The sequence below is a fragment of the Staurois parvus genome, unplaced genomic scaffold (assembly GCF_062004578.1).
Source record: "Staurois parvus isolate SC_StPar_1 unplaced genomic scaffold, SC_StPar_1.0 ptg000822l, whole genome shotgun sequence".
Classification (NCBI taxonomy): Eukaryota; Metazoa; Chordata; class Amphibia; order Anura; family Ranidae; genus Staurois; species Staurois parvus.
Window position 1 is genome coordinate 41,365 of NW_028318618.1, and position 72,089 is coordinate 113,453.

Genomic DNA, 72,089 nt, shown 5'->3' on the forward strand with positions numbered 1-72,089 from the left:
AATATGTGCCAAAATCATATCCTCTGTACGGCACGTCCGGAAGGAAGTCCCATCATGCAGCGGCACATGTTCTCTAGCAATGAGTTGGCAACCCAGACCAGGAATTTCCTGGACCAATCAGTAAATGTAGTCTGTAACAGTGGGCAGAGCCTCATTTCTGGGCTGGAGGACATTGAGCTTCATCTAACATCTCTTCCTCAGCTTGACTGTCCCTGGTTCACCTCTTTTATCTATTGGCTTTCTGTTATCAGTTGTGGAAACTCATATGTGGGCATTACCTGGGGTGTCTGCATGAAAATACAGCTTGTCCAGGAATGGCCACTCCTCCATACTGACAGACAATCCACCAAACAAGGCATTTTTATGTTTTCAACTCCTCCCAAGATCCAGCCCACCATTTGCATCAGGACTAAGGGCTCTTGAGAGGAGTGCTGAGGAAGGGTGCTGTGATGTTTTCACCTCACTTAACAAGGGGCTAAACATGGTCTGAAATATTCCAATGTAAAATTGGAAACTTGACTTTTTTCTTGCCATTTATGGAAGTGGTTTGTTTTCACCATGGATGATAAGCTTTGAGTTCAACAACAGAGGCCGTGTTGTCATTTCAAGCCAGAATTTAGCTGCTTACAAGATTTTGGCAGGATCAGTAAGAATTTTTTTTTTATATACGGAGAAAATTCAAGAGCCCCACCCAGTGCACAGGAGGAGTAACTTCTCATATATGTACAAGTTACATCCCCCATGCATCAGGCAGGGGTCTTGTCCAAGGGGTCTTGTCCATCCACCAGGGATAGTCCAGATTTGTCATGAAAGAAAATATAAAGAAATATTGTTAGAGCAAAATAAAGAAAAGTATCTGTGAACAGCAAACATGAAAGCAGAATTGTATGGTAATCAACGGCACAGGGTCAGTTCTCAAACATTACTTCCTTATAGAATGACTGAATATCCCAGTAAAAAGTGATCTACATTATGTATATATGAAATGTTAAAGATTTATAAAGTTACAGACACTGGCTATGTAAGTGGTTTGTGTAAATTAGAAAATGGCCCAAGAATAGAGAATCATAGTTAATAAGACAAAAGGAAGAGACCTACATTAACCAAAAGAAACCATCCTTCACTGGTTTTACTGTTTTTGATAATAGATTGATTAAACACAACTCAGGCCCCTACGAGTTACTGCACTAGAGATGTAATATCTGTTCTTGACAATGCTAGATTAAATTAATTGGTTAGCATTTTACTAATAAATATTTTAAATGATTAACAGCATACCTGTCAGGGCAGGAGCCGAGGAACGGACAGGCAGGCCTAACAATGTAAACGCACTGGCTGACGACAACCACCACCCACAGACCGAAGTGCCTCAGGGCACGGAGTCTAAGTCCCAGGCTGCCCTTCACCAGGGCCCCTGATGGTGGGGATGGACTTGACGCAGCCAGGAACCAGGTCGCGGCCCCCGAGACACCTCAGCTGCGGTAATGGCCGCCGCCAATGGCGTGTAGCTGGTGGAAGAAACAAAAGAGTAGTCAGACAAGCCGGGGTCAACAACAACAGGACAAAACAGTACAGGACAGCAGACGAGAATCACAGGGTCACAAGCCGAGTTCAGCAACAGAGGGTCAGATCAAAGGAGAATACAAAGAATAGTCAAGTCACAAGCCGAATCAGAATACCAGGAGAGTCACGAGAGTCAGAACAGAGTAATAGTAACACCAAGACACAAGACACAAGTGCAAAGAGCATGTGCGGGCCACAGGCTTATATGTCATCAGCCACGCCCCTCTGGGGGGTGGACCTCAGACACCTGAAGGCATAAAAAGGACTCCCATCATGCACAGCAGAATCCAAGATGGACGCCAGCACATGGAGTAACATAACCTCAGGGAAAAGGTAGGACCTTGACAGTACCTCCTCCTCAAGGGCCCCTCCTCCTCCGCGGCTCAACAAAAGGTTTCTGAGGAAAGCGGGTATGAAAAGCGCGGAGGAGGGCAGGAGCATGGACATCCGCGGAAGGAACCCAGGAACGCTCCTCAGGACCATAACCGCGCCAATGAACCAGGAACTGTAATCGACCGCGCACCAATCGAGAGTCCAGGATCCGGCTCACCTCATACTCCTCATGACCGTCAACCCGGACAGGACGGGGCCGAGGCAGAGAGGTAGTGAAGCGATTGCAGATCAGAGGTTTCAACAGGGAAACATGAAAGATATTGGAGATCCGCATCCCAGACGGAAGGGCAAGGGCATAGGCCACCGGATTCACTTTGCGGAGAATGCGGAAAGGACCGACAAAACGGGGAGCTAGTTTGGGTGTGGGCACCCGAAGATTGAGGTTGCGAGTAGACAACCACACCTGATTGCCGACCTGGTATGAAGGAGCGGGCAACCGTCTGCGATCAGCCTGGAACTTTTGGCGCTGAGCTGAGTCCCGCAAGGCCCTCTGGATCTGCCCCCATGAAGAACGCAGGGCAGCAAGATGGTTCTCCACAGCCGGAATGTCCTGTGGTGAGAACCTCTCAGGTAATACTGCGGCTTGGCCATGAAGGGCAACATCCCGGAGGAGGAGTTGACCGCCGAGTTCCTGGCAAACTGTGCTCAAGGCAGGAGATCGGCCCAATCGTCCTGATGGTCTGAAATATAACATCGAAGGAATTGTTCTAAGGCCTGATTGGAACGCTCCGCAGCCCCATTGGACTGCGGTGGTAGGCTGAGGAAAAGGAGAGACTAATACCAGACTGGGAGCAGAAGGCGCGCCAGAATCTGGACACGAACTGACTCCCGCGGTCCGAGACAATCACCTTAGGCAACCCATGCAGGCGAAAAATCTCCCTGGAAAAGACCGTGGCCAGTTCTTGCGCTGTTGGTAATTTCCTGAGTGGAATGCAATGGCACATCTTGGAAAACCGATCGACGATCATGAGGATGACCGTATGACCCCGAGACACCGGGAGGTCTACAATAAAGTCCATCCCTAGATGTGACCAAGGACGCTCCCCATTGGGAATGGGTTGCAGAAGACCCAAAGGGAGATGCCGTGGAGACTTATTCTGGGCACAGTTCGAACATGCCGCTACATAAGAGGCAATGTCGGCACGGAGGGTTGGCCACCAGAATAAGTGAGAGACGACCCAACACAGCTGGTTCTTCCCCGGATGCCCGGCAGTTTTGGCGTTATGGTAGGTACGCAGCAGGCGGGTGCGCAATCCCTCGGGTACAAAAGATCTACCCTCCGGCTTCCCGGGGGGAGCATCAGATTGGGCCGCCAAAATCTGCTCCCCAAGAGGAGTGGTCAGACTGGTGCGAATGGCAGCCAGGATCTGATCTGGAGGAATAACCGAGATTGGCTCAGAGTCTTCCCTGGACAACTCAGAGTATTGCCGTGATAACGCATCAGCCCTGACATTCTTGGAACCAGGCAAATATGAAACCACATAGTTGAAGCGTGACAAGAACAGAGCCCATCTGGCCTGGCGGGGTGTCAATCTGATAAGTCAAGTTCTTATGATCGGTAAGAATGAGGACCGGAACCGCGGAGCCCTCGAGCAGGTGCCTCCATTCCTTGAGAGCCAGAATGATTGCCAACAACTCCCTATCTCCAATCTGGTAGTTGCACTCTGCAGAGGAAAGCTTCCTAGAGTAGAACCCACAGGGAAGTAGGGGTCCATCGGGCGACCGACGTTGAGACAGGAGAGCGCCTACTCCCGTCTCGGATGCATCAACCTCAAGGACGAAGGGCAATCCAGGATTGGGATGAGACAGTATCGGAGCCGACGCGAAGGCGGATTTAAGAGCCTTGAACGCTACGATGGCCTCGGGTGGCCACTCGTGAGGATTACTGCCCTTCTTGGTTAGGTCTGAGAGAGGCTTTGCCAGCGTGGAGAAGTTCCGGATGAACTTCCGATAGTAGTTGGCAAAACCCAAAAAGCGCTGAATGGGCCGAAGACCATTGGGACGAGGCCACTGCAGAACTGCCGAAACCTTCTGAGGGTCCATGGAGAATCCCTCCGCAGAAATGATGTAGCCTAAAAAGGCAACTTGGGATCGATGGAATTCGCACTTCTCAAGTTTACAAAAAAGTTTGTTCTCACGTAATCGTTGCAGCACCTGCTTGACATCCTGGATATGGGACTCCATGGAGGCAGAGTAAACCAGGATGTCATCCAAGTAAACTACCACGCACTGCTGCAACAAGTCACGAAGGACATCATTTATGAATTCCTGAAAAACTGCGGGCGCGTTACACAACCCGAAGGGCATCACCAGGTATTCGTAGTGACCGGTTCTGGTGTTAAACGCGGTCTTCCACTCATCCCCCTGTTTGATCCGTACGAGGTTGTACGCCGCCCTAAGGTCAAGTTTGGTAAAGACTGTTGCCCCCTTAAGGCGGTCGAATAACTCAGTAATCAAGGGGATCGGGTAGGCATTCTTAGTGGTGATTCGATTAAGACCCCTATAATCAATGCAAGGCCTCAATTCACCACCCTTCTTCTTTACAAAGAAAAAGCCCGCTCCTGCTGGGGAAGTAGACATACGAATGTGCCCCCGGGAAAGCACATCCGCAACGTATTCCTCCATGGCCTTATTCTCTGCAACCGAGAGAGGATACACCCTGCCACGCGGAGGAGTGGCACCGGGTTGCAAGGATATGGCGCAGTAGTAAGGACGATGAGCAGGTAAGGCACCAGCGTGTACCTTATCAAACACGTCCTGGTACTCCCCATAATCAGAGGGCAACGCAGAGTCCGAGGAGGCACACAACACCTTAACCGGCCCACGGATGCACCCGACCCCACACTGTGGAGACCACGAGAGAAGCGGGAGAAAAATAGTGCCCATCTTGCTTGTCATGGCCTGAGGCGTTTTTGCCTTTTTTCGGGTACTCCAGGTTTTTATGGTCTCTGAAGATGAGAATAGGGTGGGATGCTCCCTCCAATAAGTAGCGCCATTCTTCCAGGGCTGCCTTAATGGCTAGCAGCTCTGTCTCCCACATCATAGTTCCTTTCAGAGAATTAGTTTCCTGGAGAAAAATGCAACAGGGTGCAGAAGGGATTTAAGTCCCTGTCTTTGTGATAAGAGGACTCCTACAGCATTCTCCGAAGCATCCACTTCGAGGACAAAGGCTAGAGCAGGGTCTGAATGCTTCAGGATAGGTGTGGAGGTGAACAAGGTCTTTAATTGCTCAAAGGCTGCTTGGGCCTCGGGAGTCCACTTGAAGGGAATATGCTGCCTGGTGAGCTGCATTACTGGTGCAATGATCCCAGAGAAGGTTTTGATAAAATTTCCTGTAAAAATTTGCGAATCCTACGAAGCGCTGCACTGCTTTCCTGTCTCCTGGAATGGGCCATTCTAAGACAGAGGACACCTTTTCGGGGTGATTACAAGTCCAAGGAACTGGATAGAATGTGTCTCAAATTCACATTTCTCGGCCTTTGCGTAAAGGCGATGTTGGCGTAATCTATCCAGTCTTCTTTACGTGATGCCGATGTCTTTCTATTTACCTGGATGACATCCTAGTTTTCTCCAGTTCAATGATTAAGAATAGATCCAGATAGTCTGGAAATACACCATGTACTAGGTGTTGGAAGGTTGCTGGGTCATTACAGAGACCAAAAGGCATTACCAAGTATTCAAAATGCCCAAATAGGGTTCGAAAGGCCATCTTCCATTCGTCACCTTCACAAATTCTCACTAGATTGTAAGCGCCCCTCAGATCCAATTTTGAGAAGAAACATGCTCCTCGCAGCCTTTGCAATAACTCGGGAATTAGAGGAAGTGGATAACGATTTTTAAACGTTCTCTTGTTTAGGACACGGTAGTCCACACAAGGTCTTGTTTAGGACATTGTAGTCCACACAAGGTCTAAGAGTGTGATCCTTCTTCTCGACAAAGATGATGCCAGCTCCTTCTGGTGATGTAGAAGGCTGAATAAACCCTTTTTCTAGACTCATCAATATAACCCTAGAGGACCTCTAATTTGACTTCGGATAGGGGGTAAATTCGAAAGGAATTTCGGCGCCGGGCAGGAGCTCAATCGGACAGTCATAGGAACGATGAGGAGGAAGAGTATTGGCACTCTTTTTATTGAATACGTCCAGACACTCATGGTACACCACAGGAACGAGTTTCACGGTTTTGGGATCAGAGTGAATGCTGAGAAGAGGGGTTGCTGCACTTGTTTCTTTGGAGATACAGTGATTCAGACAGTATTCCAAAGGAAAGAGGATCTCTCCAGACAACCAATTGATGGTTGGGTGCTCTTAGCCAGGGCAGGCCGAGAATAACTGGAAAAATCGAGGAGGTAATAATATCCAGACATAGAAATTCCTGGTGTCCTGAGGGAGAGTAGCATAACTTTGGCATAGTTTCTTGTGTCACTGGGCCGCAACTAATAACGGACCCATCTGAAAGATGAACTGCAAGTTTTTGTGACTTGATACGGAGCGAAATCTTAATCTAGGTAGCGAAGTTGGCATCCATAAAACAACTACAAGCACCCGAGTCTATAATGGCCGGGACTGTGATTGTCCTTTCGGCCATTTGTAGTTGAAGATGGAAGGAGGGATGCGTTTGGTTTGTACCTTGGGGGTGCATCATATAGAACCAGTTGGGAGAGGGCTTATGAGGTCTTATTGGGCATGTTGCCACATAATGACCTGCACCACCACAGTAGAGGCAGAGGTTAAACTTCTGTCGTTGAATGCATTCAGCCGCAGACAACTGTGGTCTCCAAAAGCTTCTCCTAGATGGACTAGTGGGCGACTCTGATGGAACAGCATTCGTAGAGGGCACGGAGGTCCCTATTTCTGAACATATCAGAATTCCCCCATTAGTTCTCATCCTATCTTTCCCAAATCCGACGGTCAATGTGGATTGTCAGGTCTATCAGGTTCTCCAACCTGGTTAGTACCCCCCTCGGGCAAGCTCATCCTTCAGGGTGTCAGACCAAGACGGAACTGGTAGCGGATCGCAGACTCGTTCCATTAAGTATCGGAACTCCAGATGCGGAAATCAGTAACAGTAAGCTACAACAAGGCCAAAGGCCTGTGGAAGAATATAAGCATAGATTCAGCGGTTTGACGCAGGAAAGGATCAGCATAGATTTGTGCCATTGCTGTGAAAAAAAGTCTGTTGAAGTTAGAGCCAGATCATGTTGCTCACGAAGGTGGTATGCCCAGGATTGAGGTTCATTCCTAAGAAATGTGATGATAAATCCTACCTTGGTATTTGGTGATGAAAACGTCCTTGGAAGAAGGGAAAAATATAACTCACAGGAGTTACGAAAAGTTCTCAACTGCCTGCGGTCTCCTGTAAAAAAAAACTCAAGCGTAGGCACCCGGGGTTCCGGTAGGGCAGGAGTTTCAAAGATCATAATGGGCTCCATTTTAGTGGTTGCATCTGCAGTGAGATCAGCATCTGTGCGGCCATTAGAGTCAGTTAGCAGTTTACTCTCCAGATGCTCAAAGTTTCTCTGCAAATCTTGCACCAAGTTAAACAAGGCAGATGCTGATTGGCAAATGTCCCCTAATGGAGAGGCCTCCCTTTCAGACTCCATCATTGGCTGACTGGTACTATCACATACCTGATGGGAGACTGAAATGACAAAGCTGGCCTCACTTGCGTCACTAGTCCTGACCCCTCTGGAGTTGGAACAGACTGAGTCTAAGACCCAGGGGAACAAGAGCGCCAGTAGTTATTTGCAGCTCTTACAGATGACCTTGGAAGGCTGATGATCCTCTGATTTTGGCACAGTAGTAGTAGGCAGAGCAGGTTTTGTAGATTGCCAGGCATGCACCAGAGCAAGGCAGGACAAGAGAAAAAGGAGCAGTGTCATGGAATAGCCAGGGTCATCAGCAGTCGGGCAGCACGGTACAGAATCAGAAGGAAAAGCCAAAGGTCAGGAGCAGAGCCGTAGTCAGGAATCCGTATCAATCAGGAGCGCAATCAGAGTCAGGTGAGGAACAAGCCGGGTCAGCAACAAAGGAATCACACAGGAACAAGCAGGACAAGGGGGAGCTGAAGACCAGTCAGCACTTAACAAGAGCAGAGACACTCCTTAAATAGGCCATCTGGCGCCAATCATGTGCGATCCCGCATTTCTGCGCACAACCGACAATTCTTCTTTGGGAATTCCTATGCGCATGCGCATTTCCGATCGCGATTCTTCTTGCCAGAAATCCCTTACATCTCGGACTGAGATCCAGAAGTGTGTGTTCAAAGCCGAAGACAAGGAGCTGGGAGCGGATGTGATGTTCTGTGAGGTGTTTACAGTGTGAGCAACCATTGGCTGCTCATATAAAAGAAGAAATACTTTCTATGAGATTCTCATAATCTCCTCCTATGTCTGAATCCAAAGTTTCTTCTTTCCAGCTTTCATTCAGATATTTGAAGACTTCCGTTGTTTGACCTCTTTTGGTAAAATCAATTGCCAAAAGATCACAAAACATCTTCTGTATCCCAGTGGGAACCTTTCTCCATGCTTCGGGAGGATCATCTGTCTGGAAAGTGTTTTGCCATTCAACAAACTGTTTGTATCCTTCATCATCAAGGTTGGCCACTTGCCATGGAAACTCTCCTGTGAGGAGGCAGTAGATGGATACACCAAACGCCCACACATCCAGACTGCCATCTACAACCAGTGTATCGGAAATGGTCATCTCACGCAATTCTGGGGCCATGTAGTGTTTGCTGCCACACCTGGCTCGAAGTACTGTCCCTTTGACCTTAGCAAGGCCAAAGTCTGTGACCTTGACACAATGGCAGTCCTGGTCAAACACCAAGACATTTTCTGGCTTCAGGTCCATGTGGACGAGACCTTTTTCCGCTATGAACTCGAGAGCACTGGCAATCTGCACAGCACACCTCTTTACTGAAGCTTCTGGAATTCCCACCTAGAATAAAAATACAATAGATGTTAAATACAGTAGTGTATATTATAAGGAGAAAAAGAATCAATAGAAGTCTATGTATGATCATAACATGTTTTGGTTTTTTTTTTAGGGTAGGAGTGGATTCTATTGTTGGATGTGTCCCTCCCTAGGAAGATTCACTTTCTCTAAATGTCTTGGTGACCACTGTCATTAAACAAAAATTCTGAATTTCCCATCACTTTGTCTTAACTGTTATTTATTCAAGCCTAAAAAAATGGGCATACCTGCACCTTAATGCACTTACATTTGGAAAAATCATGGAGAACAGATCACCAGCGGGGGCCAGTTCTTGGGCAAAGATGAAGTAGTCGATGGTGGAGAAGAATAAGCCACAAGATCCGATGATATTGTGATGAGCAGAAAGAAAGTAAGAAATGCTGAATTCATGGAGAAAAGACTGCTGACTGGTCCGGTCTTTATCCATCACCTTCATTGCCATACTTTTACCTGTGGAAAAAAATGAAAACTTGGATCAACAACTGGAAATTTACAACTGATCATTTCTGTATGTTTTACTTAAAAAAAATTGGAGATTTTAAAAACAACCAGTATTGCTCTTTATTGTTTAGATCAAATGGTAAAAGTAACTCAGAAAAAGCTGAAATATGGAGAAATAACACGAAAGAGCATACAGGGTCAAAATCATGAAAGCCAAATGCAAGGAATACAGAACCGGTACTGGGTCTCTGTTCATTGTCCTGTATCCCCAGGAGAGTCAATTAAGGTAAGTGTGGAAGAGCTAGCTGTAAATGACTGTTGATTAGGTTACACACCTCAGCCCAGAACTGCACTATCCTGGGGCAGGACCAAAGTGGGAAAGTACCCACCAATGTGCTGCATCTAGTGCAGTCTGGAGATCTCTGTGGATAGATTCTGTGCAACCTCTGAGGGGTGTAATACACCCTATGAAAGAACTTGGAACACGGTTTTAAGTTGGTCATCTCCTTGAGTGACACATTGATTCAAACTAACTCTGGGAGTATTGGAGGGCTGATATCCCAACCTTGGATAGGGATTCCTGGCAAGAGTTTGTCTATTTTATAGGAGATCACCCCAAGTAAAAGTAGAATAGAGTGTGGAAAGCAGCTTAGAGAGAGAATCCTATGACAGGAGATCTGTTAGTAACCAATATGGGTGGTACAGGAAACTGGGATCCAGTAGCATAACTCAGCTGGCAGTAGTGAAAGTACAACCTGTGGGGGAAACAGACCAAACAGAGAGCTTCTAGAAGGACAAGAGTACTCTGGGCCTGATATGGGGTCAATACCCTTAGAGATATGATGCTCTCCAGACAGATGTATCTGGGATGAGCCTGAAGTGTGACAATGAGGAATTTCTCCAGAAAGGATGGTATGGAGACAATTGATTGGGTTGAAAACATTGCACTCTAGCTGAATTCCACACACCAAGCATGGTCTTGGTGGGGAGAGCGAGGGAGGAATAAGTCTGAAAACCCCTATACTCTAAATTAGCCAGTTCCATAAAGGAGCCCAGCAGGGCAGCAGCATTCTCCTTTGATCTCAGAAACCAACATTGGACAGTAACTAAAATGGCTGCCCAGTAGTAGACCTTAAAGTTGGGGAGTGCCAGGTTACCAAACTCCACCAGAAGGTGAAGTATGGATTTCACCTACCAAAATCTTCAAAGTTTATTAGGATCTGCTCCTCCCAGACTGAGAATGTATTAGGCTAAACTTCAACCTTGCCAACAGTCAGCTGTATGGGCTCATCTGCTGAACAGAAATAGTTTATTTCGATTTCTCTGCACACTGCTGCAGCCAGTGAGATAGAGCCGGCCTCACTTCCAGACTAGAGGATATCCAGCATCATATCCTTCCCAGCCCGACTATTCCTAACCCCTTCCTTTCATTCAGTGGACTGAATGAGCGTCACGTATTCATTATTTATTCATTATCTAGGGAAGGGGTCTCCAAACTATGCCCCTCCAGGTGTTGAGGAACTGCAAGTCCCATGAGGCCTTGCAAGACTGACAGCCACAAGCAAGACTCCCAGAAGCATGATGGGACTTTTAATACTTCAGCAGCTGGGGGGCATAGTTTGGAGACCCCTGATCTAGGGTGAACTGCATGCTAATACAGCCTGTCTAGGAATATCCACTTATCCAGAAAAATACTGTATTTACCATCAAAGCATTTTGTTTATATTTGTATAATTCCTCGCACAAATCAACCCACTGCTTAGATCCCTAATATCTGAAACCTTTTAGAATTAGAGATGTAATAAATTCTGGCATTGGGCCATATTTGCTCACTACAAATATCTGCTATTCTTCATTTAGCATGTTGCTCAGGGATTCTACTTTACTGTTCCTTTACAATGACAATTAGTGATCTCTTGGAAAAAGTTTGTATCTTGTAGATCAAATTTACATGCATATATATATTTGTAGAGGATATTTAAATAATGTTTAGATAATTCACTGACCTGTTTTCTTGTCCTTCACCAAGTATATATTTCCATAGCCACCATTTCCAAGTTCCTTCTCAATGTCGAAGTGGTCCAGGAAGTCCACCTGTTGTAGTCCTTCAGAGTAAAAGGATACCATTTTATCCAAAAGACGTCCAACATCTTGGTCAACGGAGGCCATAGTGTCCTGGAGAACAACACCAGAAAACTGTTACATTATTAAGAGAAAACAAACCTTAAAAATTCAGACTTCAGAAATGTGTCAAATACAAATACTGTTCCCCTCAGTTACATGCCTAATAATATGAAATGTTCAATAGACTTCCACATCTACATGTATATGATTCAGGAATAAGTTTGGACACCATATACTGTATAAAGCTTGGACACAACAAGATACATTTACTGAGTTCAGTTAAAGGACCTTGATACAGTACAAAAACAATGGAAAAGCCAAGACATATAATACATACAGAAGTGCCAGGACATATCTAATAATTTCCAGTTCATTTGTGTGTGGGGGCCCTCTAAGTAACTGGGGGCCAAAATACTAATTTTTATCCTGAAGTGTCCTTGAGGAAAGGAATGCAATTAAACATTGGCCAGCATTTATGGAAAGGTGTATCTGGTGCCAGAACCATCTTGATGATCCTAATATTTCTGGTAGATACTGCCATGAAAAGACTAAAACATAAAACATAAGAATGAACTACAAGATATGTTCTGATTTCTTGTTGCCAACCAGTTATGCTGAATTTCCAGTCTTGTTGCATAAAGTTAGTATGAACAGAGAGCTCAGCCAGGTAAGAAGTGTGAGTTTAATCAGAACTATCATGTAAAATATGGGAAATGGTTGCCTCACCTTTAGAACCCAGTACAAGGCAGCAGAGGCCATGCTAAAGGCCATCAGAAGATATTAGTAACACTTCCATAAAGCATTCCCCCCAAAACTGTGAGGTCTTAGAATAACCCACAATAACCATGAGTGATGTCACATGTCTTTGCAGGCTTCTTAAAAATATTTTCAAGGCATTTTCTTTTTTTGTACAGATTGGAATATACTTGTAATAGGAGCTTTAGGTACAATTATACATTACCTGGCCACACAAAACACGTTTCCCTTTGTATTGCATCACACAAATGACTGCATCAGCTTGTTACATATCCTGTATTATGAACAACTTTTTCATCAGGCTGATCGTGGCAAGCCTCCAATGGCTATCCTGTCCTCCTGTTATACATTCTATTACATATGATCCTGTCCTGACCCCCCACTCATTGCCCCTTTGTAATCTTTTAAAAACTAAATATGACAAACTGACCGAACATGCCATGACCCTCTGTAGGATACATTTTCAGAATGTTCCTTAAATAAATATCCATTGATTGGTTAGATGAAAGTGACCTTACCTTTGTGGAGGAGGATTCAACTGTGATATCAGATTAGTCCTTTCGAGTATTGCGTTCCACTGAAGATCAACTCCAGACGTCACCAAATCTTCAACTGGGCTGTAATAGATGCGTACACCAAAATCTCTGGAAGTAGAGTGACTGATCAGAGGGAGAGGCCCGCTTTATACAAGGGAGATGGGCGGGGAAGGCAGAGAATGAGGGCTCTCTATTGGCTGACTTCTAATGCAAATGTTGTGTAAATAACCCCGGATTGTTCTTCCCAATTTGCATCTAAAACAGGTTTCCTAGAGAATAGGATTAAACATGCTGAAACCCTTTTTACTTTAACTCAGTAAAGTTTTACTTTCTGCCATACTAACTAAACTTTCTTGTATTACAAGATAGAAGATTTACTTTTTTTTTAACTTAATTTCAGAATAATACAAGAGGGAACATTAACCAGATAATTTATTGGGAAACATCTCATTGTAACATCCGCTGTAGATTCTTTTGGTTTTTATACATTGTCTTATTTTCCAGTAACATTGTACACAAATGGATTTAGTTTAAAAGACTTTATTGAAAATAAAAAATTAATCAGCATAAGAATAATCAGCATAAAAATTGTTTGCAGTAGAATTTAAATGACTTGTCAGGATAGGAATATTGGAGCTGCCATGCCTGGGCTTATTTCTACAAACATTCTGATCATTTATTTGGTGGGTCATTGACCTAGAACAAGTCATGTTTATATCAAGCAATGGAAAAAATCATACTGACATCTAACTTTTTTTTAACTGCAGAAAACTTAGTTCCAATAAGAAGAGAAAAGGTCTAGCTCAGCCATTCACATCTGGGATTCCATGGATTGCCAAGGTTTCCAAAAGGTTCTTTTACCAAACAGTCATTTCTTCTTTTTTTCCCCATAGAGTGTTTGAGGAAAACAAACCGAATACATCATGGCAAAAGTTAGATCAATATTTTGGACAAATCAGATAGTAGATGGGTCAACAGATATCTGAGCTGACAGTGTAGTAAATCACTCTAATTGAGTAATGCAAATATTAGAAATTGCATAAATTTGTACAACCCGTATACATTATCACAAAAATGATGCATCATGAATTCAGGTGAAAGAATCAAGCCATGTGGCACAGCAGAAAACCAGCGATGCCTATGGATAATTGCCCATTAATGGCAAGGAACGTTACAATCATAAGTGTGAAAAATCAAATAGTAAAAGAATACAAATTGCTCAGTATGACAACCCAAACAGTCATTTCTACCCAAACTGCAAATGACAATTATCTTTCTAGCTATCAGTAAGGTAGATTCTTCTCACTGACCACAAATGTGAGGAACATTCTTTCCACTGACCATCACACTAATGTATGCAGAGCTGTAGACAAAGTAATTATTAGCAGACGTTCTCCGAGATCTGATAGCTATTTCAGGGATTCCTCTATTTTGAAGAGTTTGAGACAGGATGGCTTAGACAATCAGTTTCTATTTTTTTAAAAAATGTACATTTATATATAGGAGAAAACACACAGTATATGTGATCAGTATAAAATGGAACTAAACATAAGGAAGCACGGGGCTCTAGCTAGAATGTCGCACTTCATATCAGTACATCATTTTTCACATTCTAGCAGACTGATCTCACACAATGTCCATGCTTCACCTAGTTGCTCCATTGCCACCTTCTCCCCATCTTCTGGGTCCAGAGTCTTCCACTTTATTTGGCAGCCAGGTTTGATGTAACTTTGTTCCCGCACTTACTCATGTTATACAGAGATCGCATGCTGAGTTGCTCTGTATGGCAGTCAGTGTAAAATTAGGAAAATATATCTAATAGGCAAATAAATAGCTTTCATGGCAGAGCAGCCATATGCTGTCTTGTCTGCTTTTAAAAACTACCAAAAAGATAGTAATTACTTAAAATAAAAGTCTTTAACTATGATTTATGTAGAAAAATGCCTATATTTAGAAGAAGGGAGTCCCAATTACTTATTTATAGAGAATATGATGCCATCTTATCACTTTTTGTTTTACTTCACCTCATCTCAATAAGGTTCCTCCAGTCTGAATAGACTGTATAAATGCAATCCACTTGCTATGTAGGTTTCCTTTATGACACCTGCTGTTCATCAGAGAGGCCTACTACATTATTATTATTATTATACAGTATTTATAAAGCGCCAATAGTTCGCTCAGCGCTGTACATTACAAAGGGGGAGAGAACATGTGACAGAACAATACCAATACAATACAATGCAAAACATGAGGGGATCGAGGGCCCTGCTCTTTCGAGCTTACAATCTAGGAGATCTACATGGAGATGGCTGCTAAAAAAAAAGAACCTGAAAATATGTAATGTAGTGAAAATTATAAACCAGCAACCAATTTGACATTTAAACATTTGGATAAATGTAACAATACAACTGAGGTTGTTATTCACTAAAATACACTTTAGGTTTTGCTGGAAACTTTGACAATGGCTATCTGGCTACACCCAGGACAGAACTGGTCATCTCAATGGTGAGGAGCATGTGAATTGATATGTTAAAGAGGTAGAATATCTGGCTGAGGTGTGACTGCTGATACTGTTCCATCACAATGACCATGTTTATGGAAACCAACTTCCACTGTTGGGACTAGTGGTGTCCAACTGTGGACCTCAGGGAATGACAGATTTGCATGATTATCTCAGTATAGGAAGGAACAAAACTACTTACACACAATGATCTCTACAGTCCATATTATATCCAGAGCAACTGATTATATATTGAGATTTAAAAATAAGACCATAATCATAAGAAAATAAGAAATGGGTGTTAATTCAGAACAGTCCCATAGTAAAGTCCTTAATTCTGATCTGATCATGTTGCACCAGCTTCATGGACATCTTTCCATGGTGATTTTAGTTTGGTACAGGTGACTCATTTAATGCCTTTGGATCAGCTTTCCAGGCTTTCTGAAAATATACTTTATTAGGGTGAGCACAGATTTAAAAAATCACGTTTCCCAGGGAGTACTTTTAAGAATTAGGAATTTCAAGATAAGGATTACTTTGAATGCAGAGTACTATGAACCACTGATGAAATGGCTATAGATGTACTGAGGCCTACTCATGAGACCCCTCACTTTACCACATTTACCAGTTTGGATGGTTATAGCCTTTAGCCATTCTCTCTGATTCTAGCCACATCCTCCTTTCTTCATCCATTGTCAGATGCCTAAACTGGTCATCTCAGTGGTGATGGGCTTGTGAACTGATACGTTAAATAGGAGGTAGAATACCTGGCTGAGGTCTGTCTGCCAATACTGTTTTCATTACAATGACCATGTTTATGGAAGCCAACCTCCATTGTGGAGACTAGTGATGTCCAATTGTGGACCTCAGGGAATGACAGATTTTCATGATTATCTCAGTATAGGAAGGAACACAACGACTTAAAACACAATTATCTCTACAATCCATTTTTTTAGATCTCAATATATAGAAAATCACTTGCTCTGGATATAGGAAGTCCATAATAAAAAAAAATATGGGTTTTAATTCAGAACAGTCCAATAGTCCATAATGCTGATCTGATGATGTTGTACCAGCTTCATGAACATTCTTCCATGGTGATTTGCAAAACAGTGGCTAAATGGTTAGCATTTCCACCTGGCAGTACTAGGGTCATTGGTTCGAATCCCAGCCACGGCACCACCTGCCTGGACTTTACAGTTCTCCCTGTGCGAGTTTCCTCCAGATACTCTGGTTTCCTCTCACATTCCACAGACATGTTGGTAGGTTAATTGGATCCGATCTAAACAAATTGGCTCTAGTATGTGTATGTAAGTTAGGGACTTCAGATTGTACGCCCCTTGAGGGTTGAGGACTCATGCGAATGTACAATATATATGTAAGGTGCTGCATAAATTCATGGCACTAAAGAAGTATCTGTAATAAACAATAATGATGATTTTAGTTTGATACAGCTGACTCAGAAAAGGCCTTTGGATCAGCTTTCCTGGCTTTCTGAAATTATACTTTATTAGGGTGAGCACAAATGTAAAAACAATCACAGGTTTCCTGAGGAGTACTTTTCAGACATATAAATTTCAAGCTGGGCATCACTTTGAATGCAGGGTATTATTAAAATTGCTATAGATGTACTGAGACCTAATCATGAGACCCTTCACTTTGCCACATTGAACAATTTGGATGGTTATAACCTTCAGCCATTCTCTGATTCTAGCCACATCTTCCTTTCTTCATCCATTGTCATATGCCTGAAGATACCTCTGCCTTGTCTTCTGCTGATTGGCATTGGAGACTGGAAGGGCCAGACACCCACAGTGGTAATCTTCTTACCATAGCACCTCACCACCAAATCCTTTTCCTGGAATCTGCATCCAGTTCTGAAAACCATGATGGGCTGAAACCTTGGCTGTGGTTACACATCTCCATATTGATTGACCATATTCCATATCATTAGTATAGGATATCCAAGCAGTTTTCCTTTAACTTGGTCCAATTAAAAAAATATTATATGGACCAATATCAGGACTGATGCATACTTGGGCTGAAGGGAGGACTTCTTGTGACATGTACAAACAAAATGGTTACACGACCAATTCTTAAACCTCGTGTTACTTTTACAGTTCTCATAGTTACCAATAGCTAATTGACATAGAAGAGCCTCAATATGTTACACAAATCATTCTAGAAAATTGACCAAACACAAAATGCTGTAGAGGGGAGTTCAATATTTTGTAGAACTGAAAAATCAAAAATGTCTTCCATACTCCCCATATCCCCCTCCTTTTTTTATTTCACAAAGAACCCAAACAGCAACTTAAAGAGCACATTGGAAGAATAAGGGAAGAAAAGAGATAAAAGTGGTCAAAACTATAAGGGCTCATGTACACTGCAGCTGATAACTCACGTTTAGGAGCTGTTCACTAGGTGTCCATGTACACATCTTTACAGGCATTTGAGTTTACAGTCGTTTTTTTGAACACAGAAAACTTGCGTTCAGCAGTCGATTTTATCAGCGTTTGAAACACAAAACGCTTGTAAACGCGGCAAATCGCGTTTATAAGCATTTCAATTTTTTTTTTTAACTCTTCCAGTTCCCGATGCTGTCCAGAGTCTTTGTTCATCATGAACAATGCATTAAATGCATTTTCCCTGTACTCAAATGGACCCTGTACACCATACTTTGCTGCTTCACATGAAATCAAATGTCAGACACTGCTGCAATAATTTCTGCACATAAATGACCTGCAACACATCCAAACACCACTCAAAAAAAATAAAAAAAAAATTATTACACTACACAATGCATCCGGAAGATGTTTTTGGGATGTAAACTGTCCCTTTAAATTAAAAAAAAAAAAAAAGGAACAAAACACTGAACACAAGATGTTCCTACCAAGCTTGTCACACCCTATATTGACCCACCCTGTTCAATTTTTTTCACTTAGAGAAAAAACTAATCTTGACCCCCAAGTCAGCTTGACCAACCCACACCCCAAACCCTTCATGATCTCAAAGCCCCCCATCCAGTTGGCCTTGGAGTATGACTCAACCCAACAGTCAAAACACCCTTGGAAACAAAATACATTTTAATTAGAAAATCACACCTCCAAATCTTCATGCTTTCAAAGCCCCCCAGCCAGTTGGCCTTGGGAGTATGACTCAACCCAACAGTCAAAACACCCTTGGAAACAAAATACATTTTAATTAGAAAATCACACCTCCAAATATTGATGACCTCAAAGCCCCCTGCCCAGTTTGTTTGGATGAGTCATACTCCAACACCAACAATGATGTACCTCTAAACCCCTTGAAAACAAAAGACATTTTAATTAGTAAATTACACTTCTAAATATTGATGACCTCAAAGCCCCCCCATGGCCTAGGTAATGGCCTTTTTGCTTCAGGCAACCTGTGGAGGGGGCCTTACCTGTCACGTCCCACCCAGCCACCCCTTATATGAACCCAACATTGGAAGCAAAGGTCATACCAGCATACTGCCTCATCTTTGAGCATCACCATGTCTAAAGACATTCATCAAGCTCAGCTAGTTTCAGCAGTGCAATCTCATGCACAGCTTTGGGACAAATCCCATCCTCTTTATGCTGACTGAATTTAGAAAAGAATCGTTTAGGATGAAATTGGACAATCACTTTTTGAAAACTGGGATATTCTGAGTGGAGACCAGAAAAAAAATAGAAGTAAATATTTTTGTATAACTGTCATTGTTATGTACACAGTTTGGATATGACATGTACTGATCATTTTTCCAAAAATGTTTTGCACAGTTACCTCCTTGCAAACCCGGTGGAAATCCTTAAGGGGCTGAGTTCAAAGAGATTACCGCAAGGATGTAGAGGCCCAAAAGGGAGTGGAGCCCCAGCTTTACACAAGGCCCATCCATTATCAGCAGAACGCTCTTTAAGAGATTCTTTTGCCTCCAGAGAGTAAGTTAAGATATTTTATTTTTACATGTAAAATTTGTTTAAAATGTTTATTGCCATTCATTTTTAAATTTTTTCTTACACTGGCAATTTCATTTAAATGTATGATTTTTTTCCCATTGTGGAGGCTGTGCTTTGCAATTGAAATAGTTTTCATGTTTATGTAAACATGATCTTTATGTTTGTTTTATTTTTTCCTCAAATATTTTTTATTAAAAATATTGTGATTGTTATAAATTGGTATTTAGATATATTTATTTTCTACAGTAATCTATTAAAATGGAAATCCAATAACATGACCCCGGCTGCTCATGATTACTGAATTTAATTTTCCATTTTTGTTTCACCCAGAACATCATCTAACATTGCCCAGAGGATTCTGGAGAAATGGAGCTGGAAGAGGTGCAAGCACCACAGGAACTGATGGCCGAGGAAAGCATGGGTGAGGGCTCCAGCACTGCTACCACTAGAACAATGTTGGTGCCTTCAGAGCCAAGAGCAGATGTCACACCTCAGCAGCTATATAAATTGATCACATTTTAATAACATCTGTTCATAAATAAAAATGTATCCCCCTCTATTATTTCTTTATAGCAACAAATGAAGACCCCCTTCCTGCCCTCTACAATATTCAGCTTTCAACACTGTCACACTTATCACAATTGCATGGTCGTGCAGTATCTGTAACATGTTCAATTTGTAGCATGTAGAGCTTTCCTTTGGGTGGTATTCAACCACTGCTGGGTGTATTTATGTTTTTTAAATGGAAATCTAAAAAAAAAAAAAGGTTAAGAAAACATTTTTGGCAAGTGGTGCATCCCATAAATACATCTATCTTCATGTCTTTCTCTATTTTCAATAGTTCTATTGTATTTTTTCCTTTTTTTTTTAGCCAAGTCATAGACACTCATCTGCCTCAAGTTGGGGACATCAGCAACAGCAGCGAGACGCAGCTGAGGACCAAATTATGGCCTTCCTAGATGAGATGCAGCAAGTAAGAAGGCATGATGATGTCTTCCTTGGCATGAACAATGCAAGGACCAATTTTTGCCGAAGCCTCTACTTTTTATTAGACCAGCTTAACGATGAAGGGGAAAAGCACTGTCGGAAGAACGTTTATTCGTATGTGATTTTGTGCCTTCAATCACAAAGACAATCATCCTCCGCCCAATGTATCTACTTTTCTGGGAAAGTGGCAGGCCACTGGGGATGATTACAGACGCCAATCTTCTGACTATGGACAGCATGCTCCCCATACGGTGCTCCCGACAGGGCCACAACACAGAGCAGAGACAACCACAGTTGTTACGTCTGCTGTACCCCTTCCTCCACGACCAATGGGTTATCCATTTGCACAATTTTCAGAGGACTCCCACTCCCCGCACCACACACATCACCAACTCTGAAACTGATGTCAGGATTTTATTTGTATTCACAATTGGACAATGTTGTTTTATTTTTTATTACAATTGCCAATGGCCAATTCTGGACAGTTTTCGGTATTCAATGTTTGTTTGTGAAATAAAAAGTTCAGTTTATTATCTTTTATTAATAAATATTTTAATAAATTATATTTATTTTTCAATTTTTATATAATATTAAGTTTCATGCATGTATGTTTGGTGATGTGGCCATTTCTGCTTCCCCCTTCCCTCGTAATCACTAGCAGCCGGGGTCATGTTATTGGATGTCCATTTTTCCACACACGTGTGAAAGGCACATCACACATGATCATGCATTTGTGAGGCCATGTCATGCGTGTTTGGAAAAGGGATCATATCATTGGCTGTGCACTAGTTCTCTCTCACATTTGAAAAATTAAAAAATATGCTCTGAGAAAAGAAAAAACATTTTATTTTCATCAAATGACTCCTTTATTTCTAACCAATCAGTGAGAACCTTCACCGATAACTAGCGAATCCAAATCAAATTGGATATATTGATCTGGCCGGGCAATCTGCCATCTGGGGAGACAAAATATTCTGCAAACCAATTTCCTATGGTCATTACTCGATCATTGGAGCTCAGGTCCGGGAACTGGATGTTCTGTGCGGGGTTTGGGGGTGCAGGCTCAGGGGATCCTCTCTCTTCATCAATTACAAAGTGATGTAAAACACAGCAGGCCAGGACTACTAATGGCATTCTCCACATCCAATCACATTGCAGAGAGGAGTGCCCGCCCCTTAGCTGTACATACTACAAATGCACACTCCACTACTCGTCTGGCCCGGCTTAGTCTGTAGTTTAATATTTTTTCTTGGTAACAAAGTCCATGTCCAGTATAAGGCCTCATTAGGGTTTCTGCAAGGCCGAACGTCTCATCCGCTACAATCACCAGTGGAAGACTTGGCTCATTTGTACACGGAAGAGGCCTCCATCCACGAATCCCAAGACTACCTTCATATAGCTGACGCCCCATGGAAGATTCCCGAAAAATTCTGGAATCACCCCGACTCCCATAGGCCCCAACATCAACATATATGAAGCACAAGTGAGCATCTACCAATCCCAGGAGTACTATGGAAAAGTATTTCTTATCATTGAAATATAGTGAACCAGAGCTGGGTGGTTTTTTCACTCGAACATGTTTTCCATCCAGAGCTCCTATGCAGTTCGGGAAGTCAGTCTTTTCCCAAAATTCTTCACTTACTTCTTCCCATATTTCTTCTGTTGGCACAGGCATTAATGCACTATGTAACTCCTCCCACAGTGCCAAGCATGTTTCACGAACCAATTTTGCAACACCCATCAAAAAGTAGGGGTGTAAGGATACAAAGGATTGCTCTGTGGCCAGAAACCTGCAATGGATAAAAACACTTTATTAAAGATTAAAAAAAAAATGCAAGTGCAAAATATATATAAAAATATTATACCTTAACTTTTGAAGGGAGATGGTTATTAATGTTTTAAAATGCATTTTCCTCTAACAAATACAAACAGAGCAACTACTAATAAAAATAAATAAAATAATTAGTGATGTGAAAATATACAAAATATATTACACTATTATATATTTTTTAGGGAGGTAGAGGAAAATGTATTTAAAAAATAAGGAATACAAATAGAGCAACTGTAAGTAATAAATATAAAATTAATACATTTTACAAGAAATATATATAAGCTATTATACTTTAATAAATTTTGTTTGGAGAAAAATGTAAAGTATAATATAATTTATATATATTTTTTACTTGTAAAATGTATTAATTTTATTTTTATTACTTACAGTTGCTCTATTTGTATTCCTTATTTTGTAAATACATTTTCCTCTTTCTCCAAACAAAATTTATTCTTTACAAAATAAGGAATACAAATAGAGCAACTAATAAAAACAAAATAAATTTGCAAGTGCAAAAAATATATAATTTATATTATACCTTATGAAATTTGTAAGGGAGATGGAGGAAAATGTATTAAAAAATATAAATAAACTACAAAGAACTACTAGCAATAAAACTAAAAATATTCAAATATTTTTTTTAAATAAAAATTAATAAAAATATAAAAATAAATATAAATAATACAAAAAAGTGTCATATTTAAATTATATATTTACATACCTGAGGATCAACAGGAGACGTTCCTCTGGTGACACGTTCTTCCTCATTTCGGTGTCCCATGCAAACTAGACGTGATCGCAGCCTCTCCAGAAGATCATCAAATGTGACAGTAGACATCCATGTAAAATTAAAAAAATTTGTTGGGAAAATTCCACAGCTGGACATACATATTTGCAAAGTATCCTGAAGACATGTGCTGAGCCATCAATGGATGAATCCAGTAGCGATGAACTCTGGTCCTCTCACGCATTCTTCTACGTCTTCTGAGCCTCAACACCAGCAACATCAGGAACATTTCCGCTAAAATTCTCAACATGGGATCCATAGTGACTACAACCAGAACAGACAGCTCATCTCCACGCATACTGCTCCCTCTGCTTCTACTCTCTATTTCTCTCAAAGTGTCTGAAATAGTTAATAATTTACCATTTCCAGTGCATTCTGGGCATTTGGGAAGTTCTCCTGCACTTATCTTTCCTGCTGTCAATTTCCAGTGTTCAGAAGAGTTCTTACCACGCCACGTGTACATGGATCCTTACTGCGATGTGTGATCTGTATGATCTGCAGTGCTGGGTGATGTTCATTTGGAATGGAACCCCAACACATGACTCCACATAGAAGATTTACCCATCAGCCCCGGCATACAATGTATTGAAGAACAAATCTTCTTTTGTAATGAAATCTATTATGGTGTACATACAGTAGAAGCTGACGGGCAAATCTTGTTTATCTTTTTCAAACACGATTATCCTGCATTTTCAGAACAGAGTGACTCTCCTTAGAAAAAACAAACTGCAGATGAATGAATATCCAGCAAACCTTCACCAGACATTATGTATGAATAGACCAAAATGTGGAAATTTTATAACAAAACCAAACAAGTTCACATATCTGTTTGAAATGTAATTCAGTTTCTTTGATCTATAATGAAGTGATGGTCTACATCAGGGGGATTGAATTAAAATTCAAGGAGGTCCGGTAACTACAAGTTTCTTTCAGCCGAAGTCCAAATCTCAAGTTTGTGTGACAAATCAGATAGACAGTCTACCCATTAGGTAATGTGATCCCATCAGTGTGCCCCCTTACATCATTTGTCCCCCGTCAGTGTGCCCCCTTACATCATTTGTCCCCCCATCAGTGTGCCCCCCTTTCTCAGGGTGTTTCCATCACAATGATGGCAACGCCTGACGTAAGAAGGGGGGCGACTGACGGCAACGCCTGCCGTAAGGGGGGGGGCACTCTGACGGCAACGCCTGACGTAAGGGGGGGGGCACTCTGATGGGAACGCCTGACGTAAGGGGGGGCACTCTGATGGGAACGCCTGACGTAAGGGGGGGCACTCTGTAGTAGTTCATTGAATATTCCCGTCAGAAGATCTGCTTGAGCGAACATCCTGTACATCTCATACGGCAAGCAGATATTCTGACAGGTCTGCAGGAGACCTGCATGGCAACAGAGATCTACTGATCACCGGTGCAATGCTTTCCAGGCTCCTGCAGACAAAAATAATAAATGCAATTTAACTTGCAAAAAAGTACATTTATTATTTTTGTCTAAAAGGTGAACTTATCCTTTAAATTGTTAATGTAGATTTTATTTTTGGTGTTTCATACGTTTGTAGCAAAGATGACTGTTAATGAATCAAATTACAGACTGAAACCTTGGAAACTGATAATCTACTTACATAATAGAAAGAACGTTTACAGAATGTAACTGACCATCCCCCCAGAGACCGACCCATACATTCATATGGTAATATGAAGGTTATTGGTATAACATGTGTCTCCTATGGGGCCCTGGAGTAGGAGGGGCCCCTATAGGGAGGTTGTGAAGTTTCCAGTATAGAAGGTCTGAAGTCGGACCTCAGGATCATCACTAGTCACCCATCCCCCTCTGTGCAGTAAGAGGCATTCGCTGATCTGTCTTAGCAGTGTAGATGTGTTGTCCTCTGAATTCTACTACAGACTGACATGGACCCTGAATGTCTAATGGAGTCACCAATCCCAGAGATGATCCTCTGCTAAAACCTTATAGGATGTCCGATATCATGATGGTTATTATTATTACTACTAGTGCTGATATCTCTCCTGCTGCCTGTCCTTGATTTAGGAATACTTTATGTGAGGATCAATGACAGGATTGGCACAGTGTACACTGCAAGCTGTACAGAGAGTAAATCTGGCCATACAGTGGTAATCATTTGTATGAATGTTTGTAAAGAGAATGTTTGTAAAGAAAAGAGACTTTAATGAAAGTCATTTGAAGGCACTTCCAAATTTTGTTTGGTAAATTCAATTAATTACAAAATTGAACCTTAAAAGCAAAGAAAAATAAAAATTCACTATTAGAATGTGATTCTTTTGAGAAAAAAAAAATCAATTTTGCTACTTTTTCATCACCAAGGGTGAAATCATAGATATGACACCATTCTGTCTTTAAAAAAAAAATGTTTAAATTCTACCAGCTTAAGCCATGTGGCTTCATGATTCTTAAGCCAGCCATAGATGGTTCAAATCTCGGCCGGTCCCTGCTGAACTCTGCTGAGATTTCAACCATCAATGGGTGGGCTGATTGTAACAAGTTTGATGGTTGTACGATTTGGGTACAGCCAGCCTGATGGATTTTTACATGCAATTATTGCCAACAACTATAGCTGATAGCAGTAATCACTGTGTTCTCCGGGCAAGGATGGATCCCCCTGGCCCCCAACGAGAGAACACAATGGCTCTGCAGGGGAAATTCCCTATCAACACTGACCCATGGGTGCAGGAAAGAAAATTGCATCAGCTATGGCCTGCCTCAGTTACACGGCTAAAGAAGGGTGGGTGTGACCATCACATTTCAATGTCCATATTTATTAAAAAGAACTCACTATTGTATAGATCGGTATATCCAGCTCTGATCCTCAGGGGCAGCAACAAGGAATGTTCTACTCAGTAGGCAATTGGAAACACAGCTGCTGTGTAACCAAAAGATTTATTTTGTCTCCAATTTTGGATAAAGTAGGAAGGGATTATAACCCCTGTAATTGTTTTATTGCTGTCTCTATCTTCACTAGAGAGATCAAACCAATTGTCCTGGTGACCATTAACACTGGAACTGAGATAAAAGTGAGGGGAAATCTGAACATTTCTGATGACCTACCAAAAATTCAAGCAATAGTTGGTCCTGTGTGTGCCCTCCTGCCTGACACCCTTCATTCTAAAAACAATAAGCTTTGGGCAAGTAATTCTGGACCAAGCATCGCTTGCAGCCAACCATCACCGGCTGTCAGAATACAAAAACCCAGTGGAAGAATATTCCATTCCTGTAATCGGCCTGTGGGCTGAACAACATAAAATCTCTTATGACCAACTTTAGTGGTGGTCAGTAACCTGTATATGAAGGGAAGGCTGCATGCTATACAGTATAGAAATGTGGTGTAGGGTGTATGGATACATGCATGGAAGACACATAGGTTCATATATAGATGAATATATGCTGGGTGTGTGGATTCTGTATCCTTGCTAGAATTGTAGAAGGAAGAACCTAGAATTCTGAATGGACTCAGAGCTTTTAATTACTAGGTAATATTTTACATACTCCCCCAATCACACATTTTATTAGAAAATGTTGGTGTCATGTAAGGGACCAGATGGAGCAATGAGGATTTGTTACCAATAGGGATGTTCTGACAGTTAAGACCAAGCTTTCGAGCATTTGGACGTATTTGTGAACTTTAAACCATTTGGCTCCATGTTTGGTGGGAGGTGAACATTCTACATTGAATCAGTATTTCTACCACTTACTGTGGGGAAAATACATTTTTGATCCCCTGTAAATTTGCCCACTTACAAAGAAATGGTCAATAATTTTTATCATAGGTGTATTTTTAATCATAGTGACAGAATATTAACCTAAAATCCAGAAAAACATGACACAAATTTTACTCACTGAACTGCAACTCCATTTATAACATTTCTATTTGATCCCTTACCAACCAACAATAATTTTGGCTCCCAAAGACTGGCTATGTACTCATGTGGCACACAGATTAGTCCTGTCAAATTAAGAAGGTGCTCCTAACGACAACTTGTTATGGGTATAAAAAGACAGCTGTCCACAGAATCAGTTTCTTGGGCATCACCATGGGCAAGACCAAAGAGCTGTCACAGGACGTCAGTGTCAAGATTGTAGACCTGCACAAGGCTGGAATGGGCTAGAAGACCATCAGCAAGAAGCTTTCTGAGAAAGAGGCAACTGTTGGAGCGATTATTCGAAAATGGAAGAAATACAAAATAACCATTAATTGCCTCAGTCTGTAACTCCATGCAAGATTTTGCACCATGGGGTAAAGATGATCATGAGAAAAGTGAGGGATCAGCCCATAACTACAGGGGAGGAGCTTGTGAATGATCTCAAAGCAGTTGGGACCACAGTCACCAAACAAACCACTGGTAACACAATATGGAGCCATTGATCAGCCACAACTTCCCCCTCTTCAAGAAGCCACAAGTACAGGCCTATCTGAAGTTTGCCAATGAACATCAAAATGATTCAGAGAATCATTTGGTATCTACAAAAAAGGACACCCAAATATTTGCTAAAAAATGTTCCTCACTGTAAATACATTATTATTATTCAGTATTTATAAAGCGCCAATAGTTCGCTCAGCGCTGTACATTACAATGGGGGACAGAACAACAACAATACAATGCAAAACATGAGGGGTTCGAGGGCCCTGTTCTTTCAAGCTTACAATCTAGGAAATACATAATTACAATGTCTGCTTTACAGAGAATGGTCCAAAAAAGAGAAGATTCAGTGAGCGGCAGTTGTGTGTATGAAAATGCCTTGTTGATGTCAGAGGAGAATGGGCAGACTGGTTTGAGATGATAGAAAGGCAACAGTAACTCATATAATCCCTCGTTACAACCGAGGTATGCAGAATACTATCCATGAATGCACCACACGTCCAACCTTGAAGCAGATGGGCTACAGCAGCAGAAGACCACACCAGGGGCCACTCCTGTCAGCTAACAGGAAACAGAGGCTACAATTCGCACAGGATCACCAAAATTGGACAATAGAAGATTGGAAAAATGGGGTCCAACCAGCTACTAGCAAGGTGGACCTAACAAAATGACCAAGTGCATGTTCCTCTGCTCTATACCATAGAATGGAATTTTGGTTCATATTGCCTCCTCTCCCTGTTATTTAACCTCCCGATTAAATTCTCATCTAATCCACACGATTGTTCTTCAGGTAGAATTGCAGACTTATTTATTTCACTGACCAGTCTAGATTTCATATAGGACTTGCAGGCGCTTAGTGGGTTTTTTTTTTTTCACCTAGAAGAGATTTCCACAATATCATTCATTGGGAAATAACTTATTAAAGAAAAGATAGAAAATGAACAAGAAAGAAAAACATAACTTCACAATTTATTGTAGAATGTATTTATTATCGTACACTGTAGAATACACCACATTGTATTTCACTTCGACCACTGAGTGTTTATATGCCCAGTCAAGAAATGAAGAGGGTTTAATAAAGTGGGGTACATATAGAACATGGTAAGGAGAAGCTACCCTGGTAGTATGGGGAGGTAATGAGTGGGGGGGGGGGGGGGAGGGAGCTTGGAGGGGAAAACCCTTGGACAATATTGATCATGGAGGCATGAGTGAAACAGATTGGAGGATGTAGGATGATATTCACCTCTTGCTGCCAACTGTAGATATCTGCGGCCCCCCCTGAAGTGGGACTTCCATGGGGCTGCACATATTCATACCTGTGTTTGTGCTGCAAAGTGCTCTCCCATCACAGACACCAGGTTCTCACAGAGAGCCCCGAGTCTCATACTACAGATGCGGAACCAGGAGGCCAGATTCCAATTACCTGACCGCTGGAATAGTCTTTGGCTATCATTGTGCACACTGTCCCATATTTTTTTTCTTCTCTGAATGGAGAGCAAGATACATGGTTTCGTTATTCTTGCTAGAGGAGAAAAATACAAAAAAGTGTGCAAAAAAAAAATAAAAAGGAAAAATAGCTAGAGCGAGATTTGATCTAGGTCAGCATCAGGGTTAGCGATAGGGTCAATATCTGGGTCAAAGATCGGGGGTCAGTATTATTTAGGTAGAACTGAAAATACATTGACAAGGATACTAATTAATAATGCTTTTTTTTTTAAGTAAGATTAAACAAAATGCACACCATTGTTTCTGGGCTGTACTACGGGTGCAAACAACACATATGTGGTGTCACTGAGATCATCAGAATCAGGAGAAATGATTTTGGGTTGTTCTTTGATGGTAGGTTATGGTAACAAGAAATATACAGCTACATTTAAAAAAAATACTATTTTGGGCACAAATTCTTTTAATAAAAGAAAAAAAATTAGGCAGTATTGGTTACTATTTATCATCAAATGAAAGCCCAATTTGTGCTGAAGAAAGTGAGGTATAATCCACCTGGATACACAGTAGTTCGGGTGATATGTACAGTTTTACTAACACATGTCAAAACATGCCACACATAGTGCCTTCGCATACTAATTAGTCCTGTGTATACTGAGGCAGGTGGACTGTCACTGTCCTCTCTACACTGTGGTGATGCTGCTTCTTTTACATAACTTTGGTGTCCGTTTGTGACACAGAGAATAGCTGAGATTCAGAGGATCTCTGCTATTCTCCGGTCATTCACAGTTTGACACTCCGTAGAACATGTCAGCCTTTCACTGGAGATCTGTGTTCTCCCTCCAGCCCAGAGCTGGAGAATCGGAGGGACCGCAAACTAAGCAGCAATAATTTACCTCTACTTAGTAAACTGATCTTTTACTGTAATCGAGAGATTATAGTAAAATCTGCCGTTCTCCAGCGTTTGAAGACCGTTCTCACTTCGTTCCGAAAACTCCTTCATAAACTGATAAAATATTAAATGTGTCGCACTCCATCTACTAAACACTAAAATATTTGCATTGCTCTCCCCTTCAAACGTGCATTACATACACATCTATACTAATTAATAATGAATCTAAATAAATAAATCTAAATAAATAAATATTAATCCATAGTGATATAAATAAATTAATATTAAAATTAAAACACCTCTGTGCTATAATCAATTATAAAGCAATATTGCTAAATATTCTATAAATTAATAAGATTAATAATGTGAAAAAAACTCTAATAAATCTATTCAAATTCCATGTGCGTGATATTATAGTTATACAAATCAGATAAACAAAAAACCACCATGCACGGTGATATATATGTGCAAAACCTATATGTGCAAAAATGCAAAATACACAAATCAATTTTTTTAATAAAAATAAATAATAATAAAAAAGACCTCTATTTAATCTTGCTGTGCAAGTGATATGGTGTGCTCACCTCACTTATACAGCCCAAAGTTGTAAATAGAGCTATATACTTATTGTCCTTAACTAGACATAATATAAATGTCCCAATTTTGATCTTTGTATATATATAAAAATTATATTGCTATTGGAGTGGACTGTAATGTTACTCTCCTTCCACTGGGTGGCCTCCCAATTTCTTCTGAGCTGTGAGGGCTAGATGGATGGATACGGATATCTCCCCTCGTCCTGTGGGGGTATATCTCCTATCTCCTCTTCTTCCCTTTTGCTCCTCCAATTTAGACCATGAAGAAGAAAGATTCCCACATAGTGCTTTATCCTTTACAAAAGATTTTAATTATCTCCGGTAAAATGCGCACTCACATTCCACAAAGCAATACAGAGCGTTTTTCAATGTGTGCCCTTGCACAATAACAGTACTCGCCGATCTGCTGAAAGTGGCGTCGTGACGTCAGAGCCCCTCCTCTACGCGTTACGCCACAGGGTCACGTTGCTTCCTCAGGGGGATACAATAGGACGCCATAACGCTACCATCTTTATATAGTATAGGTCGTTCCAGCGCCATTTTCTCGAAGTCCGCACGGACTCAAAACTAATTGTTGAGGATTTGGAAGCTCTGAGCAGATCTCTGTGATCTAATGAGGAAACACAGCAAGATTAAATAGAGGTCTTTTTTATTATTTTTTATTTTTATATTTATTTTATTTAAAAAATTGATTTGTGTATTTTGCATTTTTGCACATATATATCACTGTGCATGGTGGTTTTTTGTTTATCTGATTTGTATAACTATAATATCACGCACATGGAATTTGAATAGATTTATTAGAGTTTTTTTCACATTATTAATCTTATTAATTTATATAATATTTAGCAATATTGCTTTATAATTGATTATAGCACAGAGGTGTTTTAATTTTAATATTAATTTATTTATATCACTATGGATTAATATTTATTTATTTAGATTTATTTATTTATTTAGATTCATTATTAATTAGTATAGATGTGTATGTAATGCACGTTTGAAGGGGAGAGCAATGCAAATATTTTAGTGTTTAGTAGATGGAGCGCGACACATTTAATATTTTATTAGTTTATTTTCACACAGTATTATGAGTGTGTTTTTGTGTTGATGCACCATCACATTTTTAGGATTCAGTTATTTATAAGCATTTTTTAAATATCACTATAGTAGCTCACAAGTACACATTACTATAATCCTTCATAAACTGCATTCACAGGAGAACTGTGTTCTCTGGCGAACTGAGCAGCGATCCATTACCGCTGGTTCATAAACGGACGCCTTTATCTCCTCCCATTTTCACATCATAGAAGAGAGTTGCAGACACAACAGCAATGAACAGAAAGCATTATGCAGAGTATCAAGATTTAACAAGTAAAGCATCTGATGATTGATTGACAGAAGACATTGTTCTTCAAAAAGAAAAACAACACCTTGTTATTATGAAACGGTAACTTCATAAGCTCATGGTACCACCGTCCATCTCGCTGTCTGTGGTGCTGTGTGTCACTAGAAGTTTTGAGTTCGGAAGAGATGAGACATGGTTGTGAAGCAATGTGGAACATGGCTTGATGAGAATGGCATCCAAAGAAGGACACTATTAGTTGTGGAAATGCTAAAAGGTTGCAGAAGAATACTCAGTTAAGGATGTTGAAAGAGGACCACTTTTAACGTGGGTGGTGTGTTGGCATCTGGAGAAGGACACTGCTAAGGGGGAGGTGTGAATGTAGGCAGATTGATATACTTGTTTGGGGTTGTAGATTTGTAGGTTGTAGATTTTGAAGGGGTTTGAGGACACAAACTAAATGAAGAGTTTTGTGATGTCAGGGGAGGTTGAGAAGAATACAGTGAAGGGTGGTGTTTATATGAAGTGTGCCTGCAAACTGAAAGGGATTTTTCTTTATCAACCACTGGCAGGTTTAGACCCCGTTGGATCCATGAGGCTGCTCTCTGGGAGAAAGAAAAATAAACATGCACACCAGGTCTTCCAGAGAGCAATCCTATTTTTTATTCACAATTTCCTCCTTATATACAGTGAGTTGTAACAGGAGAACATGGAATGGAATTTCACTGAGTAATTTGTTAAGGCTATGTACGTGACATCTGTAACAATTCATATCGCACAGATCTTGAATCAATTACAATTCATATCGCACAGATCTTGAATCAATTACAATTCATATCGCACAGATCTTGAATCAATTACAATTCATATCGCACAGATCTTGAATCAATTACAATTCATATTGCACAGATCTTGAATCAATTACAATTCATATCGCACAGATCTTGAATCAATTACAATTCAATTTGCCGCTGGCTATCCCCGCTTCAGTCGATCCTGAATATGGCTGCCAGACTCATTCACCTTTCCAACCGCTCCGTTTCCTCCACCCCCCTCTGCCAATCCCTGCACTGGCTTCCGACTGCGCAACGGATCAAATTCAAAATCCTAACACTGACGTACAAAGCTGTCCACCATACTGCCCCGAACTACATCACTGACCTAATATCCAAGTACCGCCCAGCACGCACACTCCGCTCCTCACAAGACCTCCTTCTCTCTAGTTCCCTGGTCTCTTCCTCCCATGCCCGCCTCCAGGACTTCTCCAGGGTGTCACCCATCCTCTGGAACTCCCTGCCCCAACCCATCAGATTATCACCTACTCTCCTCTCCTTTAGTCGCACCCTGACAACCCATCTCTTCAGGGAAGCCTACCCCACCCCCTGCTAACTTGCCGACCTCCTCCACTCTTCCTACCACTCCATCCCCCACAGCTATCTCCTCCTGTGCCACCATCCCCTCCCTCCTAGATTGTAAGCTCCAAAGAGCAGGGCCCTCGATCCCCTCATGTTTGCATTGTATTGGTATTGTTCTGTCACATGTTCTGTCCCCCTTTGTAATGTACAGCGCTGAGCGAACCATTGGCGCTTTATAAATACTATATAATAATAATGAGAGAGAGAGATACTGTAGATAGATAGATATATAGAGATATGAATAAAAAGACAACTTGGCATGGTAGCCCAGTACACACACACACACACACACAGAATAATGTGGGAATACTTTGTACTTTACACATTATAGGATACATTTAAATATAGTATATATTAATAATTTTATTTTCATAGCATGAAGAATATGATATTGAAGGATTGATCCTGAATGAATCAATTCATGAGGGGATACACATAAGAAATTCCATTGATGACATTATTCAAATGAATGTGGAAAAAAAATCAAGAGCAATCTAATTCTTGAAAATTTTTTTAATATCCATTTTTTTTTAACAAAGGAGAAGAAGTATTAGTTGAAAATGTACGAAGTAAACAAAGAAAAGGTGACAAATTAAAGGCGCTGTTCTTGGGTCCCTACAAGTTTATCGACGTTTGTGGAAAACAGGCCACAATAGAAGCTGATAATGGAAAAATGATAAAAGTTCACATCAATCATGTGCGGAAATCATCAACTAATTACAGACAAGAACAAACAAGTGATGAAAACATGTCCTCACCTGTGATTTCACAGAACATGTCCAGCTTCACACAATCAAATATTTCAACCACGGTTGCAAATGTTGACAACACTGAAACTACAAAAACCTGTACTCTGCTCTTGAACATAACAAGTGAGACTCCATTGCTTGCCGATAAATACAAGCCTGGTAAGTAAAAGTTTTGTGAATTAAAAAATTCCACCTCAATGATTACAGCTAATTATGTTACACTCTCAATTGTTATCAAAATAGTTATTATTTAGTATATTGATTAACAACAGAGCTAGTACATTTTTATTTATCCCCACAGAAGTTGACCTGGCTTGGCAAAACAAAACTGGACACATGAGGATCCAAAATTGGACCGTATAAGATTTTCGATTCCGATATACAAAGATTACAGCCAGGACTTGAGCTGGAAAGCGAGGCAGTGTACACACTACAATTAATGTAAAAATAATCAATAATTAGAACTAAATGGAAATAAGAAAAAACTCCATGAAATGGTAAATGTGAAAATATAATTTTTGGCGCAGCATAATATAGCTGATCATCAATTAATTCTCATAACTTTGATTTGTAACATCTGAAAATGTGTTTTTCTGCATACTTTATAGTGATTAACAATGGTGCATGTCAGATTATAAACGCATACCTCCATATCATGGCAAGAAGAGCAATGCAGGAAAGACAAGAAAATATTAAGATAATTGACACATCTAATGACAAATATGTGGGAAGGAAAACACTACAAACCTTTTAGGGTATTTCAATGAGAATAAAAGCTTTACAATGTTATATTTCCAAATAATTTCACACAAATCTTTCTGTTTTAATCCTTTGCAATTGATCTAATTATAGGAGAATATTATGGATTTCCAAATGCTAATTGGTTCCGTGAATGAAAGGCACCATTGGACCTTAATTGTGAGTATACCTATGAAGTGCAGGCTACTTAACCACTTGAGCGCCTGAGGATTTACCCCCCTTAATGACCACGCCTCTTTTTGCTACTCAGCGCTGCACTAATTCAACTGATAATTGCGCGGTCATGCAATGCTGTTCCCAAACAAAATTTACGGCCTTTTTTTCACACAAATAGAGCTTTCTTTCGGTGGTATTTGATCACCTGTGCGCTTTTTATTTTTCACACTATAGACAAAAAAAGGACAAATATTTTGAAAAACAATATTTTTTTTACTTTCAGCTATAAAAAAAAATAATAAACTCAAAGTTGGTTATAAAATTTAGGCCAAAATGTATTCTGCTCCATGTTTTTGGTAAAATAAATCCCAATAAGTGTATATTGATTGCTTTGTGTGAAGTTATAGCGTCTACAAACTATGGGATAGATACTGCAATTTACGCCATTTTTCTGCTATACAGCGCTGCGCTAATTTAAAAGACAATTGCGCGGTCATGCAATACGGTACATAAATGAAATTTACATCCTTTTTTTTCCCCCACAAATTCAGCTCTCTTTTGGTGGTATTTGATCGCCTGTGTGGTTTTTATTTTTTGCGCTATAAAAAAAAAGGCTGACAATTTTGAGGAAAAAAAACAATATTTTGGACTTTTTGCTATAAAACATGTCAAGTAAAAAATAAATGCAAAAATCAAATTTAGTCATAAATTTCTGCCAAAATGCATTCTGCGACATGTCTTTGCTAAAAGAAAAAAAACAATACGTGTAAATTAATTGGTTTACGTGAAAGTTATAGCGGTTACAAATGGCGGGAAAGATACTGGGATTTTTAGGTTTTTTTTATACTAATAATGGCGGCGATCAGTGAATTATGGCGGCGATCAGTGACTTATGGCAGCGACTTATGGCGGGACTGCGGCGGACATTCTGACATTGAGGGGTACTGACTTGGGGTCACTGACATCCCCAAAAACACTAATACAGTGATCAGTGCAAAAAGAAAAACACTGACACTGTACTAATGGCAATGGGGAGGAAGGGGTTAACTATTTTGCAGGGAAGGGTTATAGGAGTGAGGGGGAGTGTTTTACTAGGGGGCGGGGTGTGTACTGGGCGGGACAAGGCTGATCGAAAGAGAAACTCTTCTGTCTCTATCAGCTCGTCCTCGAGCTGACAAGGAAGTGACAGACAGCACAGCTACTGCAGCTGTGCTCTCTGTCACTGTTTACCGCCGATCGCCGGGAAACAGCTGCTAAGGACCGGCTGTGACCCGGCGACTGACATCCGCGGTGGTGATCGGCAGGATAGGGCGGCGGCGCCCTATTTTAAACAGTGGTTTTGCCTGCCCATGCTGCCCTGCCGCCGTATTTATACAGTGGCAGGGCGGCAAGTGGTTAAACAGGGGCACCTATTAATGTTGGTGTGTGTATTAAGTTATCTATATATAACAAGAGAAACTGTAAAAAAAATAAAAAGGTGTATATATAGAATGTCAATGTACATCAAGGATTTTAGGTTGGGATATTGTTAACAAAAAGAACTGCGCATTTTATTGGTTAAATTATGGTGTTTTTGTATCATTTTAAATTACTTACAATTTTTCACATGCCAACGATTTTACACAACAAACACTTCAAAACTATAGAGCAAAGAAAATGAAAAAAAAAAAAAAAGGTTAATGGAATTATTTGTCCCTCACAGACAGTGTATACATTTCAGTAACTGCAACACATCTCTCTATAAACACTCATCTTGGGCAGTACACGCTCCCACTTTGGTTAACTCTTTAAAAAAAAGATTAATGTACATTTAATACACAAATTAGAAAGGTTAAAAGGGGATGAGACATGACGCTTGAGCAGCCGGTACACCCACAAAAAAAGGTTCCAAAATTCCTAAAAACATTTTGATGGCCTTTACCACAAAATTATATATATATATTTTAATTTGTTTGGCTATGACAGAGCCAAAAAAAAAAATTATTGACCAACAGAGTCACAATAGACCAGGCCTTATCTTATGGTGTTTCTTTTGTTGACATGCAAAGTCAATGATAAATATGGCTATAAATGCACAGCCTGTTAAAGCAGCAGTGTTGATGTATTTATTTCAAATAACATAAAAATATCAATTTATATATTAAATTACTAAAGATTAAAAAAAAATTGAATATGACTTTCAATGACAAGCCTGCATAAGGCTTTACACAACATTTCAATTAAATGTAAAAAACAAAATAAACATTTTTAAGAAAATTAATTATAATATTGATGTATATTTTTATCTAACTAAAGTAAATACATTTTAGTTATACAATTTGATATTACTTAATAAATAATATATATTTAAAAAGGATTCCAGAATTCACTGTAAATAGCAAAAGATTAGTAGTGATGAGCAAGGTAAAGTTTAGGAACGTACAGTACTGTGTGTGCTTAGTAAATCAAAAGGGAAACAAAACAATTTGTTACATCTATTTGCAAATGTATATTTATGTAATTTTTTTAACTTCTACATTTATTTGATGCAGATGATTTGAATGGCCTTTGCAGGATATGTGGAGAAGAAAACGATTTCAATGAACACACATCCACAGTCCAATGGGTATGTTTCAGAAAACATAAGAATGAACCTATAATTTATGCACCCAAAAATATAAATATTTATGAGCATATCAACACTTGTGTGTTAAAGAGACAATTACGCTGTGTAATGTGATAACATTTGTCAAACCATACATTGCAGTTGAAACATGATTTTATCACTTGGTTAATACATTATACTTTTTCATCTTTTGCTTGTTTTTACATTATTATTATTATTAACAGGTTCCTGCCCAGCCTATAGATAGATGGCGGCCTTCAAAACCCCTTATCCCTCCAGGTGGATGACATCTGAGTATCGGCCCCGTTGCCGGTAATGTGACCTGGTGTGACCAATCACAGCAGGTCACAACAGTTGTATAGAATGGATGGCTTCCTTTCATGCCATCCATTGTATACTAGTATGTGTAGCTGTGAATGGTCACAGCGGTCACATGCACAAGCTGGGCCAATCACAGCCCAGCTATGTCATGTGATTAGCTGTGGACAAATCACAGGTAAGCACAAAAAAAAAAACCATGAATGAATCGATGTCATTCAGGTAAATACTTGCTTATAGCAAAGTAATTCTTTGCTATAAGCAAATTTTCCAAAAAAAAAAAAAAAGTGATCACTTCACCAAAGTAGTACAGTGTTACTATGGTAACATAAAACTACTTCGGTCATAGTGAAATATGAAATAAAAAGTCTTACATAAAAGAAAATAAAAACAAACGTGGGAGAGGGAGGAGATAGAGGAGGGGTGGGAGAGGGAGGAGAGATATAGTTTTAAAAGTGTGTTTTGCCATTTACAGAGACACAATGTACATATATGTATGTAACAAAATTAATTAACTTCATCTTTAAATATATGATTTATATTTTTTCCAGATTTCATGTGCAAGTTGTGCACTGTGGTCCCACATATCCTGCATAGGGCAACAAATTCCTGAAGAATACATATGCCCATTGTGCATTCAAAACAATAAAAATGTAAATATTGTTGGACTTTATTTAAATTTCCTAGAAGAACTGTGATATTTGATAGATTTTGTATATATTTATATTTTGGTTTAAGTGTCCAAAAGGTTTGACTGTTTATATAAAAATAATTTAGAAATTAAGTACATAATAAAATTGTCATACATGCAAAATTAAAAATTGGTTTATCTATGTTCTAAAATGTATCATTTATTTGTATATAAATTACATGTTCAGTTTGTGATACATGAACACTGTTAACCACCTCCTGCCCACCATATAGTACAATGACAGGCGCAAGGTGGTTCTCTTGTTCTTGGAGGATGTCACATGATCAGCTGTGTCCAATCAAAACTCATCGCATGTAAGGCTGATTATCGGCATTTCTCTCCTCTCGAGCTGTCATGCTGACAGAGGAGAGCAGAGCCGGTATTTGGCTTTATGCTGGGGGGACATGTGCACTGATCATGACAGCACTGATGATCAGTGTAGCCCCAGCAGTGCTACCTGTCAGTGTCCATCACTGACTCTTGCCAATACCCATCAATGTCAGTGCCTACCAGTGCACATCAAATCAACAGATCAGTGCCCATCTGAGCTGCCTTTCAGTGTCACCCACAAGTGCCAGTCACTGCCACCTATACATGTTGCCAATCAGTGCCACCTATCAGTGTCAGTCGGTGCCTATCAGTGCCTCCTCATCAGTACCACCTATCAGTGCCCATCACTGTAGACTCATTAGCGCACATCAGTGAAGGGGGAAAAAAAATCACTTATTTCGAAAATTGAATACCAAAAACAAAGAAAAATTTTTATTTCAAATTTTTAGGTAGTTTTTGGATGGTTTAAGAAAAAAGAAAAAAAAAAAACGAAGGTGATTAAATACTACCAAAATAAAGCTCTGTCACAACAAAAATGAAAATTTTTTTATATGAGTACAGTGTTGCATCACTACGCAATTGTCATTCAAAGTGTGACAGCGCTGAAAGCTGGAAATTGGCCTGGATAGGAAGGGGGTAGAAGCGCCCGGTAGGCAGGAAGGGGGTAGAAGCGCCCGGTAGGCAGGAAGGGGGTAGAAGCGCCCGGTAGGCAGGAAGGGGGTGGAAGCGCCCGGTAGGCAGGAAGGGGGTGGAAGCGCCCGGTAGGCAGGAAGGGGGTGGAAGCGCCCGGTAGGCAGGAAGGGGGGTGGAAGCGCCCGGTAGGCAGGAAGGGGGTGGAAGCGCCCGGTAGGCAGGAAGGGGGTGGAAGCGCCCGGTAGGCAGGAAGGGGGTGGAAGCGCCCGGTAGGCAGGAAGGGGGTAGAAGCGCCCGGTAGGCAGGAAGGGGGTAGAAGCGCCCGGTAGGCAGGAAGGGGGTGGAAGCGCCCGGTAGGCAGGAAGGGGGTGGAAGCGCCCGGTAGGCAAGGGGTTACATTTGTTATAAAATAGATGTAAGTGTGTGTTGCATTGTTTTTTTTTTTTAATGTAACTGATAGGATTTGTATGGCCTTCAAGGTGTTGAGGAACTGCAAGTCCCATGAGGCCTTGCAAGACTATGACAGCCACAGGCAAGAGTCCCAGAGTCAGAGACATGATGGGACTTGTAGTATTTCAACATCTGGAGGGCCATAGTTTGGAGAACCATGCTTTACATCAGATGAGTTTGTACAATATCAAATATATAGGACTTAAGTGATTTAAAACATAATATGTAAATAAGTGACTAGTAAAGAAATAATGTAAAAACAAATGTCACGGAGCTGGCCCTTCTCCCCCCCCCCATCATGTGGGCTTGCTGCCTAACACCCTCCCACCCCTCACTCTTCTGTTCCATCCATGCTGGAACTTCTAGTCCTTCGTGTCCCTGACACAGGCAGCCGTCCGCAGCCCTTCAATCCCCCTTTGCCTGCAGTCTGGCCCCCTGCTAAAGGAATCCAAACACAGGCCCTCTCCTCCCTTCCCCCTCATGCACAGGGCCCGTTGCCATGGTAACCTGACAGGAAGTGTCTGGTTATCAACAAGCCTCACAGCTCTATACTTAAGGGTGAGCAAGAAACGGATCACCTCCACCCTGTACCATACCCCTGTTCCATATTGCCTTCCAGTGAACTGTACTGTGTCTGGTGTGTACCTATGGACTAAAGGAACTGTTGACTGTGCCCCAAAAACCTCCCCAATTAAAGCATGCACAATGGGTTCCGTGCAATCTGTCTGTGTGCTCTCTGGTTCTCTTAACAAACATCTCGTATCACAGCACTTGCACAAATTATGTATCGCCTCTATTTAGACTTTCCAATTAACTAGTTGCCAAATGGAGAGAGCCAATCGATGGCTACACTGCGGCCGCCCAGTTCTGGAAGGGTGTCATATGACATCCTCCATGAACGTGCTCGCCCCCAGGGCACGCATCCGGCGTTCTCCATGATCGTTGTGTCCTATGGACACTTCAGATCACGTAAAGTAATGGTAAAGGCCAATCACAGCAGCCTTTTACAATGTGATCTGCTGTGTCCAATGACACGCTAATCACCGGGAAATGCAATTACCGTTTCTCAGCTGTACTTTCCTCACGCTGTCAGAACATGTGGAAAGTACTGCAGATAACCGGCAAAAATCATCAAGGTAATGATCATCGGTGCCCTGATGATCAGTGCCCAGCAGTGCCAGCCACCACTTCCACCCACCTGTGAAACCCAACGGTGTCACCTACCTGTGGCCAGCAATGCCACCCACCTTTGTCACCAACCTGTGCCCATCAGTGCAGCCCAGTAGTTGTGCCACTCATTGCCCAGCAGTAGCCCCAGTCAGTGACGCCTATCCGCGCCATCTCATTAGTGCTGTCTATGAGTGCCCTTCAGTGCCGCCTATCATTGCCCATGAGTGATGCCTATCAGTGCCGCATCATCAACACACATCAGTGAAGGAGAAAAATTACCAGTTTTCAACATTTTTTAATAGAAACAAAGAAATGTTTTTGGGGCACTATTATTGATTATAGCGCAAAAAGTTAAACACACAGTGGAGAGTACAGACCACGAAAAGAAAGTTGTATTTGTGATAAAAAAAATGATAAAACGTAAGATGGGTACAGTGTTGCATGACTGTGCAATTGTAATTGAAAGTGCGACAGCACAGAAAGCTGAAAATTGTCAGGGGCAGGAAGGGGGTAGAAGTGCCCCGTAGGCGAGGGGTTAATGGAATTAGGTATCCATTCGATGTATCCTCTGATAATCATAGAGGCCATGAAATAACGTATCACTTTAACCATTAGCCGCCCGGCCAATAGCCGTTTGGCGGCTTGAAAAGCGCTGCAGCTTTCCGGGTCCACGCCATTTGGCGTGCTCCCGCACATGCGCCGTTTGGGCTATTGCAGAGCGGCGCAGCAGCGGGATCTGTCACCGCCCGTGCACCTCGGACACGGCCGATGACAGATCCGAGTACCGGCTCCCGTTGCCGGTACCATGTGACCTGCCGCGACCAATCACAGCAGGTCACATGACAGTTGTATACAATGGATGGCTTCATTCATGATGCCATCCATTGTATACTAGTGCCTAGCTGTGAATGGTCACAGCTAATCACATGCACATGTCATGTGATTAGCTGTGACCAAATCACAGCTAAGCACAAAAAAAAAAAAAAAAAAAAAAAAGCTGAATGAATCGATTTCATTCAGCTAAATGCTTGCTTATAGCAAAGTAATTCTTTGCTATAAGCAAATTGTGTAAAAAAAAAAAAAAAAAAAAAATACTGATCACTTCCCCAAAGTAGTACAATGTTACTATGGTAACATTGTACTATTTTGGTCATAGTAAAATATGAAAAAAAATCTTAAAAAAAATAAAAAAAAAATGTAATAAAAAATTAAATATAATAAAAAAATAAAAAAAAATTAAAAAAAAATATAATTTTTTTTTTTTTTCATACTGTCACCAGTCAGTGTCCCTGTTCACCGCCATGCCAGTTATATGATGACGCTGTACTGCACTGGTGACAGTATGTAAAAAAAAAAATAGTGAAAATAATATTTTTCATTTTTTCATTTTCGGAAAAATTATGACAAAAAAATACAACTTCAAAAAACTCGCCATGCCTCTTATGAAGTACGTCCGACTGTCTACTCAGCAAAAAGGGGTCATTTGGGGATATCTGTACTATTCTGACATTCTTGGACCTCAAGAAATTAGATTGGCTGTCAGTACTTCAGGATTGATCAATATTCAGATCTATACCATAGTTTGTGAACTCTATAACTTTCCTACAAACTAAATAATACATCCTAATTTGGGTTATTTTCACCAAAGACATGTAGCAGAATACATCTCGGCCTAAATTTATGAAGAACAATTATTTATTTGTAAACTTTTATAACAGAAACAAAGAAAAATGTGTTTTTTTTTCAAAATTTTTGGTCTTTTTTTGTTAATTTAGCAAAAAATAAAAACCCCAGCGGTGATTAAATACCACCAAAAGAAAGCTCTAGTTGTGTGAAGAAAATGATAAAATTTTAGTTTGGGTACAATGTTGTATGACTGCGCAATTGTCATTCAAAGTGTGAGAGCGCTGAAACCTGAAAAATGGCCTGGGCAGGAAGGTGTAAAATTGCACGGTATTGAAACGGTTAATTCATGATACTGCAGAATGTGAATGTGTAGCCACTGAAATATCGGGGTGCCAATTGTGACCCCTAAATTGCTGTAACATGACCTACCACCCACAGACATCCACAACAAAACTACCACAAACAATTGACAGACTTCCACCCCTTCTGCCATAAACAGCACCCCTACCAAAGTAACACCATCAAGTGACAGAACTGCAACTGCACTGATATCCGTGTACCCATGTGAATGGCGTAGCGTGCAAAGGGTTATATATTGTGTATTAATTAAGGGCCCCCCCTCATGTCACTGTCCTACCCATGTCACTACACCCCCCCACATGTTACCGTCCTCCCCATGTCACTTCCACCCCACATGTCACTGCCCCCCCACGTCACTGTCCTCCCCATGTCACTTCCCCACACCTGTAGCAGCAAGATCAGTCCCCCATGAAGATGTGCCCCCCTTGTCATTCCCCCCCCCCCCCCAAGATCAGTCCCCCGTGAAGATGTGCCCCCCTTGTCATTCCCCAGCAAAATCAGTCCGCCGTGTAGATGTGCCCCCCTTGTCATTATCCCCCAGCAAGACAGTCCCCCGTGAATATCTGCCCCCCATTGACGCAAGCAACCCCTCCACCCCCAAGCAGCAACCTCATGTGCAGATCTGCACCCCCCCCCCTTGATGCAAACCCCCCCATAGCAGCAAGCTCAGTCCCCTGTGAAGATCTGCCCCCCTTGTCATTACCAACCCCCCCCCCCCCAAGATCAGTCACCCGTGAAGATGTGCCCCCCTTGTCATTACAGCCCAGCAAGATCAGTCCCCCGTGAAGATCTGCCTCCCATTGACGCAAGCAACTCCTCCCCCCCAAGCAGCAACCTCAAGGGGGCAGATCTTGCTGGGGGGGGGGGATTACAAGGGGGAGCAGATCTTCACGGGGGATTGCTCTGCCCCCCCTTGACGCAAACCCCCCCCAGTAGCAAGCTCAGTCCCCCGTGAACTTCTGCCTCCCTTGAAGCAAATCCCCACCCCTATGTTACTGGCCCCCACATGTAACTGCACCACCAAAACATGTTATGGCCCCCCATGTCACTGATCCCCCCACATGTGACTGTACTCGCCATGTCACAACCCCACGCAGCTTGGTGACATCTTGCGGTAGGATCGTCAGCAGTAGTGATCCGAGGGATGTGATTCAGCCATTTGTGTAATTGCAATCCAGAATAAAAAGGGGTTAACAGTGTAAGAGCGAGCTGAAACTGGCACATGCGCAGTTGTGTGGAGGGGGGGCAGATCTTCACAGGGGACAGATCTTGCTGCAACACCAGGATGTTTACTAGACTCTTGTTCAGACAGATTTCACCGAGTTATACCTAAAAATTACAGGTCTACAATATAAAACGCCAAATTTCCATGCAAAATAATGGTACCGCTTTCAGCACCAAAAATCTGAAATAATCATACCGCCAGGGAGGTTAACTGGTTTTCTACCCCCACCATTTTATTGAGCTTAGACGCCCAAAAAGCTTTTGACCGCCTCAGATGGCCTTATATGTTTATGGTCTTGGAGACGTTTGGCTTCGTGGTCCTTTTGTGGCAGCTTTAAAAGCTCTCTACACTTATCCTTCCTCACAGGTCAGACTGGCTTCTTTTCTCTCACCCCCTTTCCAGATGTTGAATGGTACACGACAGGGATGTCCACTCTCCCATCTATTGTTTATCCTCTGCTTGGAACCATTGGCTATTGCAATCCGGTCTCAACCCGACATACAAGGGATATCTCATGGCCGTGAGTACAAACTATCCCAATTTACAGATAATATCCTCACACTCTCGAATCCCCAGGTCTCTCTTCCAGTATTGCATACAAATTTTACGTCAGTTCGGGACCCTCTCGGGTTACAAGGTTAATACCTCCAAAACTGAAGCACTCCCACCAGCTGTCCTCTCGTCCCTCCAAGACTCCTTCCCTTATCGATGGTGCACTCATTCTCTAAAATATTTGGGTATTAGCCTCACTTCTTCCTACAGTTCTATATATGATGCCAATTCCCCCCCCCCCCCCCCCCCCCATTTATAGCTCTCTCGCTCCTTGAAATTCTGGGATACCCTACCCATTTCCTTCCTGGGATGCATCAACGTCATAAAAATGACTGTACTGCCCAAACTCCTGTATCTATTTGTGACTCTCCCCGTTCCTGTTCCTATATCCAAACTACACTCCCTCCAGATGTCTTCTACATCTCATTTGGCATAATAAGCGGCATAGAATTGCACGTAGTGTACTACTTTCTCTGCGTTCTAGGGGAGGGCTAGGGGCACCGGATATTGTGACCTATTACTATGCTACTCATCTCCACTTCCTTACATCATGGTCCACCCACTACCATCCCAACCTGTGGACTGGGATCGAGTCCTTACAATTGATTCCGACCCTTCCTTGTTCTCTGGTCGACCTCGGCGGTGGACCTTACCCCTATCCGTCATTTCTTTCTTGGCCCCATGCAATGCTCCATGAGTATCTGGCAGAAATGTAAGACTAGGTTTGCATTGACCTCAGATTGCTCCCCACTGACTGACTAATATCCTTTTTAACCCCAACCTTCCAGATAGTTTGACCATGCCCTGGGTGCTCCCTTGGGTCACAGCCAATCGCTTCCAACTTAGTACATCTTGTGACTTGGAAGCTGCAACCATTCTCATACCGCCATAAGATCTACCTTCCCCACATTTTTCTATCTCCAGATGCGACACTTTTTTTTTGGCCAAATCAGTGATCACATGATAAGTAATAAGCAAGATCTTACTTCCCGACATCATTGCTTACTGCTTGTGAAATCTGTGAATGATCAGAGGTCACATGGTAGAGGGCTATTCACAACAGCCTTGTACCATGTGACAAGCTGTGACCAATCACAGCTCTCACAGTATTTCTCAATGGCTGCAGAAATGCTGCCAGAGAGAAGGAGAAATTATTGCTTTTACACACAAAGGCTGTAAAAGCAATCAGTGTAAAGAAAAAAAAATCATCACTCCCCACAAGTAGTACAGTGTCACTATGGTGACACTGTACTGCTAGGGTGACAGTATGTTTTAAAACAAATAAAATAAAAAATATAGAAAAATGTTTTAAAAATTATAACTTTTGGTTATAAAACTAATTTGTGTTATTTTTTTTCACTAAAAAGATAGCTGAATACATTTTGGCCAAGATTTATGAAGAAAGATTTGCAACAATTTATAAGAAACACTATTTTTTCTAAATTTTTGGACTTTCATTTATATAGCAAAAAAATATAAAAATCCCAATGATGAATAAATACCACCAAAATAAAGTTTTATCTGTGTCAAAAATGCTTAAAAATATATGGGTACAGAGTTGCATGACAGCGCAATTGTCAGTGCGACAGCGCTGAAAGCTGGAAATAGGACTGGGCAGGAAGGGGGTGAACGTGTCCGGACTTGAAGTGTTTAACTACAATATGTCCAAACTTCTGCAGCCAGAATCCTCACTAGGTCGGGTACAAGTGACCATATTACCCCGATCCTGGAGTCCTTGCACTGGCTACCCATCAGGTTTCACAGACTAAGATCTGCTTGATCACCTATAAGGCTCATCATGGCTTGGCGCCCCATTATCTGTGATCTTTTATATATTGACTCCCCCCTTGTAACCTCCTCTCCTCAAATTCTGTTCTTACCCCCTACTCACCTACACTAGATGGGAGACAGAGCCTTCTCCTGCTATGCTTCAAAACTCTGGAATTCACTTCCAAAAACATCAGAGAGTCTTTTTCTCTAAACTCATTCAAATCAAATAAAAAAAAAAAAAAAAAAAAACACTTTTCTTCAGACAAGCGTTCATGTAATTGTCCCTCTTTCCTTTGTCTTATCCCGAGTATTTCCTGTGTTTTCTTTGTAAAGTGCTTACCTTTAAAGCCTTCATATAAAATAAATGTATTAGCAGTTGAACTCCAACAAAAACAAAATCACCAGAGATGTAATATTACACAGATGGAACCCAGGACTTCCTATGGAGTGTGAGGGATGGACAGGTATCTCGTCGTAGTGATTAGTTACACATACAGAGAGCATTGTGCCAGAAATATCTACAGCATGCTACTCCTAGAACTCACTTCATTGGGAGCCATTTGTTCCATCTGTGTAGAATGGTTGAGCTACGACCAATCACTGATTATCGGTGAAATATTAACTGAACAAATCAGGAGAGAAGACTTCTCCAAATTTTCACCATTTAAAAAAAAAAAAAAAAAAAAAGTAAAACTGAGTGTCAGGAGAACTGTGTGGATGAGCGGAGCTCCATTTGTCAGCCCACCGCTTGTACATTATATTAGTGTACACCACAAGAGTCTGCAAAGCATTTGTGAAGCTTTCAGTGAGCTTTGAGCATATTCCTCCAACACTTGAGAGTAACTTCAGTTCCAGGGTCCAATTACACCCAGACGTCTCAACATTTCTTAGGAAGCCAATTGATATAATACCCACTATGGTGTCCGTTTATGAATTATTGGTTATTTACCGCTGAATACATCTCCATCATTCTCGGAGAATAATGTTCTCCAACGATTGCTGGTTATGAAGCTATGTAGATTGCTTCTGTTCTGGAGAACAGGAGTGATCTACAAACTCTCAGAATGCTTCTAATTCTCTGAGGGAAAGGGTGTAGCCTCGTGACAAATCACGTGGTTACAGTTTTGTGAATCAGAAAACGAAAGTAAAGCACCAAGCACTACACACAATACACTTCATTATAATAAAACATAAGTCCACCTACAATTATTACACCACCCTTTAATTTTAAAACCTAACTTTTAATACATTTTGAAACAATAATTAGATATGTGGTTTTAATCTTATGATCGGTGTATAGTGAGATGGTTGATCCTGCATCTGTCAACCACCTATACACCATTCATAAAATTTAAAATCTACTGCAAACATACATTGTAAAATTCTAATACATTTTTAAAAAATAATATTATTGAATACTAAAAAAAAATAAAAATAGTAAAATGAGATTCCCCTCTGTAATATAATGGAACTGTCTGTAAGTTCGAACCATACCTTATGGGGGTGTTAAAAAAAAAAAAAAAAAAAAAAAAAAAATTAAATCTAAATATAGTAAACCTTTGTTAAAATTTACAATAAAATTACATCGTAACATTTTTATTAAATACATATAAATATGATCTCAATCAAACCCACCCAATACCAGAAACATGGTACACTCCTTAAAAACTTTATTGGAAATTTTTTTTTTTTTTAACATTTGTGGGTAGTGGAGAGTATAGAGAGTATGGATAACATGGAGAGTGCTAAAAAAAAAAAAAAGAAGAAGAATGGGCAGGTTCAGCTATGCGCAAAACTGCATTCTCGTAGCAAGGGTTGTGAGCCACTGGGACAGATTATTTGGACCCCGCTCCAGAACCTTGTCACGTTCCAAAAAAGAAGAGATATGGAATTCTATTGTACAGGAGGTCAATGCTGCTGGGGACATAGGCCGCAGCATTGATACATGCGTCGTTTGAACGACATCAAAGCTCAAGTTAAGAAGAAACTTGCCTTCATAGCACGACATCAGCGTGGTACAGGTGGAGGACCTCCAGCCAATGTTACATTTAGAAGTTATGAAGAAGAATTGAAATGTTGCCTTGGGCCTGACATCATTAGCGGAGTACCGGGAGAACATGATTCCGATGCTAACAGTAAGTGATTTTCTGCTTTATTTTAATTAAATATACATTTTTTATTTTCTTTTAAAAGTTATAATTCTTTTTTTGATTCACAGTGTTAAGAGGACAACCTGATGAGGAAACCGAGGGCGAGAATGTGTTGGCCAATGTAAATGAAGGCAGTGAGACAATGCTCCTGTTTGATGATGAAGGTAGGTAATTATTTTGAATAATTTTTTTAATCACTTTCCGACCAGCCACTGTAATAAAACAGCGACAGGGTGGCAAAGCTGTGCAAAATCACGTTATAAAACGTTAGTTTGCAAAACAAGTCGGTGGCGCGCAAACACCCTACCCGCGCTGCGGGTGTCAATCACTGGGTCCCAGCCAGTCATTACCCGCCGAGTCCCCTCCCACTAGTAAACCACTCCCCTCACACAGTTAACCCTATGATTGCCTTAAAAAGTTAACCCCTTCCTCCGCAGTGCTGTTAGTACAGTGTCAGTTTTTTTTTTTTGCACTGGACACTGTATTGGTGTCATTGGGGATGTCAGTGAACACAAGTCAGTTCACCCCCAGTGTCAGAATGTCCACCGCATTCCCGCCATAAGTCGCTGATTGCCTCCATAAGTTGCTGATCAACGCCATAATTCGCTGATCACCGCCATTATTAGTATAAAAAAAAAATTAAAAATCCCTGTATCAATACCACCATTTGTTTATGTCTACGTTTATGTAAGTGTATGTCAGCGCTGATTTTTAAATGCAATTGCCGTCGTTTTTTTTTTCTTTAGTATAGTTCACATTAGCTGTCAGTTTCCCAGAGCTAAAAGATACTTTGTATATTCTAAGAAATTTAACGGATACATTGTATCTTTTAAAAAACTGAAAGGAAACATTGTATCTTTTAACTTGGGGAAATAAACTAAAAGATACTTTCTTTCTTTTTGCTGGAGGCGGAAAGTAACTGCTGATTTTATGAACTACTGTATAGTGAAGGGGAAAAAAAAAAAGGTAATTACATTTAAAAACTGGCCCCTGACAGCTGAGTGAATTACCTTCAATAAAAAAATGTTTTACATTGAAATATTAACTCATGGTTGTCACTACAAAAATACTGCATGAGTTAATAAAATAAATCATGCGGTATTTTAGTAGCGTTTACTGTTTTTCTGACCTTCTGAACAGGTGAATTGGTTTTCAATGCATTCCTAAGGGAAACAGTGTTTCGGTTTATGAATTTTTTGCTATATGAAATGTCCTGCAGAACGAATTCAATTCATAAACCGAGGTACTGGTACATCCTGGACTTTAAATGGTTATACCAGGATGATGCCTACAGCTGCAGGCATCATCTTTGTATTGTTTTTTTTAGCTGGCTATCGGCTTTCATGTAAAAGCAATCCTAGTGCCAAATTAGATTGCTTTTACAAGTTGCGGAAGATTATGCCCCCCCCCTAACCCACAGCCTTCCACGGCCTTCTTGGGCAGTCCCGTGCCATCAGGGCAACCTGAGAATGCAGCCTTTTTTAAGCTAGTTGACCATCGAGCTGATTGGAGACCAGAATGGTGCCAATCATCTCTATAGCCTAAGAATTCGGAAGCTATGAGCATTTCATCACTTCAGTTTCACTGGATATAAACGTGTAGTTCTGGGATGATTCCTTAATGTTCTCATGATCATTGACACTCCACGAGGTGAGATATTGCATGGTGCGCCAGACCTAGGGAGACGGACACTTGTTTTGTGTTTCTTCCATTTGTCAATGATTGCACCAACTGTTGTCACCTTCTCACCAAGCTGCTTGGCCATAGTTTGGTAGCCCAGTCCAGCCTTGTGTAGGTCTACCATCTTGTCCCTGAGATCCTTGGACAGCTCTTTGGTCTTTGCCATGGTGGAGAGTTTGGAATCTGATTGTTTGATTGCTCCTGTGGACAGGTGTCTTTTATACAGGTAACAAAATGAGATTGGCAGCACTTCCTTTAAGAGACTGCTTCTAATCTCATCTTGTTACCTGTATGAAAGACACCTGGTAGCCAGAAATCCTGCTGAATGATAGGGGATCAAAATACTTATTGCCGTCATGAACATGAAAATCAGTGCATCATTTGTTAGACATGCATTTCTTTTTAATTTGTTGTTGCTGTTCTTTCTCTGTGTTACAATACACCGACCATTTGATTTTTAGACTGATCATTTCTTTGTGAGTGGGAAAACATTCAAAATCAGCAGGGGATCAAATATGCATTTCCTTCACTATACATATGGAACATACTTTGTATTAGGGTTTCCTTATCATATGTATTATAACAGACTTGTTTATATTCTAATAAATGTTAACTAAATGTATATGACTGTTGTGTATTACAGATAGCACGCATATCATGCTGTCATTTGTAAATGAAGATCAAGACAGCATGCACGGTGAGTAAAATATACCCTCATGTAGACCAATGATAAGATATAACAAAAAACAACAATATGAAAATGTCATAGTCATTATAAAGTATCAACATTATTTAAACTTCATATATTGCTTTCAATAACATGAGAAATGTTTAAGCCTCTTCATCACCCCCTCTTCCTTTTACCTAACTGAACCCTCAACAATCCAGAGCTGTGCACGTCTGTAGCTCTTCTCACCCCTCACTTCTGTGTCTCTCTGGCTTTTCTGAGGCAGTGGGAGCCATTGGCTCATGTCAATTAAAGCCAGTGACGATGGGTATAGGGCATAGGGCAAAGTCCAGTTGACTGTGTCAATGGACGTAGCAGTGGAGTACCTGAGCGAGCTTGTATAAGTGCTCCCATGGGAAGTGAATTCCCGTGGTGGCACTGTACAGAGAGGATCCTGAAGCACCAGCGGGGGACCCAAGAAGAGTTGGTTTGCAGCCGCTCTGTGCAACTCCATTCAAAAGAGTGGCACAGTGGCTTAATGGTTAGCATGTCTGCCTTGCATTAAATGGGTCATGGGTTTGATTACGGACCATGGCACCTCCTGCATGTAGTTTGCATGTTCTCCCTGTGCTTGCGTGGGTGTCCTCCTGGTACACTGGTTTCCTCCCACACTTCAAAGACATGCTGGTAGGTTCATTGGATCCTGTCTATATTGTCCCTAGTATGTGTATGTATGAATGTGAGTTAGGGACCTTAGATTGTACGCCCCTTGAGGGCAGGGACTGATGTGAATGTACAATATATATGTAAAGTGCTGCGTAAATTGACAGCGCTATATAAGTACCTGAAATAAATAAAAGAGTAGATTATAACAATGTTTGTTATTAAAAAAATAAAAATTATCTTTGCAGTCTTTTAATTTTTTTTTTTTTCCTATTTTTTATAGTTCCTACAGACATTAATTTTTCTGAAGAACCTCAACCTGGAACATCGTATATGAGTAAATATATATAAATTATATTATTACAAATAATTAATCTAATTCTGTTCTGTATTGAAGAAAAAAAATTAAATGTATTTTCTCTCTAGTGGCTGATGTACTACAGCGGGACCATGAAGTCGCAGAAATACAAACAAGTAAACCTATAAACACTTATAATACAGACATTTACATTTTTTGGTGTTTAAACATAATAATTGTTAAACTTTTTTTGATAATTGCAGATTCTGAAGAGGAACGACCAACTAACGCTCCTTCATGCAGTCGTTCTTCAATGCCACGTCCAACTCGCACGCCAAGAGGTAGAAGACGGAGAGAGCTTCTGGCTGAGCGTTATGCACAAGCAAACAATAGTTCGCTACTGTTGGGACAAACATTGACGTCCCTATTAGAAACTTTAAAAGACAGGCAGACTCAGGTGGACTGTTCAGTGCAGGAGCAAGAAAGGTACAGGCAAGATCTCTTGAATGAATTAAGACAACACAATGCTCTAGTTGAATCACAGCAAGGCGTATTGCGTGAAATACTAGAGGAGCAGAAGGAAATGTCCACTGCTCTGCTTTACATGGTTGGGTCTCTTACACCTCTCAGCCAACACCTGGGGCCCATGGACACATCTGAAAACAACTAAAAAAATGTAAAATGGCCTGGTTGTGGATGGCAGCCTTGATGTGTGGGCATTTGGAGTAGTCATCTATTGTTTACTTACAGGGGAGCTTCCATGGGAGGATGTCATTCCAGTTGATGAAAAATGTAAAAGCTTTGTTGAATGGAAAAACATCCAGATTTTTAATCCTCCAGAAGCATTCACCAAGGTTGCCTCTGGCATACGAAGAATGTTTAGTGATCTTCGGACATTAACTATACTAAAAGATGTCAGACTATAAAAGTACTAAAATACTGAGGGAAAGCTCGGATTCAGCCAAAAGGCAATAGGATGAGGATCCAATAGAAAGCTTTTCTTCTGTGGAATCTGATGAACCCTTGTGGCAAAACAATGTCCAGAGTGATAATCCTCTTGAAGCATTGACCAAGGTTGCCTCTGGGATATGAAGGATGTTTACTGATCTTTTGACCATTGATCATACTAAAAGAAGAGGACTGCGGCAGTACTGAAATACACAATGGAAAGCTGGAAAGTAGAAATCTCAGATTCAGCCACAAGGCAAGGGGATGAGGATACAATATAAAGCTATTCTTCTGTGGAATCTGATGAAACCGTGTGTGAAGGTTCCAACCGGAACACCTCACAGAGCAGCAAATCCATCATGTCAAGTTTCAGCTTCACATCTGGCCAGTTGATCATAGACACTTCTGTATCCCAGTCGGAGATGACTCCAGATCCACCCAAGGATGACATGGCAGAGGCACTAATCGTGTTTGACAATGAATTCTCTTATGTTGGTGTAGAGGTAGATATTGAGTAAAGAAGAATTAGTGAGCGATGGCGCTTCTAAAAGAACATCACATATGATCAACATTCTCAGGTATGTGGCTTTGAGAAAAGTAAGGCATCAACAGATCCTTTATGTATTTCATAGTAGTCAGCTTCACAATTCAAACTTTTTAGGGGCATATCCCACTAGCAGTTCTGCATTAAATGTGCAGGCATTTCTCTTTGTACCACCATATCACCACTGATTTTTTTTCTTTTAACTAAAAAAGGTAGGCATCTAGATCCAGCGCATGTCCCTCAGCTTTCCACATTGAGAGGGATTGCTCTTTTTTGGGAACAAAATCCCCCTGTCCTCCTCAGTGGTCTCTCTTCTGAAGTTCAAATTGCTTTAAAAATTTACTAATTAATTGAATCTTGTAACACACTAAACCTTTCAGCCAACCTCTAAATTATTGCAAGTGTGGCAGGTGTGTGTTCTGTGCCTACATACTTTCTTTCCCTTTCATCCCCTTCCTCCTCTCTCCCCTCCCATGCCAATTCCCATTTCCCTCTCCTTACCCCCTTCACTATCTCACTTCCTCTACCTTCTCTGTCACTCCTCCTGCCGTCTCTCTTCTCCCCTGTTTATCTTCCCCTCCCATCCCAGTCGCTCATTTTAGTTCAATTCAAATACATTTTAGGATTTCCAAAGCATTTGAGTTCATATGGGCTGGGTGGGAAGGGAGAGGCAAAGTTGGGGGTAAGACTAATATAAAGCAGGATTGGGGGGGTGTGAGTGCATGTGGAGGATAAGTCCTCAATTTTCATGTCCCTCTCTGTGTCATAGTGTGGAGCTATATTCCTTGTTGGTTTCTCTTTTCCCAGTAGAATGTGGAGTTCTATTTTTTTCTGTTAAAGTGAAGTCCAGGGTGAAAACAGTCTCTGTAAGTAGTGCTGGGGATGTAGAGCAGGATGGAATATCCAAAAGAAAAAAAAAAGAAGAATCGGAGAAGATGTTTTTAATCTGAGTGGGTCAACCTTAACTAAAGAGGAACTTTTATGTTTTGCTTTTCCCCCAGTCCCTTTGTTGCCCGTAGTACTGAGGAAGTTCAGATCCAGGCAAACCTGCCTGATCCTAATAGTCCCGTATTGGCCCCCACGAGCATGGTTTTTAATGCTGGCGGTTCCTGAGGGACCGGCTATCTCAATGCCTGGTCCTGTGTCCCAGGATAGACAGATGGTTTCTGAGAAACAGCTCTTGTTGAGCAAGGCGTTCTCAGGTTAGTTTCCACACTCCTAAATAGTAGGAAAAAAAAGAGACCTGGACTATCTGAAGGTCTGGAAATGCTTTAATAAAATGGTGTACCCAAACTTACGTGGAGACTTATAGCTTAGTTTCAGTCCTGGAATTTTTGCAGGCAGGGGTCAACAAAAGTCTAGCGGTTAGTACACTAAAGAACCAAGTATTGGCTCTGTTAAGAAGTTTCCTTCAGCCAAGGAGGTGCTGGTAGCAAGATTCTTTAGGACCTTGACCAGACAGAGACCCGCAGAGGATAGACCCTTTCCCAAATGGAATCGGACGATGGTTCTTAATGTGCTGATAGGCTCCCCATTTGAACCTCTGGATTTGAGCTCCCTAAGGTTCCTGACTCTCAAGACGGTCTTCCTTGTAGCAATTACAACTGCAAGGAGAGAGTGAAAATTGAAGCTCTGTCAATTAGAACCCCCTTCTTTCAGGTATTTGCAAATAGGGTTACATTTAGGATGAACCCAGCCTTTGTACCCAAGGTGGCCTTGAGATTATAGAGAAAACTAAAGAGATCCGGAAGCCGGATTCAATTGTGTTTCTTTTTCTGACGTAAGGAAGGGCTATATGGCCTCCAGGTACACTCTAGCTAGGTGGCTAAGACTAGCAATGGAACAGGAGTATCTGGCCAAGGGGCTAGAAGTCCCAGAGGACATCATGGCATACTCTACCTGTGCCATGGTGGTCACACATGCTGAGCTGGCTGGAGCTTCCCCGGGACAGATCTGTAGAGCTGCGACTTGGTCCAGTTACGGCACCTTTGTCAAACACTACAGATTTGACCTGGTCTTGGTGCAGGAGCAGGCCTTCGGAAGCAAGGTTCTACAAGCAGTGGTCCCGCCCTAGGGGTGAGTGCTCGCTTATCCTCTCGAGGTGCTGTCCTGAAAGACGAAGGGAAAAAGTAAAGTTACACTTACAGTAATGCCTTTTCCATGAGTCTCAGGACAGCACTGGTTACCCACCCTTTGTTGCATGGGTTCATGAGATATGGTTTGTTGTGCTTTTTGTGTCATATGTTGTGTCTTGGGAGAGGGTGTTTCCTCAGGTGGGGAGGAGCTGAGGTCTGCCGAGGTGCTGTCTTGAAAGACTCCTGGAAAAGGCATTACCATAACTAACTGCTTTTTTCTAACAGAAATCCCCCTTTCTAGCAATAATCCTCTTTCCTCCACCCCCCTCCCAATTCAAAATCACCACTCCCCACATTTTTTCCTCCTAGAACAATTCTTACCCCCTGCCACCCCCCCAATTACCCCAACTCAAATCCCCTCATAATACCACAGTGCCCAGAGCAGCTGCCCCTCCTGCCCACCCCCTTGTCCTGGCCTCATTTGGAAGCAAGTGTCCCTCACTGATGAATACTTGGGACACTGTAGCAGGAAGTGGGTCTCATCCTCCAGGACCGCTGGTCACAATGCTTGCACAGTCTACTCTCCCTGAGCTTGTAGGTCTCTCTGTGCCATCCTGATTCAATTTACAGGCTGTTGACTCTCAGTCTGCACTGGCTCAGGGTCTGTCTATCTTTGGGTCTGGTAGCATCTCCAAGTATGAGGCCAGTTTATAGTCTCTCTCTATTGAATGATTAGTTAATTTCTGAGATTGTGGTTTTATTTCACCAATCCATGACATTTCTCTAGATAACTATAGCTGTAACAATAATAACCTATAAGGTTTTAGCAGAGGATAATCTCTGGAATAGGTGACTCCATTAGATATACAGGGTCAATGTCAGTCTGTATCAGAATTCAGAGGACAATAAATCTACACTGCTAAGACAGATCAGCAAACACCTCTTCTGCATAGAGGAGGACAGGTGCCCAGTGATGGTCCTGAGGTCTGGGCTTCAGACCTTCTATACTAGAAACTTTACACTTCACAACCTCCCTAAAAAGGTCCCCCCCCTTCTACCCAAGGAGCCCTTTTTTTTTTTTTACCATATGAATGTACAGCTCCGCCTCTGGGAGGATGGTCAGTTTCACCCTGTAAAAAGGTCTTTCTGGAAGTAGATTAACAATGGTCAAGTTTTTAGTTTGATTTATGAAAAAAAAAAAAAAAAAAAAGATGCTCAAAGATCCCAGAACCCAATGGTCTCACTCTAATATACAGTTGTGCTCAAAAGTTTGCATCCACTGGCAGAAATTGTGAAATTTTGGCATAGATATTGAAAATATGACTGATCATGCCACAAAATGCTCTTATTGAAGGATGATGATCATATGAGGCCATTTATTATCAAATAGTTTTGCTCCTTTTTAAATCATAAATAACAGAAATCACCCAAATGGCCCGGATCAAAAGTTTCCCTCCCCTGTAATGTTTGGCCTTGGTACAGACACACAAGGTGACACACACACGGGTTGAAATGCCAATTAGAGGTTAAAGTCCCACATCTGTGGCTTTTTAAATTGCAATTAGTGTCAGTGTATAAATAGCCAATGAGTTTGTTAGCTTTTACGTGGAAGCACTGACTAGGCTAGACACTGAGCCATGGGGATCATGCGGACAAGACATCTCCATCCATCCTCACCCTGGTGGTCTTCCCCGCAGACACCCACGGCCGTGTCACCAGGGGTCACCCATGGCCTGGTGCATTGGATTCTCCCCATTGGCTCCAAGGGACATCAATTCTGCAACTCCCACACATCCCTCTCCTCCTCAAGCCAACCCTAACCCTACAACCTCCACCTGGACCCTGCCAAGCAAGTCTCCGCAAGAGCACGTACATCCTCCCATAAGAAACAGCCATACAATGCTCCACATCCGACCACCCAGACACCACTCACGCCGGCCCCAACCCAGCTTGACCCAAAGGACAAGAAACAGCCACACAATGCTCCAGATCTGACCAGACACCACTCACGCCAACCCCAGTCCAGCTTGACCCAAAAGGACAAAAACTCTAGCTGCAGAAAGATACTACAGCGAGAAACTCTACTGCACACTAGACAATCTCCAATCAAGCGCCCCTGAAAACCATCTCTCCATACCCCATCCCTACACCCTTAAATTCTAGCTACCGGAAGACACAGCGTCGCGATAGTCCAGCGTGCAGTGGCGTATCTGCAACCAAGCCTCCCACCACCCCGTGTACCTCCCTAAAATGCCTCTTCCACTCTTCATATTCCTCTCCTCCATTCCCAAAATCTCTTCTCTATATCCCTCTACTCCTCCCAAACTGTATATTGTGCCCTCACTGCTTCCTTCGCCCCTCTACGGCACCCACTACCTCCTCCTAATACTCCACTCTCCCACTGACCCGAACACCTCCACTGGTAGACTTACACTCTCCTGCACATCCTGCTCCCATGCCACCTTTCTCACCCTTCTCCTAACCGTGGGGGACATCTCCCCGAACCCTGGCCCTCCACCACCTCGCTCACCCACAAGGCACCCTCCCCATTGCCACGTCCTGCTGCAACCCCCTCAACCTAATATCTGTCCCCCTGCTCCCCAAAACCACCCACCGTTATCGTGTGCACTCCTGAATGCCCGTTCGGTGTGCAAAAAGCTCACCACTATCCACGACCTCTTTGTTTCCCTCTTCCTCAACCTCCTAGCGATTACAGAAACCTGGATCCAAGCCACTGACTACCTCCCCTGCAGCACTTTCCTATGGAGGTCCCATCTGGACCCACTCACCCAGACCCAACAGTCGTAAAAGTGGTGGGGTTGGTCTGCTCCTGTCACTACTGAGCACCTTCCGAGTCCTCCCAAACCCCCCCTCTCTATCCTTCTCCTCCTTTGAGGCCCACTGCATCTGACTATCCTCCCCAATCCCCCTGAGGATTGCTGTAATCTACCGGCCTCCTGGACCCATATCCTGCTTCCCTGATGACTTTTCCGCCTGGCTACCCTTCTTTCTCTCCTCCGAGCTACCTATCATCATCCTTGGAGACGTCAACATCAACAACCCGGCCACATACCAACTCCTCCACTTGCACAGTGCATACAATCCACCACCCACTCTGACGGGAACATCCTAGACTGTGTCTTCTCCCATCTCTGCGCTCCCCACAACCACCCCCTTACCTCTCTCTGAAGATGAGGAGACGGAAGGTGATAAGGTTGTGGTCAAATGCCTACCCCTCCAAATGTCAAACTATTACCAGCCAAAACCTCTGCACCCTGAACCTTGTCCCCCTCCACTCTGCAGGTGATCAACTTTATGACAGCATCCTTCCCGTCCTGCCCCGACCTGGCCACGACTGCCTATAACAACTCGCTGTCAACCGCTCTTGACTCACTAGTGCCTTCAACCACACGAAACATCAAACCCCGACCGCTCCAGCCCTGGCAGACTGATACCAAAACTCTCAAAAGACGCAGTCTTGCGCTGAAGTGACTATGGTGCAAAACCAGATCCCAACTAGCTTTCACTCGCTATAAATCCACCTTCCACACCTACACCTCCTCCCTCCACGCTGCCAAACAAGCCTACTTTCTGACCCTTATCAATACCCTCTCCTCCAATCCTTGCCGGCTCTTCTCTACTTTCAACTCTATACTCTCTCCGGCCCCACCTCTACCCAGCACCTCACTCACTGCCCTCGAGATTGCCAATCACTTCAAAAACAAGATTGGCACAATTTTCAGGGACAACGCAGCAGCCCAGACCTCCTCCCCACCCATCTCCTCTCACATAGCAACCCCCTCAACACCCCTCTCCCTTGACCTCACCACTGTTCAGACCTCCACCCCACCTAACATCCCTCACACTGAAGCCCCCTCAACACTCCACTCCTTAGACCTTACTACCACCGAGGAGGTCACTAAAAAGGTATTCTCTGAAGCCGGCCTCACCACCTACCCCCTTGACCCTTTCCCCTCAACTCCTATGACCTCCCTCCATCCTACGCTCCCTCACCCACATCTTTAATCTCTCCCTCTTTTCTGGCGCATTCCCCTCCCCCCTGAAGCAAGCGCACATCACTCCCATACTCAAAAAACCCTCCCTGGATCCATCTGACCCGAACAACCTTAGACCCATCTCCCTGCTGCCATTTACATCCAAACTCCTTGAGCGCTTGTCTATAAATCGCCTAAGCTCCCACCTTAATGACAACAACCTCCTCAACCCCCTACAGTCCGGCTTCCGTCCCTTACACTCCACCAAAACGTCCTTTCTTAAACTCAAAGACCTGCTAACCGCCAAAGCCAATGGCCACTACTCAGTGCTCCTACTCCTTGACCTCTCCGCGGCCTTTGACACAGTCGACCACCCCCTTCTTCTCAAAGAAAAAACTACACTCCCTTGGCCTCAGAGACTGCTCTCTCCTGGCTCTTGTCCTACCTATCACAACGCTCCTTCAGCGTTACCTATAACGCTACCACCTCTCCCTCACTCCTCTGTCGGGGTCCCTCAAGGCTCTGTCCTCAGGCCCCTTCTGTTCTCCATTTACACCTCCTCCCTTGGCCAACTGATACACTCTCACGGCTTCAACTACCACCTCTATGCCAATGACACGCAAATCTCTCTCGACACCTCACCCCCTTAGTCTCTGCCTGAATCACTAGCCTGCTGAAGGACATATCAGATTGGATATCACTCCACTTCCTTAAACTGAACCTCTCCAAAACTGAGCTCCTAGTTTTCCCTCCAGCCCGCGCACCCCCCGCTGACTTCTCCATCACATCCAACAAAGCCACCATCAGGCCCACCCCACAAGCCAGAGTACTTGGTGTCATTCTTGACTCCAATCTATCCTTCCTGCCCCAAGTCCAATCGCTAACACACTCATGCAGACTCCACCTCCGCAACATCGCCAAAATACACCCATTCCTAACCCCAGAAACCACTAAACAGCTCATCCACTCCCTCATATCACAACTTGATTACTGCAACTCCCTCCTCACTGGCCTGCCTCACCGCAGACTATCCCTGCTTCAGTCGATCCTGAATGCGGCAGCCAGACTCGGCCACCTTACCAACCACTCTGTTTCCGCCACCCCCCTCTGCCAATCCCTCCACTGGCTTCCGATTGCCCAACGGATCAAATTCAAAATGCTTACACTGACGTACAAAGCTGTCCACCATACTGCATCACCGACCTGATATCCAAATAGCACCCAACACGTACTATTCGCTCCTCACAAGACCTCCTACTCTCCCTGGTCTCCTCCCATGTGTACCTCCAGGACTTCTCCAGGGCATCACCCATCCTCTGGAACTCCCTACCCCAATCCATCAGACTATCACCTACTCTCCTCTCGGTGCACCCTGAAAACCCACCTCTTCAGGGAAGCCTACCCCGCCCCCTGCTAATTGCCGATCTCCTCCACTCTTCTTCCATGCCATCCCCCAGAGCTTTTTCTCCTGTACCACTACCCCTCCCTCCATGATTGTAAGCTCTAAGGAGCAGGGCCCTCAAACCCCTCGTGTATCGCATTGTATTGTTATTGTACTGTCTCATGTATTGTCTCCCATTGTAATGTACAGCGCTGAGCAAACTATTGGCGCTTTATAAATACTGTATAAATAATAATGGGGAGCAGAAAAGAACTGTCAAAAGTCCTGAGTAACAAGGTAATGGAACTTTATAAAAATGGAAAAGGACAAATACATGTCCAAAGACTTGCATATGCCAATCAGTACTGTTAAATCACTTAAGTGAAAAGTTTGGGGATCTCTTGATGCCAAGGTCAGGTAGACCAAGGAAGATTGCAGACATAACTAACAGAATTGTCCGGGATTCAAAGAAAAACCCCACAGGGAACCTCAAAAGAAATCCAGGCTGCTCTGGAAAAAGACGGTGTGGTTGTTTTGAAGGAGCACAATAAGATGACACTTGAACAAAAATGAGCTGCATGGTCGAGATGCCAGAAAAAAGCTTTTACTGCCTCAATGACACAAAAAGGCCCGGTTAGGCATGTCAAGGTGTTGTCAGGCATACTGTAACCGGGCTTTTTTGTGGCATTGGTATAGCAATGTAGCAATCCAGGAAAATGGCTATAATATTTGAACATGGTGGTACAGGACTCCTGCTATTCCTCACAAATTCTCCCCCTCAATGCCAAAAATTTTCTGGAGCTGTAGCTCTGCACTGGGTACCATGCTACATATTTGGTGGGCCTGTGACTCAATCCGTCCTGGCACTTAGTACATGTCACAATTGATACTTTAGATTTTACACCAAAACAATATCTGTTACATAGTGTTCTCTCATCGTGTCATGTACTGACTTGGAGGTTATGAGGCAATGGGGGTAAGCATGGAACAGGACCTCCCAACCCCCCACCCTTTTTCTCTTTTCTTTCATCACATTTTTCTTTTCCTTTCACTTGTTTTTTTCCTCTTTACTCAATTGTATTATTTCATATAACCCCCCCCCCCCTTGCTTAATATACAGGTACACATGAATTTGAAGCAAGGAAAATGTTTTGGTGTTTGACAAGGACTGCCATTGCATCAAGATCATAGGACTTGACCTCACTAAAAAAGGTCAAAAGAGACAGTTATAACATCCAGGTGTGGCAGCAAACCTACATGGCCCCAGAAAGGCGTGACGTGACCATTTCAGAAGGACTGGTGGTAGATGGCAGCCTTGATGTCTGGGCATTTGGTATCATAGGTCTACATTCTTCTTACAGTGGAATTTCCATGGAGCGTGGCCATCCGTGATGAAGAATATAAACACTATTAATCTAATTTTTTTCACAGGTAAAAGTATGGCAATGAAGGTAATGGATAAAGGCAGTACCAGTCTGCAGTCTTTTTCCTCCAGGAATGCAGCATTTCATACTTTTTCTGCTCATCAAAATATAATTGGATCTTATGGCTTATTCTTCTCCATGACTACTTCGTCTTTGCCTAAGAACTGGCCCCTGCTGGTGATCTGTTCTCCATGATTTTTCCAACTTTAAGTACATTAAAGGTGTAGATATGCCCATTTTTTAGGCTTTAATAAGAGTTCAAACAAATTTTGAATTTCCCATCACTTTGTCTTAATGACAGTGGTCACCAAGATATTTACAGAAAGTGAATCTTCCTACCCTAAAACTAAAGTAAACAAAAAAAAAAGTTATGGTCATACAAATTCAACTGATTATTTCTCATTGTAATATATACACTACTGTATTTAATATCTATTGTATTTTTTTTTAGGTGGGAATCGTGTGAAATGAGTTAAGAGGTCCTGTATTCATGTCCTGGTTTTTTTTGTGTCCTATGGATCAATAAATATACACTACATTCATCTATCCTCAAGTGTGCAGCTGACCCTTCTTCCTATTGCATCGTGTGTGGGGACGAGCCAGAGCCTGAACCCGTTGTGGATTGATCTGGATTGTTTGCCTGAGCGGTATACCTTTTGTCCTTTGGGAATTCCAGAAGACGTACTAAAAAAGGTGTGCTGTTAAGATCTCCAGTGCTCTTGGAGTTCATAGCAGAGAAAAAGGACTAGTCCACATGGACCTCAAGCCATAAAATGTCTTGGTGTTTGACCAGGACTGCCATTGTGTCAAGCTCACAGACTTTGGCCTTGCTAGGGTCAAAGGGACAGTAATTAGAGCCAGGTGTGGCAGCAAACCCTGCATGGCACCAGAAATGCATGACATGACCATTTCCGATGGACTGGTTGTAGATGGCAGTCTTGATGTGTGGGCATTTAGTGTAGCCATCTACTGCCTACTCACAGGAGAGTTTCCATGGCAAGTGGCCAACCTTGATGAAGGATGCAGTTTGTTGAATGGCAAAAATGCTATCCAGACAGACAATCCTCCTGAAGCATGGATAAAGGTTCCCACTGGGATACGGAGGATGTTTAGTGATCTTTTGGCAATTTATTTTACCAAAAGAGGTCAAACAACAGAAGACTTCAAATACCTGAGTGAAAGCTGGAAAGAAACTTCGGATTCAAAAAACACAGGAGAATATTGAGAATCTCATAGAAACCAGTTCTTCTTTACAGTTTGAGCAAGCATTGGCTTCTTATATAAACACCTCACAGAGCATCACATCGGCTCCCAGCTCCTTGTCTTCCCCTTTGAACACAGACACTTCTGGATCTCAGTCAGAGATGTCTCCAGAGCCAGAGAAGGTCAGCATGGCAGATGGCACCAATCATGTTTGATGAATTCTCTTTACATGTTGTTACAGAAGTAGAAATTGGATGAACAAAAATTCGAGTGATGGTGAAAGAACATCACATGTGGTCAACTTTCTCAGGTATGTAGCTTTCTTGAGTAAATAAATGGGTCATGTAAGTATTTTGTAGTAGCAACTGCACTATTCAAATTTTTAAGGGTCCATGTCACACTGGCAGTTCCGCACTAAGTGTGTAGTCATGTTCCAACACTGATTTTAATTTGTTACTAAAAGGCGTTGTGTCTCCACCCAAAGGATGGGATTATCCATTTTTAGAACTATATCCCTCTGTCTAATTTCTTCAGTTGTCCCTTTTCTGACATAGAGATTCCCTTAAAATTGTACTATTTCACTACCAAGAATGTTGTAATGCATTAATCATTCACCCAACTTCTAAACTATTAGAAGCATGACTGGGGCACATTCTAGGCCTGCATGCTATGTGTCCTTCCTGTGAGGTACTATATGCCAATGGTATCACTTTTGTTAGCCATTCCTAGAGTGGTGGGGCTAAGCCTTGCAGTTTGGAGTACTAACGTGAAACTAGAATCATAGAGGTTGATACAAAAAGAGTTCTTCTAGGCTTGCAATGGCAATAGCAGGACGCCCCGCAGACAAAGGCAGGGGCGTAGTAGTTATGGATAAACAAAGCTATGTGGACGAAGTCTATAAGATTCTTGATGACCCTTCCACTTACCAACTCCTTAGTAAGAATCCTATTTTTTCTTATAAGAAGAATCTGAAAAATATTATTCAATCTGGCTTTGATAGCAACATTATTACTCAAAAAGAAGAGTATTTATGCCCTAAAGCCCCAAGAGTGCCTATCTTGTATATTTTTCCGAAGATACACAAGAATGTGACAAATCCTCCTGGTAGGCCTATAGTAAAAGGAATTAACTCATTGTGCTCTAAGATTGGAGCCTACATTGACTATTATCTCCAACCATTAGTGACGCAGACGCCTTCCTATATTAGGGATACCAAACAGATTTTAAATAAAGAATGTTAACATGACTCCCTCCACTTATTTGGTTACGGCTGATGTTGAGTCCTTATATAGTAGTATTAATCACCAAGATGGTATGGATGCAGCAGAACATTACTTAGAACATGAAAGCCCTCTTACCACTGCGCATATGGATTTTATCCTTAAGTTATTAGGATTTCGCTATGAGCAGAGATTACATGTGGTTTGACAATACATTTTTCCTACAGATCAGAGGCGTGGCGATGGGGGCAAAATTTGCCCCCAGCTTCGCCAACCTTTTCATGTCTTATTGGGAGGAGGACATCATATACGCCAGGGAATGGCCAGAGTTGATTTTTTTGAGATTTATTGATGATGTCTTTTTACTGTGGAATGGGAATGAACAATCCCTTCTAAATTTTTTGGTACGCTTAATCATAATAATATTAGATTTACTTTCAATTACAGCCTAACTGAATTTAATTTTTTAGATCTAATAGTTATGTGCTCCAATGGTAAAATAGTGACCAAAACCTATTTTAAAAAACTTCGGACCGTAACAGCTATATACCATTAGATAGCTGTCACCATCCCAATTGGCTTACCAATATACCCAGGGGACAGTTCCAAAGATTAAGGAACTGTACTGATTTGGAAAATTATTATTTACAAGCCACCGTCTTGAAAGAGAGGTTCATTGAGAAGGGATATAAAAAGGCATTACACTGGATAATACAATATTATCTGTGGCCAATATGGATAGAGAAGAAGAACTCCTTAGTGATAACCCTAAACCGACAAAAAAAAACTTGGTTTGTCCCTTTATAAGCACTTTTTCTGTACAACATAAGGCTGTTAAGCATATAATTAAGAAAAATTGGGGAATACTGAAAGCAGACCCAGTCTTATCAAAAATCTTACCCGAGGTACCAGAGGTGATTTTCAGGAGACCCACCACGTTGAGAGATAAAATATCCCCAAATGTGGTTGATCCTCTTGCCCAGCCATCACCGTTATTTAACCTCAATGGCTTTTTTCTTTGCAACAGATGCATAGCATGCAAAGCTAACAGCCTCAGAAAAAAGAAAATCACTACCTTTTGTTCGAACCAAAACAATAGGACCTATGACATAGATAAATTTATCTGCTGCAACACTAAGTATGTTGTTTACCTTTTGGAATGCCCATGTTCTAAACAATATGTGGGGTGAACTAAAAGAAAGCTTAGAGATCGCCTGCGCGAGCATATTAACAATATTAAAAAAAGGGTTTAAGGCTCATTCTTTGTCTTCACATTATAGACGTTTCCATAATAAAGATCCGTCTACCCTAAAATTTGTAGGTATTGATACTATCATTCCGCACTGGAGAGGGATACATAAGATTCGTGCAATATCTCAACTTGAAACAAAATGTATCTATCAGTTGAACACCCTACACCCTCTGGGGCTCAGTGTTGAGCTAGATGTCAATTGTTTTATTGATAATAGTTAATTATAATTTTTATGAATTTTTATATCCTGTAAAATGCATTTATATATTGTATTTATATTGTGTATTTATATATTTTATATTCATCAGATGTTCACACGGGATTTTTTTACACATTTTTTATAAATAATTTTTTACATATTTAGATAAACAATTTTCATAAGTTTTATAAATTTCATATTTATCTTTGAAATTTATTTTATTCTTAAGGTGTCTTAATATGTATATATACACATTAATACGTTATCCTTGATTTGATTTTACCAAATATATTCAAAGTCAATTTATCTGCTCTAATCATGGTCTCAAAATGATTTTAGTTATAGCTGTTTTTTTTTGATATTAATACACCTTTCAATGTTATTCTCTACCTCTTAGACCATTTAAATATATTGCATTTCCCGTCTGAACGAACATCTTGTATAATGTCATTTGAGCACTGATTTATAGTAATCTGTAGGCTTTTGACCTCCAACAAAATGGCGCTGTCGTACTGAGCATGCACCATTCTGTCTATTTAAAACACTGTACTTGCGTCATGGCGCTTACCGGCTCACCCTCTGACGATGTGCGTGGCACGTACCGCGTAAGGAGGAGCCTGCTCGCGCCGTTGACGTCACGCCGTCGGAGCATGGTGGAGCTCCGGCGGCCATCACACTCTAGGGACGGTTAGTGTTTGTTACTGCCTGCCGTTCCCACTATACATTGGATGCATCCCATGATTTTTAAGAAACATCTACTTTATTCAAACTTACTACACGATGGGCACCTCTTTGTTTTGACCCCGTACGGGGAGTATTTTTTCACAGACGCTGTGTTGCTCCGAATCCATCCAGAGAGGGAGTTTCCTACTACTGTAAGAGCAACACCCACACATCCCTTAAGGGGAACTCTGAGCTGGAGCCTAAACACCTGTGATCTCGGATCTGCTTTACCCAGAGAGGAAAGCCCTTCTACCCGCTGACCCAGATATATACACCCAGTGACACCAGGGAATAAGTTTTATACACTGCACTATACCAAGGGCGCTTCCGGTGAGTGGGCACTTCTATTTCTTTCTAAAGAACAATCACCGGACTGGAATATTGAGGACTATTTTACTTAAATTTATTTATTTCATTTACTCGTTCATATCCATACTGGGAAGAGAGTTTATTAAGCGCTGCACTATTTTTATGATATTTAGGACTCTTATTGGGTACGGTGTTAGAATTTTGCTTTTAAATATTTTAAAATGATTACCCAATTAATTTTAATCAAGCATTGTAAAGAACAGATATTATATCTCTAGTGCAGTAACTCTTAGGAGCCCAAGTTGTGTTTTTTTAATCAATATATTATCAAAAACAGTAAAACCAGTGAAGGATGGTTTCTTTTTGGTTAATATACAGTAAGTCTCTAATCCTTTGTCTTATTAACTGGGATTCTCTATTCTAGGGCAATTTTCTAATTTATAAAAACCATTTATATAGCCAGTGTCTGTAACCTTAAATCTGTAACATTTCATATATACACATTTTATATCAACTTTTACTGGGATATGCAATCATTCTATAAGGATGTAATCTTTGAGAACTGACCTTCTGCCGCTGATTACTATAAACTCCATTTTCATGTTTCGTTCAGATAATTCTTTATTTTGCTCTAACAATATTTTTTGATATCAGATGACAAGTCTGGACTATCCCCAGTGGATAAACAAGACCCCTGCCTGGTACATGGCGGGATGTAACTTTTACATATGGGAGTAGCTACTCCTCCTGTGCACTGGGTGGGGCTCTTTAATTTTCTCCATACAGAAAAAAAAAAAAAAATACAGATCCTGCCAGATATCTAGGGAGCACCTAAATATGGATTTTAAATAACACCGCCTCTGCTGCACTGAAATCCCAAGCAATGTTAGCCAGGTCTAGAAAGACCCGTGGAGCACTGAAAGCCAGGAATATAGTGGTAAGTCAACCACTTTGCTTAGAAGCTGACATTTGCCTCACACGCCACACTTTTATAGCATAGCCAGGTACTGTGAGGGACCGCCGAGCGGCACCACTAGTACTCCACCGGTCAGGCGTGCCCAGAGCGCGGAGTCTAAGCCCCAGGGTACTTGTTCACCAGAGCCCCTGATGGTGGGGATGGACTTGTAGTACCCCGAGACCAGGTCACCACTACTGAGCACACCTGTCAGTGGTAGGGTTGTTCGCCAGGGGCTCCAACCAGGGAGAGCCAGATGTGAGGAGGTCGGGTGACCCCGATGGGATGGATGGATGGCTGAGCAAGTGCGAAGTCAAACAGGCTGAGTTGGTAACGTAGAGGACGGTAAGGTACAAGGGAGCAGGCAGAGAATCGTCGGGTCACACGCCAGGTCAGCAACAGTAGGTCAGATCTAATGAGGGGCATCCAGGGAGAGAGGTCAGGCAAAGCAAGGGTCTGGGCAGGAGAAATCAGCAGGTCAAGAACAATCCAGGTCAATAAACTTACAAGGCACAGGTTCAGAATCACAGGAAGCAGGTAAGACCAGAAGGCAACGAAATGACAGCTCAGGGACATTTAAATATCCCGCCCTGCGCTGCCATTGGTGCTCAGCGGGCGGCCGCGGCTTCTACTGCGCATGCGCGAACTCGAACGCCACGGCCGGCCCAGACCTAGTGCCCGTGTACAGGGCGGAGCAGTGCGCCTGCGCCGGGACCATCGCGGCAGGGATCGAGGGGATCCCTGACAGGTACATAGTATCTTCAGGTTTTCCACTCACTACGTGACTTGATCACAAAGCTCATCATCCACGGTAGAAAAAAAAAACAAAACAAAACAAAAAACACCAATCACTTCCATATATGGCAATAAATTTAAAAAAAAAAAAACTTTGTTCCCAATTTTAAAATTAGAATATTACAGATCATGTTTAGCCAGTTATGTGAAAACATCACAGCACCCTGCCTCAGTACTCCTCTCAAGAGCCCTTAGCCCTGATGCAAGTGGTGAGCTGTATCTTGGGAGGAGTTGCAAATATACAAATGCCTTGTTTGGTGGATTGTCAGTCTGGAGGAGCAGCCATTCCTGGACAGGCTGTATTTTTATGTAGACCTCCAAAAATGTCCACATATGATGAGTTTCCATAATTGATAGAACGGAAGTCCAATAAAGAAGAGGCTGACAGTCAGGCTGGGGAGGAAGTGTTAGATGATTCTCAATGTCCTCCAGCCCAAAAATGAGGCTGTCCCACTGTTACAGACTACAGTCCAGGAAATTTCTTGTCTGTGTTGCCTATAGCAAACGTGCTGCTGCATGATGGGACTTTCTTCCAGACGTGCCGTACAGAGGATACAATTTTGGCTCATATTTGATCCCTCCTATGGGTGCCCAGGTATAGCTCCATTTTACTCTGGAAATTGATGTCACAGACCTTTTAAAATGTAATTTTCCCCACAGCTAGGTAAGTTGTAAATGTTCATTTTTAATGTGCCCAGAAAAAGTGTGGATTTGTTAGCATTTGAAAGTGTTGTGGAGTTTATCTTGAATACTGAAGATTTATTAAGCATTTATTTGTTAACATTGCCAATACATGGCAGGAATATGTTGCTTCTCTTTGGACTGGATTTCAGATTGACATGAAATATTCACCCAATTTGAAGGAGTTGAGGAGACTCTGTATGCAGATATGGATATTTGAGCTTACACTATATCGTATGGATACATCAATGGTACTATACTTGGACATTGCTTTCTATTTAATAAAAGATGTTTGTATTTTTTTATTACATTTTTAATACTGTAGATAAATTATGTAAAAAATATTAAACTGTCTTCTAAAAATCACATTGACCTATTTCATACATGAAGACATGACACAAAAGAGAAGGCAAATAAAAAGGATAAAATAACTAGATAGACCAACGTAACCTACCTTATAAAAGAATCTACCTCCCTGAAATGCTCATCCAAGTCCAAGAGAGATGGAAAACACCTAATGCTTCCTGTTGTACTGTCAGAGAATAGGTACCCATGTCATTGTGATGTGTTTGAAACTGACACTCCAGTCTAAAAACAACACAACCGGGGAATTTTTCCAAGTTAAATCCACCCCCCCTGTGCACACTGTTCCAGCCTCGCTACACATTGCCCCCTGCTTACACTGTACACTTTCCCACATATACACCGACTCCTGTTGACTTTTTCCCTAAATACACTGCTCCCACCCCTTTTTTAAACTATGCCCCTCCCATAAATGCCTCTCCCAGCCAATTAGCATTTATGTCTGAAAACAGTACAGGCCCGGAAGGAGGGGCGGGGGTAGAGGACAGTACATGATAGGCCGTGAGGGTACAGTATTGGGTGTAGTAATGTATAGTGTCAGGTTGGGGAATTATGGTGGCTGTATAGCGTCAGGTTAGGGCTGTAAGTAGTGACAGTGCTCAGTCACTGATAGCACAGCTGTAGATAAAGAATCCCGGGGCTGGTGGGTTCTATCCTCTCTCCCTCAGCTGCAGAATCAGCCTGAGTGAAGGAGTCTTTGGGAGGAGTAATGGAGGCAGCCACACCCCCGGTACCACGCACCAACTTTGGCTGCCTCAGTAGATCCCTTAGGGACATCATAACCTGATTGGATGACAGGGGAGTATTACAGGCAGCCTCCATCACTGACCCAAAAGACTTGCCAAGCAGTACATATTTACAATACTGCAAGACAGGGAATGTGCAGGGCCCCCCATGCAACTGGAGGCCCCTGGGCAATGGCCAGGGGTACCCGCTCATTAACCGGCCTGTCCTGATATTGACAACATGGAGAGAACAGAGAACAAAGGTCATTTACAACATGGATGGACTATATTGTGTCATTACCAAATCACAAGACATTCCTCTACGGGGGTCATTCATGTCCAATACCATATTCAAATTGCGGCTTTATTCCAAATTATGCTAAAATACAGGGAGTGAGGAAATTGTCCAATCCTGGATGAGATTAGACAGATTTGAATGTTCCACCAATTGGGATGGGCCTCATTCATGTCTGAGAGATAGGTCTATAATCAGGTTAGAGTTTGGAGGGAGACAGGAGAGAGAAAATCTGAATGTCATAATTAGGGGCCTCCATATTACAAAGCTGGTAAACATTGGACATCTCTTTGGCACTTACATGTATTGTTAGTATGTTCTAAAAATTCCATTGTTTTCCCTTTTTCTGTAACTGGATATATTGGTCAACAATATGAAGGTCTAAAGCCAACCCACAGCAATCTATTTCTGTTGTTGTGTTGAAGCTTTCACTTTGGACAAGAACTCTAACCAAACCATATCACAGGGATATTAAATCTCAAAAATATAAAATTGTGAGAAACAAGAAGAGGAGATTTAGAGGATATGATCACAATATATTAATACTCAAGTGGTCCATATAGTGAACTTGGTCTAGAGTTGTTCACTTTCATGTCATTATAGAGGACAAGGGGCACTCTCTACATCTGGAACAAAATATAGAAAGACTTCACAGTAAGATCTGTGAAAATGTGGAATAAACTCCCTCAAGAGCTGGTTCTGGCCAGTTCAGTAGATGATTTTTTAAAAAAAACTGGATGAATTCCTCAATGCACAAAACAGAAATGGTGGCAGTCCCTCCCCCCCATCCAGCAGAGTGGTCAGCATAACAACGGCTCCTCCCCTGATGAGATGCCTTTCAGGGAGGAGGCCCGTAAAGGGAGACTGTCAGCTGCAGCCGGCAGGCTTACCCTCCTGAGGCCATTGGTCTTCCAGGAGGGTTGGGTGCCTCAGCTGGTTAGTCTGAGAAGAGGAGCAGAGCTTAGCGTAGAGCAGCTGGGCGCACTGCTTGACGGAGATCCTGGACTTTGGTGGGTGGGTCTGGTGCTGGGAGGCAGAGTTGTGAGCGGCACAGACCAGCGGGATCCGTGGCTCCTGGGGCTGGGAGGCCATCTGACCTGCAAAGAGATGTGGACCATTCTTAGGGAGAGTGTCAGGAATGGACTTGCCAATGGTGGTGGGACTCACCTGCCTTGTGGGCTACAGTACCAGGGCTGGCCAGCGGGTGCTCTCAGCAA

The 72,089-nt window shown here is 41.9% G+C and overlaps 1 protein-coding gene and 2 pseudogenes across 1 annotated transcript; 2 read left to right on the forward strand and 1 right to left on the reverse strand.

The window, feature by feature from the left end:
* Positions 1-8,294: 8,294 nt before the first annotated feature.
* On the reverse strand, positions 8,295-12,254 carry LOC149443931 (serine/threonine-protein kinase SBK1-like). Its single transcript, XM_089655132.1, has 4 exons — positions 12,222-12,254; positions 11,378-11,546; positions 9,178-9,380; positions 8,295-8,894 (listed from the first exon to the last, which is right to left on the reverse strand). Exons 1-4 carry the CDS (start codon positions 12,252-12,254, stop codon positions 8,295-8,297), a joined length of 1,005 nt encoding a protein of 334 aa, XP_089511258.1.
* Positions 12,255-18,804: 6,550 nt separating this feature from the next.
* On the forward strand, positions 18,805-20,441 carry LOC149443932 (uncharacterized; annotated as a pseudogene).
* A 9,992-nt stretch (positions 20,442-30,433) lies between these two features.
* On the forward strand, positions 30,434-48,882 carry LOC149443933 (uncharacterized; annotated as a pseudogene).
* The last annotated feature ends 23,207 nt before the right edge of the window (positions 48,883-72,089 follow it).

Excerpts from the sequence above, each read along its gene's own strand:
- LOC149443931 (XM_089655132.1), bottom strand. The coding sequence starts at position 12,254 with ATGGCCTCTGCTGCCTTGTACTGGGTTCTAAAG. Across the intron at positions 11,547-12,221 it reads CCTTGTACTGGGTTCTAAAG|GACACTATGGCCTCCGTTGA; the intron begins GTGAGGCAACCA and ends GTTGTTCTCCAG. Across the intron at positions 8,895-9,177 it reads TCTCCATGATTTTTCCAAAT|GTGGGAATTCCAGAAGCTTC; the intron begins GTAAGTGCATTA and ends TTTTTATTCTAG.